This window comes from Hyperoodon ampullatus, assembly GCF_949752795.1.
Source record: "Hyperoodon ampullatus genome assembly, chromosome: 8".
Lineage (NCBI taxonomy): Eukaryota > Metazoa > Chordata > Mammalia > Artiodactyla > Ziphiidae > Hyperoodon > Hyperoodon ampullatus.
The window spans coordinates 35,357,326-35,408,376 of record NC_136921.1 but is presented as its reverse complement, the minus strand read 5'-3'; the positions used below and the strand labels follow the sequence as shown (position 1 = coordinate 35,408,376).

The following is a 51,051-nucleotide window of genomic DNA, read 5'->3' as shown; positions in this document are numbered from 1 at the left end:
CCACCTCCTACAATTCCATCTCAATTCCTCTAGGACCCTCCCTTCAGCTGTCTTCAGAGCCATGGAGGCCTCTAGTCAGTCCACTGACCCTATCTGCCATCTTTCCAATGTCAACATCACCCCTCACTCCCTTACTCCCTCTTTAGCCAACTAGAGTCCATGTGTCATCATTAAACTCACTCTCTTGCACCAACCCTCAACACCCTTGCCTTTCCTTCAGTCCTAGAATCCAAACTGGTTAATCATATATGTCTGCTTACTCCACGTTTGTACTGGAATTCTTGGTTATGGCTGGTGTAAAACCACAATGTTGCAGACTGGTCTCACTTAAAGCCGATGACCACAAACCTCAAATAGGTGTTCAGTGTTTCCTGGAAATTGTGTGACATTTCCCTAGTTCTGTCACCCTTTTGCTTTTTCAGACTATTTTAAACCTTCTTTTGTCTGCTCAGACCTCTAGTATCCTCCACGCCCCTCACTTTCATTTCATGGTCTGTCTCACTCATTTCTCTAAGCAAAGTGATCAGAAGAGACTTCCACCTTCCATCACCAAGTCTCCCCGCCCACAGGCACCCTAACCCTCATTCGCTGGTTTCTCTCCCATCAACAATGGGTGAGCTGCCCGTGTTACTCCAAAGAGTCAGTGCCTTGTGCAGGAAACATGCCATCCTGCTTACTCAAAGATGTCACCTCCACAGCCCTCCCTCTGTCTCCTTTCTGCTCTGTTATCCTTCCCCTCTCTCCCATGTCATCCCCCTCAGCATACAAAACATGCTGTAATTTCTCCTTCCTTCAAAACAGAAAACAAAACAAAACTGAAACCCTCCAAAGCCTATCTTCCATCAGATGCTCAGAAGCAAACTCTGAGAGGAGGTTTTTGTGCCAGTGATGTGTTCAGGAGTGCTCTGGGGAGAAACCAGCAGGGAGTGGGAAGCAGGACAGGGAAAGGGAGGAGACAGGCAAGGCTGAGGCCACGCCAGTGCTATCTCAGCCTGGCCTGGTCAGAGCGCTCTGCAGCAAAATCATCCATGGAGGGGCTTCCCTGGTGGCACAGTGGTTAAGAATCCGCCTGCCAATGCAGGGGACATGGGTTCGAGCCCTGGCCCGGGAAGATCTCACACGCCGCAGAGCAACTAAGCCCATGCGCCACAACTACTGAGCCTGCGCTCTAGAGCCCACACGCCACAACAAGAGAAGCCACTGCAATAAGAAGCCCAAGCACCGCAACAAAGAGTAGCCCCCGCTTGCCACAACTAGAGAAAGCCCGCGCGCAGCAAGGATGACCCAACACAGCCAAAAATAAAAACAAACAAATAAATTAATTAATTAAAAAAAATCTTCCTTGGAGCCCCTCTACCAGAGGCCAGGGAGCCAGGCTTTCTTCTTCCCTCAGTACCCCCATCCTTGGCTAAGAGCTGCCCCAGGTGGGGGACCCTCCCAGCTGGCAAGCTGCTGGGGGTAGCGGTGGGGAGGGACAAGGTGGGGAGCACAGGGGGATTTCAGAAGGTGGGAGGAGATCTGTGAGGAGCACTGACAGCACCCCCTGTGTTCCTCTTGACCCCACGTCATTTTGTCTTCCCATCCTCAGGTTTGTCCAATATTTGCATGGCCTGGGAAACAGTAAAATCTGAGGCCGATAAATCATATGTATGAATACAAATAGCCAATAAACTGTTCTCCTTGGGACTTCCCTGGTGGCGCAATGGTTAAGAATCCACCTGCCAATGCAGGGAACATGGGTTCGAATCCCGGTCCGGGAAGATCCCACATGCCGCGGAGCAACTAAGCCTGTGCGACACAACTTGTGCCTGCGCTCTAGAGCCCGCGAGCCACAAATACTGAGCCCGCATGCCACAACTACTGAAGCCCATGCACCTAGAGCCCATGCTCCACAACAAGAGAAGCCACCGCAATAAGAAGCCTGCGCGCCACAACGAAGAGTAGCCCCCACTCACCACAACTAGAGAAAGCCCACACGCAGCAACGAAGACAGAATGCAGACAAAAATAAATAAATAAATTTATATATTAAAAAAAAAAGAAGAAGCTCAGTACTACATCTGATCATCCTACGTTGCTGCTTATTTCACCACTTGAAAGATTCTTCACCACCCCCACCCTTTCCCCACTCATGCCCTTCCCCACTCACACCCCAGCTCTGGCCACCATGCCAGGAGACAGTGAGTTGGTTTTGGCTAGAGGCTCCTTGCGCTGCCAAATTAGTAACTCCAGCCCTTGGGTCTAGCCACTTGCTGAGGCTGGAAATGATGACTCGGTGAGAGTGACAGAGAGGTGTTACTGTTCCCATTTTACAGATAAGAAAATCAAGGCTCAGAGATGCTAAGCAATGAACAAGGTCACACTGCTAGAAAGTGGGAAGGACCAGACTTGAACTCTATTTAGTTGAGCTCCAAGTCCACAATCCTGACCTTCCTGTCTTCACCACACTGCCCTTGTGAAAATATTCCCTGAGGGACAGAAGCCTACATAGGGTAATTTGCACCCCATCTCAGTTCCTGGAGATGGGAGTCTGACCTCTCCACTCGAGTTATCACCATGAAATGTCTAGGACAAGCCAATATAATCCACAGTTTCAGGCCTGTGAGAAATGGACTTCGCCCAGGTTAAAGATAGAATGAAAACGGGCAGTTCTATTACTTACAAGAAACATGATTCATTCTGCCAGTAATTGGAAGCACAGCTGTCTGGTGGAAGAGTTAGGCTGATTCAACTCCTCCTCAGGCTCCGGCACTGCCTCCTTAGGTCCAAGATCCCTGCGGTTAATAAATCCATTTCCCCCTTTTTGCTCTTTGTGTTCAGTAGGAAGTTATAGTTTCTGGGAAGGACAATGAAAATAATTCAGCAGCTGGAAGAGAACACATGTGAGGGCACTGAACAGGCTCTCAGATCTCAACAACCTCCCCTCCCAGCTCCACCCTGGCTCTGACACCAGACACTCTGTGCACAGGCAGGGCAGCATTTAATAGTCCTGTCCGGAGCCCACGGTACCTGAGAGGCACCGTGCTCTGAAGCAAGATGACAGCCTGACCCCTTGCAGCAAGCACCACTGTTCTATTTTGGAGCCATAGAGTTTAGAATTCTCAACGTATCACCCCTCTACACTCTCTCTTATTGTTCCTACTTTTGTTACATGTGTATATGTGCTCATCTCTTTCCTTTCACCATAAACATCTTTTAGAAATTCCTATTTTCTTTATTTGGAAAATACGATACAAACAAGTAGTAAACAATTTAAACACTACAGAAGGATACACAGGAAAAAGTAAACTTCACACTGACCCCTGTCCCCCAAGCCCCCAGTTCCTTCCACAGAGGTAATTACTGTTTCCAATATTTTGAATATTCTTTCAGAGATGTTTTATTCTTATAGAAGCGTGTGTCTGTGTCCTTCCCTCATTTTCTGGCCTCCCAAATGTTAGCAGACTCTTCTGCACCTTGGTTTTCTAATTGAACATATCTCAGAGGCTGTTCTATATCAGAACATATAGGTCACTCTGATCGTTTTTTCTTTGAAAGGGCAAACAAGACTTTTTTTAACTTTTTATTTTATATTAGAGTATAGTTGATTAACAATGTGTTGGCTTCAGGTATACAGCAAAGTGATTCAGTTATACATATCCATGTATCTATTCTTTTTCAAATTCTTTTCCCATTTAGGTTGTTACAGAATGTTGAGCAGAGTTCCCTGTGTTATACAGTAGGTCCTTGTCAGTTATCCATTTTAAATATAGGAGTCTTTACATGTCCATCCTAAACTCTGTAACTATCCCTCCCCCCACCCTTCCCCCCTGGTAACCATAAGTTCATTCTCTAAGTCTGTGAGTCTGTTTCTGTTTTGTAAATAAGTTTATTTGTGTCATTTCTTTTTGGATTCCGCATATAAGTGATATCATACAATATTTCTCTTTCTCTGTCTGACTTAGTTCACTCAGTATGACAATTTCTAAGTCTATCCATGTTGCTGCAAATGGCGTTATTGCATTCTTTTTAATGGCTGAGTAATATTCTTGTATATATGTACCACATCTTCTTTATCCATTCCTCTGACAGTGGACATTTAGGTTGCTTCCATGTCTTGGCTATTGTAAACAGTGCTGCAATGAACACTGGGGTATATGTATCCTTTTTTTTTTTTTTTACTGTGACTATTCCATCCTGTTTATGATTTAATTAGCCCTCTATAGGGATTGCAAATTTCATAAGGGCAGAAATCAGATCTTATTTATCCTTTGTTTCCTATACTCCAACCTAAGGCAGTGTTTTGTACAAAGGGATAAGCCAGAATTAACATAAACCACAAACACATCCATTCATGAAAATTGGGGAAACAGCTCTTATTTATTCCTAGTTCTGAGTTCTGACACCTGATGCTTTGCTGTACTTAAAATGGGCTAGTTCTCATTCAGCTTCCCTATCAGCCACACCACAATACAACATGTACTAAGCTCTGCCATGTATCAGGCAGTTAGAAGATCTATGGATGCAAGAAATGTCCCTGCCCTCTAGGAAATTATAATCTGACTGGGGAGAGAAGAAAGGTATATATACACATATTTGTGTGTACATATACAAAGGTATATATATATATATATATATATATATATATATATATATATATATACATATTTTGGGGGAGTGGGGCAAAAGTGAAATAACAAAGTAATCAAAAAAGAATGGGTACATTTAAAAAATGGTCTTAGGACAACTGGCTCTCCTCCTGCAAGGAAACAAAATTAAATGCCTATCTCAGACCATGCACACAAACACAAAAATTCCAAGGATATAAATGTTAAAACAAAAGTATAAAGGTATTAAAAGAAATATAGGAAATAAAAAAATCAGAGAAAGTTTCACTAAGCAAGACATAAAAGCCAGAAATCATAAATGAAAAGTTTGATACATTTGACTTCATAAAAATATAAAACTTTTTTTAAATTTTATTTTATTTATTTACTTTTGCTGTGTTGGGTCTTCGTTTCTGTGCGAGGGCTTTCTCTAGTTGTGGCGAGCGGGGGCCACTCTTCACTGCGGTGCGCGGGCCTCTCACTATCGCGGCCTCTCTTGTTGCGGAGCACAGGCTCCAGACGCGCAGGCTCAGTAGTTGTGGCGCACGGGCCTAGTCGCTCCGCGGCATGTGGGATCCTCCCAGACCAGGGCTCGAACCCATGTCCCCTGCATTAGCAGGCAGATTCTCAACCACTGCACCACCAGGGAAGCCCTAAAACTTCTTATAATCGAAGACACGAAGACTGCATTAAAAGATGGGCAATGGGAGGAGCTTCAAGATGGCGGAAGAGTAAGACGCGGAGATCACCTTCCTCCCCACAAATACATCAGAAATACATCTACATGTGGAACAACTCCTACAGAACACCTACAGATGAATGGATAAAGAAGATATGGTACATATATACAATGGAATATTAATCAGCTATAAAAAGGAATGAAATTGGGTCATTTGTAGAGATATGGATGGCCCTAGAGTCTGTCATACAAAGTGAAGCAAGTCAGAAAGAGAAAAACAAATATCGTATATTAACACATGTATGTGGAATCTAGAAAAATAGTACAGACGAACCTATTTCCAGGGCAGGAATAGGGATGTAGATGTAGAGAACGGAAGTGTGGACACGGGGGAAAGGGGAGGGTGGGATGAATTGGGAGATTAGGTTTGACATAAATACACGACCACGTGTAAAACAGATAGCTAGTGGGAACATGTGGTGTAGAACAGAGAGCTCAGCTTGGTGCTCTGTGATGACCTAGATGGGCAGGATGGGAGGGAGGTCCAAGACGGAGGGGATATATGTATACATACAGCTGATTCACTTCCTTGTACAGCAGAAACTAATACAACATTGTAAAGCAGCTATACTCCAATAAAAAAAAGCTTTGTCCAAAAAAAAAAAAAAAAAAAAAAAAGATGGGCAATGAAGTTTGGGAAGATGAAAAAGTTTGGAGATGGACAGTGCATGGTTGCACAACAGTGTTAATGTACTTAATGCCACTGAACTGTACATTTAAAAATGGTTTAAATGGTAAATCTTATGTTACATATATTTTACCACAATAAAAAAAGACATGCAATAAATGAGGAGAAAATATTTGCTATGTAAGTAACTAAGGATGAAGGTCTCTAATAAAATTTGTAAAACTAACCATACTTTTAGGAATGAACTGAGGAGGAATTTCTATGAATCAGAAAGAAAGTGACAAAAAGTTCAACCCCATGTGATTAAAGGCTGGAATCCTGCCAACCTATGTGGTTGTGGTAAGAAAGATTTACCAAGCAGAAGTATACTTTTCTTAACATCTTTCTCCATGATCACAAGTTCTAAATTAGCTACAGCCCAGATAATAGTTTTATGTTTAAGTTAAAATTCTATCTACAGATTTGATTTATCAATGAGATATTTTGGCAGTATTTTCTTCTTCATTATTAAAAATTCACCTGTATCATTATCATGAAAAAAAAGTTCAACTGCAAAATGAATAAAGGATATGAACAAGTATTTCATAGAAGAAATAAAAATGAACAATAAAGTTATGAAAAGTTTAGTCTAGTAATTGCACAAAATGAACTAAAACAATGAGATACTACCCCTCAGATTAATAAAAGTTAAAGAAAAAAAAGATTGGAAAGGGTGTAAGGAAATGGGCACTTTTATGTGTTGGAAATATAAATTGGTGCAGCCTTTTAGGGAAAGCAATTTCACCATATCTTTCAAAAATTTAATTGTACAATTCTAGGACAGAGCAATTCATTCCTCTTCCAGGAATTTTCCCAGAAACAGTCATGTTCACAAAAACACATGTTCAGTACAGCACCCTGTATAACAGCCCAAATTGGAAACTACCCACAAACTACCCAAACTGAAAGCTATTCCTTACACAGAGGAATGGTTAAGTAAATTTTACAAGTATATGATGATGTACTAGGCATGAATTAAAAGAATGAATTAGGATTATATGTACAGACCTGGAATGATGCCCATTATATCTTGATAAGTAAAAAGAAAGGAAGGTATAATATGTAGTATAACCCCTAACTGAATATATATACAATATATATAATACATATTATATATATATATATATATATATATATATATATATATATATATGAGTCCAGTCAGAGATGGAAACCACATCTGTAATTTAATTTGAAAGGGAAAATTTAATTGGAAGACTGATTAACCAGTTAAAGAAGGTTAACTGCTCAAGGTAAAATATCTCTAGAGCTGAGGGCGAGCACCCAAGGAAGGAAGAGATTTGGAAGATTTCTACCCAAGACCCCAAGTTTGGGAATCAGAACTGGTAAAAGAAGGGACTTCCCTGGGAGTCCAGGGGTTAAGACTCCATGCTTCCACTGTAGGGGACATGGGTTTGATCCCTGGTCGGGGGACTAAGATCCTGCATGCAGAGGGGCAAACAAACAAACAAAAAAAGAACTGGTTGAAGATGTGGCTGAGTCCACAGACGATAGAGAAGTTCCCGAGGGGGATCAGGGGCCAGAGCTCGTCTGCAGTCGGCAAGCGGGGCTGGTGAGCAGGGGGCTGCCCACTGGGGCCGATACAGCTCTCGGCAGAGGGCCCCATGAGGAGAAGCCCCAACCAGGAAGAGAAACCTCTCCCTCCGCTCTCGCTCACCCTGGTCCTCCAGTGCCCTCTACCTACAAAGCCTAAGAGCGTGCCAGCTGGCAAAAGAGATATTTTACACGCTATTGCTACAGTGTCACCACGCCAGACTAAGAAGACGAGATTTGAGCTGAGAGGCAATACATTGATTGACTCTGGCATGGTATACTGACCCTGCTTCTCTAAACGAAATGGGATATATGGCATATATAATGGCATAGTATCTATGGAATGTGCATAGATGCCATAACAATGTTTGTTCACACTTATTATGTATTTACTCAGCATGCCAGGAACTGTTCTAAATATTTTGCAAGTATTTCATTTTCATAATCACCCTCAAGTGCAGGAGTTGTTAATATCTCTACTCTATGAATGAGGAAACTGAAGCACTGAGCTGTTAAATAATTTGCCCAAGGTCACACAGCTAGCAAGTAGCAGGGCAAGAGTCACGATGGCTTTACAAACATACAAAAGAGACTGAAAGAATCAAGATGTTAACAGTGGTGACCTCTCAAGGTGGCATTGAAGAGGCCATAGGAGAGGTTTTCACTTTTGTTTTTTGGCCACGTGCACGGCTTGTGGGATCTCAGTTCCCCCACCAGGGATGGAACCCGGCGCCCGCAGTGAAAGCGCGGAGTCCTAACCACTGGACCGCCAGGGAATTCCTGGTTTTCATGTTTTTATCAGTGCTTTAAATAAATAAATAAATAAGTACAGTGATAAACTACTGCTTTTTATTTTGTTTTTGTATCTGTGGGAGGGTTTTTTTTTGGGGGGGGGAATGTTGTATTTTTCAAAGAAGTAACTAAAATAATTGATAAATGACAACTCTCGGTGCCAGGCAGTAAGAAACAAGTGAACCAGCAGAACTGCAAGCAGCGTGGGAGGGAGGGGGTGGCAGTGGCCTGAGGGAAGGATGGGAAGAGGTTGAGTCACCATGAGCTCTGGTTTCTGGTTCCCATTGTGTATGGTGTGATCTGTGACTGGTTATCCGTGATGAGCTTCCTGCCTGCCCTCCTGACCCCAAGAGCTTCAGAGCGTAGGTGACTGTGGCTGCCTGAGGGAATTAGCATTTATGGAGCTCTTGTAAGAGAACATCCGTAAGCTCGACTCCCCAGGTAGTCATTTTTTACCTCTATTTCCCTCGTGAAAAGACCAAGACTCAGGGGAGCAAAGGAAGGTGCACAGGTCCTCGGCGACAAGCAGAGCTGAACGCAGCTCTGCCTAATTCCAGAGTCCAAGCTCACCCAGCTGCTTTCTATATGCATAGTAAAAGACTAGGCTTCTTTCCCCAACTGCCTGCTTCTGGAAGGCTGACCCTGGTGGCTGACATAGCAACTTTAGATCCTTCCCCAGAGACTGAGGGCTGCAGGTCAAGTTGTCAGTAGAGGGAGAGTCAGGCCGGAGGTGCTGACATTGGCTTTCAATGCACCATCCCCCTCCTTCCTTCTAGGAGCAGCCCCTGGTCAAGCCCATTATATCTTGATAAGTCCACGTTCAGGCTGTGTGGGGTTGGGCTGGGGCAGACTGCGCGCAGCTGGCCACTTGAACTTTGGGAGCGTTGACATGAGCCTGGAATTTCCAGAGGAAACTGTGGGGGATGAGACGTGGTGGAGGCCGCTGCTGTGCTCAGTCCAGACATGGAGACACTGACTAGAGTCGGTGCCGAAGGGAACCCACCCACCCACTAATAACTAAAGTGGTTATTAGTCCACTCTAGTTACCAGCCTGCTGTGTATGCATGGTGGAGGGTGGCATTTAGCCAAGTTCTTGTAGGAACTGGTCCCCTGCAGCGTGGGGCCCAACAACAGAAGAGGGACCACCAATAATACTGGGTGGTGCATAGTCATTATGCATTAAACACCAGTGGATTGCACAGTGAAAAGTTATCCTCTTTATAATTCTCTTACATCATCAGGAAAAAAATCCACTGTCACAGCCAATATATCTATTATGTCTCAGAATATGCTCCTTTCCCTTTTTGACCAAGGAGAGAGTAGGCAATAGTATCTAGCTAGAGCTTAGTAAACAGTGTTACATTTTCATTCTATTTATTTTTACAGCTCATTTTCTGTAGCAAATGTAATGTTTTTCCATTTATGGTAGTGACGTAAAATTTCCTTTTTTTTTTTAGATTTATTTATTTAGGCCATGCCACTTGGCATGTGGGATCTTACTTACCTGACCAGGATCAAACCTGTGCCCCCTGCATTGGGAGTGTGGAGTCTCAACCATTGGACTGCCAGGGAAGTCTCCCAATTTCCTTTTTAATAACACTTATTTGTCAATTTTTATTTAAATAAAGAAAGGAAACCAGTTAAAAATTAGATAAATAAAAGAACAAGTAAATGGGAAATATGAAAAACATTGTTGAAGTCATTCAGGAATGACTGAAGTGGGCAACTTGGTGCCTGCCATTCATGATGAAGCCAGGTTGCTCTGAGAGGAAGCACCTAAATGGCCCAGCTGATGATTCAGCTGTGGAAGCCCAGAATCTTTAGGGGAAAGTTCTGGAATGAGCCTTGGTTAGAGATCAGTGATTTTAGGATAATATCAAGGAGTTCTTATTTTATTTTTTTTGGCCGCACTGCACAGCACGTGGGAGTCTTAGTTCACCCCACCAGGGGTCAAACCCATGCCCCCTGCAGTGGAAGCACAGAGTCTTAACCACTGGACCACCAGGGAAGTCCCAAGGAGTTCTTTTATATCTGAGTCTCACTGCACATGTTCTTTTTCAGTCTGGGAGACTGTGAAGTGTGGGAACAGAACAGACTACCAACAATTGACAGGAAGTCTGGCTGATCTAGTTGAGTGCAAAGAAGTGGCTGGTAGCCAAGGAGGCATTTGTTTACCAGTGGGAGACCCCAAAGTCCCCACTTTACTGGTCCTTTTCCCTATGGTACCACTTGGGACATTTAAAGCTGTTTCTTCTGGTATAATTCTACATTTACATCTAGCATGCTTATACTTCTATCTCTTAATTAATCAACTTTGTCATATAGGTCAAGATCATTGTGTTATTTGAATCTCCTATAGCTCTACTGCTTTTTCTCTCTGTCTTGTCAGTTACTGAGAGAGGTGCATAAATATCACATACGATGACTGTGGATTGTCTACTTCTCATTTTAGTTCTGATCACTTTTGCTTTGTGTCTACCTGTTTGATGTTAGTATAATACTATCCTGATATTTTCAGTGTTTCAGTGTCTTTACACTTGAACTGTCTGTTGTAAGCAGTGTATTGTCAGTTTTGTTTTGGTTTTTTTGTTTGTTTGTTTTTGTTTTGTTTTGTTTTACAAAATCCAGTCCCATAGTCTTTTCTTAAAATTAGAATTTTAGTCCATCTTTGTTTAATGTAATTATTTATATAATTATTTAAATAATGTATATAATTTTTATAATTTATATGTAGTTTTATAGTTTTACTTGTGTCTAATCCATAAACTTTTTTTGCTTATATCCATGTACAAGAACTATAAGCATAAAGCATTTATATGTAGCTTTATGTTTATATATACTTAAATAACATTATAATAAATGAAATAAAATTTGGAAAAAATACAGAAGCAATACAAAACAAAGAAGAAGAATGGTGTGACATGATTTTTTCAATGAAAGAATAAATTGAGCTGAACAAGTGTCAGTTATTTCTACCCTCCGCTTAAATCTTCATAGCCTTTGACTTTCTTCATCAGATTCCTAACCATTTGGAGTCTTTTCAATGTGTCTCAGTTTCTTTTCTCTGGTAGGATCATTTTCTCTATCTTTATGAAAACATCCAGCAAGGTCTAGGAGGAAAAACAGAAAATCAGGAGACCAGAAATGTCATATTTTTTTAAGTGAAACTTTTAATTGAAATATTATACAAATACTGAGGAATGCACAAGAATTATAAATGTACAGCTTAGATCATTTTCATTTTTAGACAGTTTTTTTTTTTTACTTCCCTTTTTCTTTTCCAAACCAAGGGTTTCACTACTTTAAAAAAAAAAAATAAGTTTCAGGGCTTCCCTGGTGGCGCAGTGGTTGAGAATCTGCCTGCCAATGCAGGGGACACGGGTTCGAGCCCTGGTCTGGGAAGATCCCACATGCCGTGGAACAACTAGGCCCGTGAGCCACAACTACTGAACCTGCGCGTCTGGAGCTTGTGCTCCGCAACAAGAGAGGCCACGACAGTGAGAGGCCCACACACCGCGATGAAGAGTGGCCCCTGCTCGCCGCAACTAGAGAAAGCCCTCGCACAGAAACGCAGACCCAACACAGCCAAAAATAATAAATAAATTAATTAATTAATTTAAAAAATAATAAGTTTCAGGCGTACAGCATTATAATTCGACAACTGTATACACTACAAAGTGACCACCACCACAAGTCTAGTTGCCATCCATCTCCCTACAGTGGACCCCTTTCATCTATTTCACCCACCCCCTGATCGCCCTCCCTTCCAGTAACCACTAATCAGTTCACTGTATCTATGAATTTGTTTTTGTTTCATTTTGTTTGTTCATTTGTTTTGTTTTTGTTTTTTTGCTTGTTTTAGATTCCACCTATGAGTGAAATCACATGGTATTTGTCTTTCTTTGTATGACTTATTTCACTTAGCATAATACCTTCAAGGTCCATGCATTTTGTTGCAAAAGGCAGGATTTCATTTTTTTTATATGGCTGAGTAGTATTCCATTTTCTTTACTTATCCATTGATGATAGGTTGCTTCCATACCTTGGGTATTGTAAATAAAGCCACAATGAACATATGGGTGTACACATCTTTTTAAATTAATGTTTTCTTGTTCTTTGGATAAATACCCAGAAGTGGAATAGCTGGGTCGTATGGTAGTTCTATTCTTAACCTTTTGAGACATCTCCATATTCTTTTCCATAGTGGCTGCACCAAGTTATAGTCCCACTACTGGTGTACAAAGATTCCCTTTCCTCCATATCCTCTTCAACATTTGTTATTTCTTGTCTTTTTTTTTTTTTTTTGTGGTACGCGGGCCTCTCACTGTTGTGGCCTCTCCCGTTGCGGAGCACAGGCTCCGGATGCACAGGCTCAGCAGCCATGGCTCACGGGCCCAGCCGCTCCGCGGTATATGGGATCCTCCCAGACCGGGGCACGAACCCGTATCCCCTGCATCGGCAGGCGGACTCTCAACCACTGCGCCACCAGGGAGGCCCTATTTCTTGTCTTTTTGATCAGAGGCATTCTGACCGTTGTGAAGAGCTATCTCATTGTGGTTTTGATTTGCATTTCTCTAATAATTAGTGATGTTGAATATCTTTTCTTGTGTCTGTTTGTCATCTGTATGTCTTCTTTGGAAAAATGTCTGTCGAGAGCCTCTGCCCATTCTTCAGTAGGGTTGTTTTGCTGTTGTTGTTGAGTTGTATGAGTTCTTTATATAGTATTGATATTACCTCCTTATCAGACAGAAGATTTACAGATATCTTCTCCTATTCAGTAGGTTGCCTTTTCATTTTGATGAGGTTTCCTTTGCTGTGCAGAATTTTTAGTTTGATTCTGGTCTTTTCTTTCTCTCTTCTCCTTCTGGGACCCATACAACATGAGCGTTATTCTGCTTGATGTTGTCCCAACAGTCCTTAAAGGTTTTTTTTTTTCTTTTGGCTGTGCCTCGTGGGATCTCAGTTCCCCAACCAGGGATCGAACCCGAGCCCTTGGCATTGAAGGCACAGAGTCCTAACAACTGGACCGCCAGGGAATTTCCAAAGGTATCCTCACTTTATAAAATTCCTTTTTTGCTTTGCTGATCTGAGTGAGTTCCATTGCTTTGTCTTCCAGCTCACTGATTCATTCTCCTACCTCACCCAGCCTGCTGTTGAACCCCTCAACACTTGTCATTGACGGTCTTTTTGATTATAGTCATCCTAATGGATGTGTATTTTCCAGTTCAGTTATAACTTCCATTTAGTACTTTCTTACACATCCTATCTCTTTGTTGAAGTTCTCACTGTGTTCATCGTTATTCTCCCGAGTTTGGTGAACATTTGGATGGCAGGTGCACCACATGCCAGCCAGGTAGAAGTTAACCAGGAGGAGCCATCATGAACCAAGCCCCTGGGTGGTCCAAGAGGTCTTTATACCCGGGCCCCCATTGGGCTGGTGGAGGTGATGGCTCCTCCAGCAAGATGCCTGGTAGGCAGAGGAGCATTCCTGAGACCTTTTCAAGGAGTTGTGAGAGCCCAGCTGGGCAAGGTTTGTCCATTCCAGTATGTCTCCTGCTTGCCCACTCCTGTATCTGTATTTTACTATGGATGATCTTGAGTCACTCCCACCCAGGAATTTGAGGCCTCTGCTCAGCCCCACAACAAGACTGGGATTTCTGGTCTCAAGATTACTTCACGGCCATGGATCATACACTTAGTATCCACCAATGCCCAATAACAGGCCAACAGTTGTCCCTCAAAAGATGTGTACATTCCTGCTGACTCCAGGAGCTTATGTGTCCAAAAGCCCAACAGGCACCTATGACCTATGGCACTGTCCTTCTGCCGTAGGCTCCAATTTGCAAACAGGGAGATTGCTGAGACTTGTAACTCAAATGGCAGATGTGGTTCTGTGTGGCCCAGGGGAAGGACGGCCTGGGTGGCCCATTGGACGGTTTCCAGGGCATCCTGTTTGTCGGAAGTCTCACTCACACGTAGTGACCTTTCTGTTAAACTAGTAGGTGGGTGCTGTCAAGATCCCACAGGGGGAATGTGAGCAAGTGAGTAGCTGAATAGTCCCACAAGTCACTGGGCCTTCTTTCTATTTGTTGGGGGCAGAGAGGACCAAAAGCTTAGTAATTGTCTCCTCTGAAATGGGAAGCCACGCCCCTTCCCAGATTATGGTCAGGGATTTCAGTTAGGTATTAGGACTCTGTGACGTGTCTGTGTTCATAGCCTAGTTGCGTTGCTGCATGCGGACCAACAGAGGGTCCAGTCCTTGCTGGGTTGTGCCCTGGTCTGAGCCCACCCGGAGGAGGCATTAACAGCCTCCAGGAGCAGAGCTTTTCCCCAGTAAGGATCCACCTGATGGCAGATAGCCCAGGAGCTTAGGTTGCCTTGTGGAAGGATGTTAAAGCTATGTTGTAACCCATTTCACATAGAGAAAAACTGATCCTGATGATCGAGTGAGAGAGATGCTGAAAAAGGCATTTGCAATGTGAACTGTCACATATCAAGTTCCCTCAGCTTGAGCAATAGCGTCTGTGATAGTCACAGTGTCAGGTACCACCAGCACAAGGGCAGCAGCACAGCGTTGAGCCCCCTGTAATCAATGGTAGGTTTCCAGGCACCCGAAGTTTTGTGCACTAGGCAAACAGGACTGCTGAATAGACTCTCACACAGCACTTTGGCTTCCTTGGGCTCAGCAGTGAGGGCAGTTATTTCCTTTTCTTCGCTAGGCAGCTGATACTGTTTTGGGGGTACAATAGCACTAAGCACTTGTAGTCAGGCAGGTTCAAGGTCTTCCACGTGCCCCAGTAAGATGACCCTAACTGCAGCAGTTCCCATCAGAGGTAGAGGGTGAAGGTGATTGGGGGTCCACATAGACAAATCATCAATACCATGAACACATTCAGTGGTGGGGGCCATAATAAGGGAGGTTTACAGGGACTTGAAGGGATCTATCCATAGTCAGGTTTGGGCAAAGGTCCTGGTAAGGGAGGTGGCCTCAGCCCCCAAACCAGAGCACATTGTCTGTTCGGTGCTCATCTTGGTGCCAGGGGTTGGAAGACCACAGTCACTGGTGCATCAATATCTAGAAAGGCCCAAGACGTGCAATACTTCCCCTCCACTGAAATCTAACCTCAGCATCTGGCCTCTCGTCCCCACTGGGGACAGAGAGACCTCAGCCTAACCCCCAGTCTTGTTTACTTTTGAAAGCTGAGAGGTCTGGGTAAAAGTGTCTGGGGCTCTCTGATTTATCTCTAGCTCATCAGGAGGGGGTGAAAAGAATAGCACCTGCAGGGGCTTCCCTGGTGGCGCGGTGGTTTAGAGTCCGCCTGCCGATGCAGGGCACACGGGTTCGTGCCCCGGTCCGGGAAGATCCCACATGCCGCGGAGCGGCTGGGCCCGTGAGCCATGGCCACTGAGCCTGCGCGTCCAGAGCCTGTGCTCCGCAACGGGAGAGGCCACAGCAGTGAGAGGCCCGCGTACCGCAAAAAACAAAAAACAAACAACAACAACAACAAAAGCAGGCTGTCCTCACCATGTGCTGGGCAGGGACCAGCTCCCTCATGCCCCGCTGAACTGCAACGCCTCCAGGTTTTCCAGCTTCCCCAGGACTAAAGACCAGGTACATTATTCATTTCGATGTAAATAATCACACAGACGTATAGCTCAAGATGGAGGCAAGAAACTGGTTAGAGCAAGTAAATTAGTATTGATCCTAGAAGATCACAAAAGGAATTTAACCAACTTCAGGTTCACAATTCACTTGCTGATTATTCATCTTCCTTTTTTAAAAGATCTAAGACTGGGAGAGCCTAGGATCAGTACCTTACAAATGGCACATCAAAGCCCTGAGACTCCCCCATTCCTCCTCAGTATGGCCCCCTGGATGCCTGCGGTGGGTCATCCATTTCTGCCAGGCTGGGGGCTGGGGGATGGAAGTAAACTCTCAAGTGAGACAATCTTGGGATCCTGTGTTGGCCGTGCAGTTTGTCAGCTGATTGACACTGAACTTAGTTTCCTCATCTGTACAATGTGTCTAATAATTCGTAGCCATCTTACAGATATTGTGAGCTTATGTAACACAGTGGTAGTGAATATTTACTGAGAACTGTCAAAGGCCCAGGCGCTCCTTTAAGTGCTCAGTCTGTTTTACCTCCTGTAATTCTGCTCAGGTAGGAATTCCAGAGCTGGGGCCTGAAGACTGGTATTTTTTTTAAACCTGCTCAGTTAACCCTCAGATCAGTCAAGTTGAGAACCATGGGTGTGTATTAATGTTCAGACACTGATTAACCTCCCAGGGTCTTAGAGAGGCACACAAAACTCATTCTGCCACTCACTAGCTGAAGGTACTTGTCCAAGTCTTTCGCCTCTCCAAACCTCAGTTTTGTAACTCAAATGGGAACATCCACTTCTGAGAATTGTTCAGAAGGTGAAATGAGCCAGTTTGGGTGGCTGTGCCTTGCACACACAATGTTTATTAAATATTAGCTGGTGCCATTAGGCGGACTCCTTTTTCATAGGTGACCTTGTGACCTCTGTGCATAGGTCATTATCTTAGTTTAAATTCACTGCTCTTCCATCCACATGGTTCATTTCAAATTCTAAATGCTGGGGAAAGGGAGATAGTGTGTTACGGTGGAAAAATCCTTGTTTTTGGTCCAACAGGACTGAGTTCGAATTTGGGTATTCATTTGAGCCTCTGTTTCCTCATCCATGAAATGGGAGAACAATCCTCTACTTTGCTGGGGGAATTAGAGATAATTGATGTAAAGGTACAACATATAGGTATTGTATTATTTTTGGTGTTTTTGTTATAAAATGTAAAAGGTGTAACAACAAAAAGGCAGAAAACCTTTAAAAAAATTCAAACAGGAAACGGAGGCAGAGGGTGGGAAGGGGATGGAAGATGAAGAAAAGCTGGGGAGGTTTGGGGGCTCAAGGTCCTGGGGGACAGATCTCCGCATTACCACCACTCCAGGCTCGGCACTGGACAGGTACGGGTCACTAACGCACAGCACTGGCCAGGGACTGTTATCCTTGCTTAGGGCTGGGCCAGACCCACATCCCTTTTTGTGCAGGATCTCCCCACATCTCAGCAAGAGATCTGCTTCGACCCAAGAAGAGCTCTTGCCAGATGATATGGGGGGCTGGTCCATGGCTTCAGTGCTGAGATTTGGGCCTCAGAATAGAGGAATAATTCCTCTCCCCAGACCCCTTTCAAGGAAGAATGGCATTTTTACTTGCCACAGAGAGTCTCAAATCTGTCTTTAAAAAGTATAGGCCTTATATACACTAAATGTAGTGAGTATACAGCTTCCTGGTTTTTAGTTTGCATATTGATGAATTGTCTATCATCTCCCACTTTTGAGTGTTTGGAAATTGGGCATTGGTTCCTTTAAATAAGAAACATTTTCTGTTCGAGTGAATCACTTCTGTTTTCCAGTTTTCAAAGTCAATTTTATTCTCTAGTTCTCTCTGTTCAGGAATTTTCTTTCTCTCTTACTGAAGACCAGGTTTTGCCCTTCTACCGGAGGGTAATGGTTTCACAGGTTCTCTTTCTTTTATCTCGCGATGTTTCAAAGCCCTGCTGAATTCGCTAGTAAATTCTGAATGTGGAGAGGAGAGAAACAGGAAGTGAGTCTGCTGGGACAGGCAGAAAAGCCTGGTTGAGTGATCCGAAAGTAAAAGAAAACTTCTTCCGGGAGGCCTTTCCAACCCCACCTCCCTCCTCCCCCTCCCCCTTGCCTCGTTTACAGGGATTTTTCTCCGGTTGTAAGAACCTGCCTCAGTAATTGGAACGTGTGAAGTTAGGCAGTCTAGGGGTCTTGGCATCGGGAGCTTGGTGACTGTGATGTTGCCAGGGTGGACCAGGTGAGTGGCTGGTGCAAAAGTGGCTTCTGGAGACCACGTTGCCCATTCAAGGGGCAGATCAGACCTGCGGAGTGGACTCACCTCTGGGTCCTGCTAGGGGCCCAGATCTTGGACTGGGTTTCTCTCTGAACCACAACCACTGACTTTGCTACTTTTTAACTCTGAGGAATCTCCAGTTACTCTGCTGCCTCAAATATAGACACGCTGTCTCTCTCCTGCTGGATTACTTTGGAAATTCTACAAGACTTTATTTACCTACTTATGTTTAAATTAGTTTCCGTTTGGCCTGGGGCAGAGGGTTAAGTTAATCACCCTGTCAGATCCCTATTCCCTGTAGCCCTTGGTCTCTAAGGCTTACGGGGCCCCTCTACCCTGCCCTGTTCTAGGTACTTTCTTTGATTTCCCCACTCCCACCCTATCTCCTATCCTCCCAAAGACGACCCTCTATATCTTTTGATACATATCCTTGAATTGTTCTGTATCTTTGCAAAATGTGTCCTTGTTTTGTGTGTGTACGCTACTTTTTAAACTGTGCGATCAGGAACAAGAAAGTAATTTCTCTGTACCTCTGTTTCCTCATCATTAAATGGGATTAACACTCCCTCATGAGGTGGCTGTGAAGATTTAAGTTGATAATAACAGCATGAGCCACTTAGAACAGTGACTGGCACTACTAAGTACCCAGTAAGTATTAGCAATTATTATTACGTATTAGTATTATTTGTATTGTATTTTGCTTGTTCTGTTTCTGACTTTTTTTGTTTTTCAAGTAAGCACTGTACTTTAAGTTCGATGTAATTTGCCAGGTCCCACTTTGTAACCACTACTTATTATTCCATGATGGACAGTCTCCCAATCCTATATAAGAACTATAGGAGAACTTGCCCACCAATCTTTAGCCTGATCCAGCTTGCAAACCTTTGCCATTCTGATAGGTCCAAAGTAGGGAGCCCATTGCTTTATTTTGGCACTTTCCAGCTTACTCATGAGTCTGAGCGTCATTCGTACACTTTGGCCATCTGAGTATCCCTGTCAAGGAACCCTGTGTCCATATCCATTGTCATTCTCCAGGGTTTCTTTTCCTCGTTGATTTGCAGGAAACCTTTGTATGTTCTAGATACTGCTACTCCTGTGGCACATCCTGGGAACGGGCATGAAATATTCCGTCTCTGCCTTTGTGAAGCTCACAGCCTCGGACAGGAACCAGCCATAAAACAGCGGGATGAAAGCTGAGTGTATGCTCAGGAAGCCGCAAGAAAGAGTCAGGGAGCGCCTCCTGGGCTAGGATTTAGCCGTTAACAGGATTTCATTCTGTTACTGTGCTCTCACTCAGAGTTCTCGGGGCAGAGGCGCGGTAGCAAAGGGCACGATGGGACCACGGCGCCCTTCCTTAGCCCTCTTCAGGTGGAGGGGCACTTTCAGACATCTCATTAATCCTCTCAGCCGTGAGCTCTGCCCTCTGAAAGCTTATATTCCATTTGCGGAAAGAAAAAAGGCAGTTTCAAAGAAGAGAGGTGTTTGATTTTTTTTTTTTCTCTCTCTAGTTTTATTATCAGAAAACATTTCAACTGACTGAAAGCAAAAAGGCAGGGCTAATGTGTACTTTGTTCTCCAGGGCCCAGTCCACGGTGAGGGCCCCAGGATTTGTCTTTTTGGTGAGCTCCACTGGGCCTTTTGGGAGGAAGGACTATGATTCTAGAGTTTTCTGGGCTGCTGAGGGTGGGGTCTTGTGGCCTCGGGGTCATGGAAGTGATCGTGTATGTGAGTGTAGATGGGGGAACCAAGAGAGTTTCTGTGAGGGTCAGCAGACCCTCTGAGAGCTGTGGTGAGGACCCTGCAGTTTACATATCTCAAGACCACTCAGGAGTGCTCAGTGAATATTATTGAAGGAAACCATTAAAGTCTTCATAATGAGCCCCTAAAAATCTGTAAATTCCAGCAATATGAAAAGAAAGGGTTCTTAGCTATCATCCAGTTCAAACTTTCTCCTGTTGGAATGTGGTAGAGAGGCCCCGAAGAGAAACTGACCCGTCCAAAGTCACACAGCCAGAGCCAAAGCTCAGGTGGCCAGGGTCCCCTCCCGGCACCTGCCTCCTCTTCCACAGGCTCCCTCTTAGAGATCTAGACGGGGGTGCTGCCTGGAGGCCGGCCTACCTCACTAGTGACTCAGGAGTTTCGAAAACAGGAAGTAAGTGAGCTGTGCTGTTGGTTCTTCATTTGACTTCATTCTTTTCTTAGATGTGCCAGGAGAGAGAGGCCTGTGAAGCGGCTGCCGCTGTGAGGGTTCTGGGACTTGGCTGTGGTAAGGTTGGATGGGCTTTTAGAGAGGAAGGTTTTTGATTCTAGACTTTTCTAGGCTACTGAGGGTGGGATCTGGTGGCCTCGGGGCTCATGGGGTGGTCCTTGTATATGACTGTAGATGCGGAAACCAGGAGAGTTAGCAGTGCTTCCCAGGGCCGTAGTGAGGGCCCACGGGTCCCAGATCTCCAGCTTCGGTTGATGCATTCCTGATTTTTTGGGGGGAATACTCCAAGTTCAGTTATTTGTACAGAGGTCTCATCCTTATGGTGAGTTGTCAAGGAATAGAAACCAAAACTCAACTCTCAACTGACTTTGCTGCTATAGCTTACCAATCTGCCGACACTCAGACCACCAATATAAACACACATGTACACATAAACATACACACACGTAAAGAGAAACAGTGCTAAGAACTCAATTATTTATTTATTTATTTATTTTTGAGACATTAAAAGGGCACAGGACAGTACCGGGAATAACATAATGGCAAGCATAGACTGATAATCAGTACTTGTGGGGTTAAGCATTTATAGGTGGAGTTATAAATTTCTTCAGTTTGGTTGGCTCTGAGTTTTGTCGTGATTTGAACACCTTTCCTGGGCTGTGAGATAGCCCTGGCTGGGACCCTGCAGCGGAGAGTGTTTGTGTGCAGGGTGGACATCTGGCAGGTTCTGGGGGAACCCCAATTTGGGGTGGCCATCCTGGACTGGAGGTAGTAGTCACCCTATTGCTTAGGGGTTTGGGCCTGAGAGCGGCTTTCCAGTACTCTCAAGCTTTGAACGAGGTAACGGATTTTTGTCTCAGAAGAGTAATGCAAATTTTGGGTTTATTTTCTCCAGCTTTGAGGTAGTTTTCCATATCACCAAAAGAGCTAAGATGTTGCTAGAATGTCGCTAGAAGGATTGTTTGTGATTAGATGAGATTTATTTGCAATTTAATTGTGGCACAAAAGGCAGTGCTAATTTGGGACTCTGGGATGAGGTGCTGAGGTCTAAATCCAGGCTCCAGCATGTACCGGCTTGGTTTGTAAGGTTCTGACCCTCTCTTTGCTTTTGTAGATTTGTTAAGAATTCTTGTTTCTGTGTTTTGGGGGTTTCTTTAGTCTTTTAAAATTTTAAGTAATTCATAATCTTTAAAAATATTTTGATTATGTGTCTTTCTTCATTAAATTCCTTCACTGGCTTCCAACTGGAATCAGAATAAATTCTAAATCTTTGCAGGGTCTGTCATTGAGACCCTTGAGTGAGATGCTCAAACCTGGGCCTGATGCCTCTCACTAGCTTACTTTTGAACTGATTTTTTTGTGTGTGTGTGTGTGGTACGTGGGCCTCTCACTGTTGTGGCCTCTCCCGTTGCAGAGCACAGGCTCCGACGTGCAGGCTCAGCAGCCATGGCTCACGGGCCCAGCTGCTCCGCAGCATGTGAGATCTTCCCGGACCGGGACACGAACCCATGTCCCCTGCATTGGCAGGCGGACTCTCAACCACTGCGCCACCAGGGAAGCCCCTGAACTGATTTTTCACAATAGTAAAATGAGGATGATAATAGCAATTTCTTCAGAGGATTGCAGTAAGTGAGACAAGAAAAATATTTTTATGTTTATATGGTTATATGTTATAAACACACATCATAATATAAAAATTTATATCAAAATACTTTGGGGCACACATTTATTATAAAAATGTTAGATATACTTATATACCATATAATACAAATATATCTATATGGATTTATTATTGTTATATAATTGGAAATAAAAGAAAAATTCGGGAGGGCTTTCCATTTCTACCCCTCTCTTCCACCTTGTATGCAATATAAACCAATATATTCAAATTTATATTCGAATTTATATATTCAGCATATGTATATGCACACACATTATATATGTATATATATGTGAACATGTGAATAAAATGGGAAAAAAACGCACCAAATTTGACCCCAAAATTACTTCTAAGTTTTTCTAAGTGATTTTTTTCTAAGTGATTTTTATTTTTCTTTTAAAAGTTCTCTAAGGAATAAATGTTACTTTTACTATTTTAGGATGAGAAAAATACAACAATGCATATTCTCCTTAAAATATTACTCTAACAAAGTTTCTAGCATATGAGCACATGCAGTTAAACCCAGGGCCCATAAAAAAAGAAGTTCCGGGGCTTCCCTGGTGGCACAGTGGTTGAGAGTCCGCCTGCCGTTGCAGGGGACACGGGTTCGTGCCCCGGTCCGGGAAGATCCCACATGCCGCGGAGCAGCTGGGCCCGTGAGCCATGGCCGCTGAGCCTGCACGTCCGGAGCCTGTGCTCCGCAACGGGAGAGGCCACAACAGTGAGAGGCCCGCGTACCGCAAAAAAAAAAAAAGAAAAAAAGAAGTACCTCTTGGTCCCTGTTCCTATAGAGCCAGAACCTAGAGGTGGCCCGTTGTTAACGGTATAAAATCTAGAGCAGGTAACAGTGCTTCCCAGGCACTACGATCAAAGAGGTGTGTGACCTAAACAAACAAAGACAATATTATATCACAATGTGTTCTGGAAAAAGCTGGGTCAGAAAAGAAGCCTTGCCAGCACTTTCCCTACTAAGTGTCCATTTTAATATGATGCAAAAATAATTTAGAAAGCATTGTCAGGCTATTGCAAAGATAATGAAACGAGTGAGGTGAACTGGCCATAGAGGACAGGAGCCCATCATGTTATATCCAAATTCACGTCATCCTTACCTTGGATTCGAATTTTTTTTATACTGTCAGAAAATGCTATTGAATATGTAACAAAAGCCTTAAAAATCTTTATTCCTTTTGTCTCAGTAATCCTATTTCTAGGAGATTATTCTAATAAAATAATCAGAGGTATACATGGAGATTTGCATTTTAAGATCATCCTAAATGTAATCAGAGACTGGTTAGATAAATTCTTGCCCATTCATATGATTAGATGCCTTACAGATTTAAAAATCCATGCTATAGAAGAAAAAATAAAGACATCAAGATGTACTTATAATATTATCAGTGGAAAAGTCCACGTATACCTCAGAAATATGGTGTTTAAATATGAGGGAAAATATATATGCGTAAAATATTCGGTAGGAAGGACAGTAAGATTATTAGGCATTTATCTTTGTTTTTTATTTTATTTTAATTTTTTAAAAGTTGATTTACAGTGTTGTGTTAATTTCTGCTGTACAGCAAAGTGATTCAGTAATACATATATATACATTCTTTTTTTAATATTCTCTTCCATTATGGTTTGTCATAGGATACTGAATATAGGTCTCCATGCTATACATAAATGCTTACATCTGTTAACCCAACCTCTGACTACATCCCTGCCCCAACCCCCTCCCCCTTGGCAACCACAGGTCTGTTTCTGTTTCAGATAGGTTCATTTATGTCATATTTTAGATTCCACATATAAGTGATATCATATGGTATTTGTCATTCTCTTTCTGACTTACTTCACTTAGTATGATAATCTCTAGTTGCATCCATGTTGTTGCAAATGGCATTATTTCATTCTTTTTTTTTATAGCTGAGTAATATTTCATTGTATATATGTACCACATCTTCTTTATCCATTTCTCTGTCAATGGATATTTAGGTTGCTTCCATGTCTTGGCTATTGTGAATAGTGCTGCTATGAACATAGGGGTGCATGTATCTCTTTGGATTAGAGTTTTGTCTAGATATATGCCCAGGAGTGGGATTGCTGGATCATATGATAATTCTATTTTTAGTTTTCTGAGGAACCTCCATACTGTTTTCCATAGTGGCTTTACCAACTTACATTTCCACCAACAGTGTAGGAGGGTGCCCTTTTCTTCACACTCTTTCCAGCATTTGTTATTCATAGAGTTTTTAATGATGGCCATTCTGATCAGCGTGAGGTGATACCTCACTGTAGTTTTGATTTGCATCTCTCTAATAATTAGCGATGTTGAGCATCTTTTCATGTGACTATTGGCCATTTGTCTTTCTTCTTTGGAGAAATGTCTCTTTGGGTCTTCTGCCTATTTTTCGATTTGGTTGTTTGTTTTTTGTTGTTGATTTTATGAGCTGTTTATATATTTTGGAAATTAAGCCCTTGTCAGTTGCATCATTTGCAAATACTTTCTCCCATTCTGTAGGTTGTCTTTTCATTTTGTTTTTGGTTTCCTTTGCTGTGCAAAAGCTTGTAAGTTTGATTAGGTCCCATTTGTTAATTTTTGTTTTTATTTCTATTGCCTTGGGAGACTGACCTAAGAAAACATTGGTATGATTTACATCAGAGAATGTTTTGATTAGGCATTTAATCTTTGGATGACAGAATTATAGGTAATTTTTATTCTCCTTTTTATCTTTCCTGTATTTTCTAAAAGGAATACAATAAGCATTGTTATCATTAGAAAGAAAATAATTGCAGAGGGGGAAAAAAGGAGATTCTGCTTTCATTTGATTCTTTGGTTGATTTTATTCTGTAAAATGATATTTTAGCAATGGTTAGAACTTATTGGAAGATTTAAGGACACTGGACCTAATGGTTTTAAACAGGGCTGGACCGAGTTCTGATCCTTTCCAGTTTCATATACTGGAATAAAAATAGTTATTTAAATAGAGATTTTAATTTAAGTACATGTACATTTAGGGTGATAAAATGGTAAAGATTTACACTGTGCAAAGGGTATAGAATGTAAAGCAAGTCTCTTCCTGTCCACCCCCAGACCTCTAGTTCCTCTCCTCTCAGGCAACCACTGAAGCAGCTTCCTGTGTATTTTCTTCAAAGATCTGTGAATACAGTCTAGGCACTGTATGAGTTTGGTATGTCTCTTTCCAGAATCTCCTTATCTTTTATTTTCTGCTTTAATATATATTTCTGTAATCACTGAAAATCTAATTATGTTGTTTGAGTATTTCTAAAAAGTAGATGTATGCTTTTTGGTTATATTGCAACTTGCTATTTTCACTGTCATAATAACTTATCTTGAATATCTATCCATTTTAATTTCAGAAGCTGGAGTGCATTTTCTTAACTGCTGCATAATATTCTGTAGGATGACTATGCTTTAGTTAATTTAGCCATTCCTTTATTGGAGGACATTTGGGATGTTTCTAGTTGTTCAGGGTTATATATTGGGCTGTGGTGAGACTCCATGTACAAACCCTGTTGAGCACATGTGTGTTTCTATGGAGTGTGATTTAAGGAATGAACTTGCTAGTTTGTTCCCTTGAATGTCTAGAGATTTTGTTTGTTGAACTTTGAACGTATGCTTTTAGGTGCAGCCCAAATATTTAAGGTATCTTTCCTATATAAAAGTATTTTCATGATAATTGATTGCTTTTGCAGTGAATAATCTAGGCTCTGCAGCCTTTGTGAATCCAGTGTAAAACAAGATGTATCTTTCTAAGACACTGTCCCTCCAGTTTCCTAATCAAGAAAACTTGTCTAAACAATAATGTCAGCTCTAGATTAAAAGGGAGAAAAAAGTTTTGTCCATAATTCCAATTCTAAGAAGGAAATAATCAGAGGTATGCACAGGATATATGAAAAAGCCTGTCAGTGCAATATTATTTTTAATAGTAAAGAAACAGAAAATTGCTTAAAATAAATTTTGATATCTCCACATGCTGGAAATCAAGAAATATTAAAAATATGCCAAAGAAGAATATTTATGATAAAGGTAAATGTTCATTCTAAATATTAAGTGGGTATAAAAAAATACAGATGTACACGCTTGGATGTGCAATCTGATTCTAACTTTTATATAAATGTGTATTTGTGTGTATGTGATGTATGATAATGACAACCATGACCATGTTATAATTTATTGCATTTTCAATTTTTACCAAAAAAAAAAACCACCCCAGTGTTCTGTAATCAGAATTGGCGGGAAGTACTCAGGATTGTTTTTTTTTTTTAAATACTGTTTTATTTTATTTTAATTAATTAATTAATTATTTTTATTTTTGGCTGCATTGGGTCTTCATTGCTGCGCATGGGCTTTCTCTAGTTGCAGCGAGTGAGGGCTACTCTTTGTTGCGTTGCGAGGGCTTCTCATTGTGGTGGCTTCTCTTGTTGCAGAGCATGGGCTCTAGGTGCACGGGCTTCAGTAGTTGTGGCACGAGGGCTCAGTAGTTGTGGCTCATGGGTTCTAGAGTGCAGGCTCAGTAGTTGTGGCGCATGGGCTTAGTTGCTCTGCGGCATGTGAGATCTTCCCGGACCAGGGCTCGAACCCGTGTCCCCTGTGTTGGCAGGCAGATTCTTAACTTCTGAGTCACCAGGGAAGTCCCAGAAAAGGTTTATTTTAAAAAGAAAAACTAAAAGCTTCAAAGTCTTTTGGGCCACTTTTTAAAAATATTAAAGTTTACCTTAATGTTTCTATTTTAACATCAGAGGTACAAAATACACAGGTCCTGGTTCACTCCATCACCCCTCAAGTGATAGTCAGGATTTGTGGTTTCATCCGAGAATGTCAGTGAATGCAGGGAGCTTAAAAATTTAGGAGCCTTGTTTCAGGGAGGAAAGAGGTCCAAACAGGTTAAGGTTATTTGAGGTTAAAGAAAGTGCCCAGGGGCACAGAGTCTGTGGGAGCAAGCAAATGGTGGAGCTGGTCGAGAAGTTAAAGGTTTTCTAGTTCAGGGTTTGCAGATGGTAGCCCTGAGGTAAGGGAGCATCTGAGTAAGCCTTCAAGGAAGAGTTCTTCAACGTTGAAGAGGTGGAAAATCACTGCTTTCAAATGAATTTTCCAGTGAGGAAGTGGGAAAAGCAGGAGGGTAAGAGAAGTGTTCAGGTCACATGCCCAGTGGTGTCCGGCCCCACAGCCAAGGTCTTTCCTTCTTTCAGGTGAACACGCCTTTGTTCGTTAGTTTTTGGTCGTTACTCTAAAAGCACGATAGGTGTTGTATACTCACAACACTTCAGGAGATATTGCTCTTCTGATCCCACCTTACCGAGCAGGAATCTCCTCAGCTGTAGGCTGTGAGCTGCCCAGGCCTGGGCCAGTGCCCCAGCTGGGTTCTGGTCCAAGTTCTGTCGGACCCCGCAGCCCCAGACTCTGAGCCACTGCACTGCCTGCCTCTCCGACAGTCAGCTGCAGGTGAGATTCCTGGCTTTGACAGTGGCCCTGTAGCCCGCCCCAGGGATCCAGGTCCCAGTCTTGTTCCTATGATGTACCCGATACAAACCCTGCTCCAAGGGCTCCTGTACCATGAACATGGGCCTATCAGAGCAGGGGAGGTGAGGGAGAAATTGGCCAAGGTGACTCAAGGGGCTCGAGAAACCCCAGATCTCGGGCTGCTTGTGTGAAGGTTGTCTGGAGTTTCCTGAAACACTGCCCTCTCTTTTTTTTTTACCTGTTCAAACATGTAAGTATGTGAAAATACCCCATAATCTGATTTAGAGACTGTTTGTGTTGAAAGGCTGACCGAGTTCTCTTGGTTCCATTTCCAGTCTTGGGTTCTTGAGCAGCTGTGGGTGCCTGTCCTGAGGCCCTTGGGGGAGAGTACTGCATCGCGTCCTCCTGCCACCATTGTTTCCATTAGACCACATGACTTCTCCCGCCTCCAACCCTTCCAATCTGTCCTCCACACTTTATTTTATTTTTTTAATTTAATTTTTATTTTATATTGGAGTATAGCTGATTTACAGTGTTATGTTAGTTTCTGGTGTGAAGCAAAGTGATTCAGTTATACATCTACGTATGTCCCCCACACTTTAAATGTTAATCCCTAATTGGATGATGTCACGCTCATGTTTACAATCCTTTCTTGGTTTCCCATTATATCCAGGAGAGAGCCTGACCCCCTTGACCCATCGTATGAGGCCCTTTATAACAGTTCCCGGCCACAGCTCCATCCCTTTGTCTCACCACTCCCTCTCCCAGACCCTTCGTGGTTACTTTATTGAGCTCCCTTTGCCTGCCCGAACTGACTTGAACATTCTTGCCTCCAACTTTTGCATAAATTATTTCCTTCAAAAATTGTCCTTCACCATCTCCTCCCCAAAGGTGGCTTCCCTCCAGAAAGCCCTTCTCCCAGGCTGAGTTAAGGCTCTTTCTTCTATATTTCTACTGTGCCCTGGTCACAACTCTCTGACCACTGGCTACTTTGTAAATCTACCTTCCAAAACAGTAAGCTACTTGAGAGTGGGAACCTGTTTGTTTGTTTTCTTGCCTGTATCCACAGCATAATGTCTGGCATATAGTAGATGTAATAGCATTTGATGAAGGAACAAATCAGTAAGTGGTAGTTTTCTTCCTCATCTGAACATAACATTGTATTTTAACCTAGGTAACAACTACATTCTCCTAACGCTCGATCAGCATGAATTTCAACAGATGTCTGTATAATATTGGGGAACAGCTGGGCAGTGAAGACCTGGCTGCCCTCAAGTTCCTGAGCCTGGACTACATTCCACACAGGAAGCAGGAACCCATCAAGGATGCCTTGATGCTATTCCAGAGGCTCCAAGAAAAGAGAATGTTGGAGGAAAGCAACCTGTCCTTCTTGAAGGAGCTGCTTTTCCGAATGAATAGACTGGATCTGCTGCTCACCTACCTGGACACCAGTGAGAAGGAGATGGAGAGGGAGCTTCAGATGCCGGGCAGGGCCCAGATCTCTGCCTATAGGTGGGAAAAACCTCCATGGTGTGGAACTGGGACGTGTGGGTTGAATGGGCACATCTTTATGGGAAGGGCTGATGCTGTTTGTAGGTTGTCTGTATGGTGTGACTTTGGAGACTTGGGAAGATGTCCCACCATGGTCAGGTTAAGAAATTTAGAGACTTTATGTAGAATTCAGAGAAAAATATGCTAAAACCATAAAATAAAATTTTCTTTCCAAGGTGAAACATTACCTATAGGTATGCCGAAATCCAAATAGACATTTTTTAAACGTTCTAACTCTCTCTGTCTGTTACATATCCGTTATCTTGATGCCTCTGCTTTGCTGATGCCCATACCATGCACTTCTTTGCCTATTATCGAATAAAGCACCACTACTTCCCACCTGAGACCCCCTCCCACCTACTTCTGGATGACTACGAAATTCTCAGTAAGGTTTTAGGCTTTTATTCCATACCTTAAGGCTTGTGTTACCAAGTTCTTAAGTGAGCTGTGTGTTGTCAGTCATTCTGGATTGGCCAGGCCGGACCCCCGTAATGAGTGCTTTTTTTTATTATGGTATAAGATAACCATTTTTAATCTATGCCTGGCCATCTGGAAACCCCCATGGTAATAACCGATCATTGTAAGGTTAAACAGCTTCCACAATTTTACTTCGTAAGCCATCCTGTAATGCCCAATGACTGCTTAATCCCTGTGACCCCAGATGCTGTCAGAACAGCAGTGGCTTGGGCTGTCTGTCCTGCCAAAGGCTTAACACAGTAGAGAAGTTAATTCCTTATAGTTCTGGAGGCTAGAGGCTGAAGTTGAGATGTCAACAGGATTGATTCCTTTTTAGAGGCTCTGAGGGATAATCTGTTTCATGATCCTCTCCTAGCTTCAGGTAGTTGCAGGCAATCCTTGGTGTTCCTTGTCTTACGGATGCATCAGTTCAATCTCTGCCTCTTTCTTCACCTTGCCTTCTCTGCTGTGTATCTGTGTCTTAATTTCCCTCTTCTTTTAAAGACACCAGCCATTGGATTAGGGCCACCCTAATCTAGTATGACCTTATCTTGGCAAGATTACATCCACAAAGACCCTTTTCCCAAGTAAAGTCACTTTTACACGTTCCAAGTGGACATGAATTTGGAAGGAGAGTGGGGAAGGATACTATTCAATACTGGGTAACTTTGGTTCAATAGAATTGTGAAGTCCTTGTGATGAATTTTTTTTTCATTAAGGCATCAATTAATCATAAAAACAACAGCTCCATAATTAGGAAAGCTAGAGGGTCTCATCTTGTGTCCCCTGTCTTGGTCTTTTGAAGGTTGCACTCCTGCCATGTGAGCAAGGCCAAGGCAACTTCCAGTGCAGACAATGACATGGGCCTCTCTGTTGGAGGGTTACGAGTGTCTACCAAGGGTGGGATCTGTCTGTTAAAATCTTGAACATGTTAGCTTGGGAACAAAAGGGTCAGCACAAGTAAAATCTCCTGCTTGTTCATCATTGTTGAATATCAAGTAAGAAAAAAAAATGCTAGTGTGGCCACTTTCCATTTATAGGATATTTAAAATTTCAAATTATCATTGCTACCTATAAAATTAGTACCTTATAAACTATCCAGATTTATTTCTAGACAACGATGGTACAAGAAAGCCAGTAGGTTTCAATAATGAGGAACGTAGAAGGGCAAAATACCTTGTGATAAAGTTAAAAGGGGAGGTAGCTTTTGATTGGACCCAATCTTGGTCAAACTGAGAAAGTTTTAGAGAAATACTTCTAGGGTAGAGATTCCATGAGAAGAAGGATGAAGCAGGTGATAATACTGAGTAACTTCTGTTTCTACACTACAGTTGATCATTGAACAACATGGGGGTTAGGGGTGTGGACCCTCTGCACAAAAACCCGCTTATGACTTACAGTCTATCCTCTGTATCTTAGGTTCCACATTTGTGGGTTTGACCAACCGCAGACTGTGTAGTACTGTATTACGTATTTATTTATTTATTTATTAAAAAATTTTTTTTTGCGGTACGCGGGCCTCTCGCTGTTGTGGCCTCTCCCGTTGCGGAGCACAGGTTCCGGACGCGCAGGCTCAGCGGCCATGGCTCACGGGCCCAGCCGCTCCACGGCATGTGGGATCTTCCCGGACCGGGGCACGAACCCGTGTCCCCTGCATCGGCAGGTGGACTCTCAACCACTGCACCACTACGGAAACCCTGTATTACGTATTTATTGAAAAAAATCTGTACATAAGTGGACCCGTGCACTTCAAACCTGTGTTGCTCAAGGGTCAACCATGTTTTTATTTTTAGAATTTTACTTTTCTAATTTACTTTTGAAGTTAACATGTTTTTGTATTAAAGTTATTTTCCTTTGCACCATAATAGCAAAAGGTTTGCTGACTTGTAAAACTTTCCTTTGTTCATTCAACAAGCATATCCCAAGAGCCTATCATAATTTAGGAAATAATAATGCCTGTCATGTTTGAACACTTAGTGTGTTGCCAAAGGTTGGTTTAAGTGCTTCAGGTAAACTTATTCATGTAATCCTCAACACCTCCCAGAGGGGTAAATAGAGTATTATCTACAATCTACAGATGAGGGGGAAAAATGTGTAACATGTCTAAAGCCACACAGTTCATGCATGGTGGATCCAAGGTTCCAACACCAGGAGTCTGGGTCCCCTGCACTTAAACACTGTATCTCATGACCTTCTAGGCTTATGGAAACCAAAAGGGCACTGATCCCATTCTCAGGGAACTTGGACAGCTTCATAAACAGACAGTTATGTGTGTTACTCTTCTGGCGATGCACAGGCAGGTACAGCGGGGTGAATACAGCCTTGAGGACAGTCAGGCAGTGCTTGAGCTGTTAGTGGATGAGTGGTTGTCTGCAGACGGACAAGGGGATAGGGGTGGGAGGAGGCCCAGCATAACAAGGTGAGGGGCAGGGCAGCTGCGTGTGTTCAGAGAGGAGATGGGGGGACAGCAGTAAGGAGCATCCAGAGATGAGCAGGCAGGCTGGGCTCAGTTCACAAAAGCCCCTACTCCAGAAGGAGGTGTTTGGCCTTCCTACTGAAGGTAGCGGCTGGGAGAACACTGACTAGTTTTAATTGAGGAATTCCATCTGATTTGCATTTTGAAAAGCATGATATCCAAAATCAAAGCTTTTTCTCTATTGCAACAAGATCTTGATTTTATAGCGAAGGACAAAGGAAAAACACAATTCATTTAACTGAAATTAACTGAAAGTCAAGGTTGGAGAACTTTAAATTCTAAGAGTGGGATAGTTGGGCATGAGCCATTTGTCTTCAGTGTCACCACACCAGCCTCTTTCCAAGGACTCAACTCATAAATCACGTCATTATCTGGCTTTATTTTAAAGGGAGGCCATAGGAATCAAGTCCACTGTGACTCGGATGGGAAATCGGATGGGAAATCATTTAAGAAAATATTTCTAAAGTGTTTCTGTTTCCCACTTCAGGGTCATGCTTTTTCAGATTTCAGAAGATGTGAACAAACTGGAATTGAAGGACTTCAAGTTTTTTTTGAGCCAGGAGATTGCCAAATGTAAGCTGGATGATGACATGGTAAGACCTGGTGTCTGCCCGAGGTTTAGTCTTGAGGGTGAGTCAGCCAGTGGGGATTTCTGAGACTAAAGAGAGCACTTGTCAGTAAAGCAACATGAATTCTCACTTTTTAACTGGGGAGAAGAAGAACGCTGTCAGGCATGAGTGCTGTAGATATGATGCCCCTGTATACTGTGAAGTGCTGCTCACGTTAATTACCAGGAACAAGGCAGGGTGAGGAGCGAGGGGAGAAGGCTGGTGTGGAGGCCCAGGCAATGTGGAGACCTTGCAGAGCCAGGAGAGACGGTGGTGGGCCTGAGATCGCTTTCCCACTTCTGCAGTCTCTGAAACAACCTGGGACCTGGAAGTGTGTGTGTGTGTGTGTGTGTGTGTGTGTGTGTGTGTGTGTGTGTGTGTGTGTGTGTGTGTGTGTGTTATGGGAACACTCAGCCTGGAGATGATCAGGTGGCAGAGGCAATGGAGGGTGTGAGGCAGTCCCCAGGGCTGTTGCCATAGGGACCAGGCTGTTGCATCTCAGCCATGCACTCGGGCTGCTTCACTGTCTTCACATAAAGGTGTCCACAGGCAGTTTCAGCACAGGGCCTGGGCCTGGGGACTAGGTGACATCTGATGTGACTTCTCCTGTGTCTTCTTATTTCTGTCTTTCTGGGCCAGAAATCATGAATTGCCTCCCTAATAATCTACTGATTGGCTTTATAAGACCAGGATGTCCTCCCAGGAGGGTTGGCTTGGGAAGCTAGGGTGGGTGCTTAGTTTGGAGAGAGTGGAAGCAAAAAAAAAAAGTTAATCTAAAAGCCAATATGGCTCCATCTAGTCTTCCAACTTGATTTCTCCTCCCTCTAGACCTTGCTTGATATTTTCATAGAGATGGAGAAGAGGGTCATCCTAGGGGAAAGAAACTTGGACACCCTGAAAAGAATCTGTGAGCAAATCAACAAGAGCCTATTGAAGAAAATCAACGATTATGAAGAACTAAGCAGAGGTATAAATAACCTGAGAGCTGTGGATCAGCAAAATGTAGTCTTAAATGGACAGACTCCTCTATGTCACAGCAGTTTCTAATCAAATATGTGTGTGTTTCTTTTTAAATTCAGAGCAAAGAATGAGCCTTGAAAGAGGTCCAGATGAATTTTCAAATGGTAATACTTGCAGATATGTTTTCGAGGTTTATTTAGTTAATTTACTTCCTGATAGCCTCATTGTCTCCTCTCCACAACCTTCTACCACATCTGCATTTTTTTTTAAATTGGGGTAGAGTTGTTTTACAATGTTGTGTTAGTTTCAGTGAATTGAAGTAGAGTTCCCCGTGCTATATAGCAGGTTCTCATTAGTTATCTATTTCCTACCTATTAATGTATATATGTCAATCCCAATCTCCCAATTCATTCCACCCCCCGTTTCCCCCCTTGGTGTCCATACATTTGTTCTCTACATCTGTGTCTCTCCTTCTGCCTTGCAAACCAGTTCATCTGTGCCATTTTTTCTAGATTCCACATATGTGTGTTAAATATATGATATTTGTTTTTCTCTTTCTGACTTACTTCACTCTGTATGACAATCTCTAGGTCCATCCACGTCTCTGCAAATGACCCAATTTCATTCCTTTTTTTAGGCTGAGTAATATTCCATTGTATATATGTACCACTTCCTCTTTATCCATTTGTCTGTCAATGGGCATTGACGTTGCTTCCATGACCTGGCTATCGTAAATAGTGCTGCAATGAATATCGGGGTGCATGTGTCTTTTTTTAAAATAAATTTTATTTATTTATTTATTTATTTATTTATTTATTTATGGCTGTATTGGGTCTTTGTTGCTGCACATGGGCTTTCTCTAGCTGTGGCGAGTAGGGGCTACTCTTCGTTGCTGCATGTGGGCTTCTTATTGCGGTGGCTTCTCTTGTTGCAGAGCACAGGCTCTAGGTGCGCGGGCTTCAGTAGTTGAGGCTCACGGGTTCTAGAGCGCAGGCTCAGTAGTTGTGGCACACAGGTTTAGTTGCTCCACAGCATGTGGAATCATCCTGGACCAGGGCTGGAACCTGTGTCCCCTGCATTGTCAGGTGGATTCTAAACCACTGTGCCACCAGGGAAGTCCACATGTGTCTTTTTGAATTAAGGTTTTCTCTGGGTATATGCGCAGTAGTGGGATTGCTGGGTCATATGCTAATTCTATTTTTAGTTTTTTAAGGAACCTCCATACTGTTCTCCATAGTGACTGTATCAATTTACATTCCCACCAACAGTGCAAGAGGGTTCTCTTTTCTCCACACCCTCTCCAGCATTTATTGCTTGTAGATTTTTTGATGATGGCCACTCTGACAGGTGGGAGGTGATACCTCATTGTAGTTTTGATTTGCGTTTCTCTAATGATTAGTGATGTTGAGCATCCTTTCGTTTGTTGGCAGTCTGTATATCTTCTTTGGAGAAATGTTTATTTAGGTCTTCTGCTCATTTTCGGATTGGGTTGTTTGTTTTTTTGATATTGAGCTGCAGGAACTGCTTGCTTGTATATTTTGGAGATTAATCCTTTGTCAGTTGCTTCGTTTGCAAATATTTTCTCCCATTCTGAGGGTTGTCTTTTGGTCTTGTTTATGTTTTCCTTTGTTGTGCAAGAGCTTTTCAATTTCATTAGGTCCCATTTGTTTATTTTTGTTTTTATTTCCATTTCTCTAGGAGGTGGGTCAAAAAGGATCTTGCTGTAATTTATGTCATAGAGTGTTCTGCCTATGTTTTCCTCTAAGAGTTTGATAGTGTCTGGCCTTACATTTAGGTCTTTAATCCATTTTGAGTTCATTTTTGTATATGGTGTTAGGGAGTGTTCTAATTTCATTCTTTTACAAGTAGCTGTCCAGTTTTGCCAGCATCACTTATTGAAGAGACTGTCTTTTCTCCATTGTATATCCTTGCCTCCTTTGTCATAGATTAGCTGACCATAGGTGCGTGGGTTTATCTCTGGGCTTTTTATCTTGTTCCATTGATCTATATTTCTGTTTTTGTGCCACTACCATGCTGTCTTGATTACTGTAGCTTTGTACTATAGTCTGAAGTCAGGGAGTCTGATTCCTCCAGCTCCATTTTTTTTTTTAAGAAGATGTTGTGGGTAGGAGTTTATTAATTAATTAATTATTTTTTGCTGCATTGGGTCTTTGTTTCTGTGCGAGCGCTTTCTCTAGTTGTGGCAAGCGGGGGCCACTCTTCATCGTGGTGCGCGGGGCTCTCACTATTGTGGCCTCTCTTGTTGTGGAGCACAGGCTCCAGACGCGCAGGCTCAGTAGTTGTGGCTCACGGGCCCAGTTGCTCCGCGGCATGTGGGATCCTCCCAGACCAGGGCTCGAACCCGTGTCCCCCGCATTAGCAGGCAGATTCTCAACCACTGAGCCACCAGGGAAGCCCCATTTTTTTTTTTCTCTCACGATTGCTTTGGCTATTCGGTGTCTTTTGTGTCTCCATACAAATTTTAAGATTTTTTGTTCTAGTTCTGTGAAAAATGCCATTGGCAATTTGATGGGGATTGTGTTGAATCTGTAGATTGCTTTGGGTAGTATAGTCATTTTCGCAATATTGATTTTCCAATCCAAAAACATGGTACATCTCTCCATCTGTTTGTGTCATCTTTGATTTCTTTCATCAGTATCCTGTAGTTTTCGGAGTACAGGTCTTTTACCTCCTTAGGTAGGTTTATTCCTAGATATTTTATTCTTTTTCTTGCAATGGTGAATGGGATTGTTTCCTTAATTTCTCTTTCTGGTCTTTCATTGTTAGTGTATAGAATGCAAGAGATTTCTGTGCATTAATTTTGTATCCTGCAACTTTACCAGATTCACTGATTAGCTCTAGTAGTTTTCTGGTGGCATCTTTAGGATTCTCTATGTATGGTATCATGTCATCTGCAAACAGTGACAGTTTTACTTCTTCTTTTCCAATTTGTATTCCTTTTATTTCCTTTTCTTCTCTGATTGCCGTGGCTAGGACTTCCAAAACTATGTTGAATAATAGTGGTGAGAGTGGACATCCTTGTCTTGTTCCTGATCTTAGAGGAAATGCTTTCAGTTTTTCACCATTGAGAATGATGTTTGCTGTGGGTTTGTCATATATGGCCTTTATTATGCTGAGTTAGGTTCCCTCTGTGCCCACTTTCTGGAGAGTTCTTTTAATCATAAATGGGGGTTGAATTTTCTCAAAAGCTTTTTCTGCATCTATTGAGATGATCACATGGTTTTTCTTCTTCAGTTTGTTAATATGGTATATCACATTGATTGATTTGTGTGTATTGCAGAATCCTTGCATCCCTGGGATCAGTCCCACTTGATCATGGTGTATGATCCTTTTAAAGTGTTGGTGGATTCTGTTTGCTAGTATTTTGTTGAGGATATTTGCATCTACATTCATCAGTGATACTGGTCTGTAATTTTCTTTTTTTGTGATGTCTTTGTCTGGCTTTGGCATCAGGGTGATGGTGGCCTCGTAGAATGAGTTTTGGAATGTTCCTTCCTCTGCAATTTTTTGGAAGAGTTTGAGAAGGATGGGTGTTAGCGCTTCTCTAAATGTTTTATAGAATTCACCTGTGAAGCCATCTGGTCCTGGGCTTTTGTTTGTTGGAAGAGTTTTGTTTGTTTGTTTGTTTTTGCGGTACACGGACCTCTCACTCTTGTGGCCTCTCCCGTTGTGGAGCACAGGCTCCGGACGTGCAGGCTCAGCAGCCATGGCTCATGGGCCCAGCTGCTCCATGGCATGTGGGATCTTCCCGGACCGGGGCACGAACCTGTGTCCCCTGCATCGGCAGGCGGATTCTCAACCACTGCGCCACCAGGGAAGCCCTGTTGGAAGATTTTTAATCACAGTTTCAATTCCATTACTTGTGGTTGTTCTGTTCATATTTTCTATTTCTTCCTGGTTCAGTCTTTGAAGGTTATACCTTTCTAAGAATTTGTCCATTTCTTCCAGGTTGTCCACCTTATTGGCACAGAGTTGCTTGTAGTAGTCTCCTAGGATGCTTTGTATTTCTGCGGTGTCTGTTGTGACTTCTTTTTCATTTGTAATTTTATTGATTTGAGTTCTCTCCCTCGTTTTCTTGATGAGACTGGCTAAAGGTTTATCAGTTTTGTTTATCTTCTCAAAGAACCAGCTTTTAGTTTTATTGATCTTTGCTATTGTTTTCTTTGTTTCTATTTCATTTATTTCTGCTCTGATCTTTATAATTTCTTTCCTTCTACTAACTTTGGGGGTTTTTTTTTGTTTGTTGTTGTTCTTTCTCTAGTTCCTTTAGGTGTAAGGTTAGATTTTTTATTTGAGATTTTTCTTGTTTCTTGAGGTAGGATTTTATTGTTATAAAGTTCCCTCTTAGAACTGCTTTTGCTGCATCCCATAGGTTTTGGGCTGTTGTGTTTTTTTGTCATTTATCTCTAGGTATTTTTTAATTTCCTCTTTAATTTCTTCAGTGATCTCTTGGTTATTTAGTAGCATATTGTTTAGCTTCCATGTGCTTGTGTTTTTTACAGTTTATTTCCTCTAATTGATTTCTAATTTCATAGCACTGTGGTTGGAAAAGATGCTTGATACGATTTCAATTTTCTTAAATTTACCAAGGTTTGATTTGTGACCCAAGATATGATCTATCCTGGAGAATGTTCCATGTGCACTTGAGAAGAAAGTGTAATCTGCTGTTTTTGGATGGAATGTCCTGTAAATATCAATTAAATCTATCTGGTCTATTTTGTCATTTAAAGCTTGTGTTTCCTTATTTACTTTCTGTCTGGATGATCTGTCCATTGGTGTAAGTGAGGTGTTAAAGTCCCCCACCTTTATTGTGTTACTGTTGATTTCCCCTTTTTATAGCTGTTAACATTTGCCTTATGTATTGAGGTGCTCCTATCTTGGGTGCATATATATTTATAATTGTTATATCTTCTTCCTGGATTGATCCCTATGTAGTTTCCTTCTTTGTGTCTTGTAACATTCTTTATTTTAAAGTCTATTTTATCTGTTATGAATATTGCTACCCCAGCTTTCTTTTGATTTCCATTTGCATGGAATATCTTTTTCCATCCCTTCACTTTCAGTCTGTATGTGTCCCTAAGTCTGAAGTGGGTCTCTTGTAGACAGCATATATACAGGTCTTGTTTTTGTATCCATTCAGCGAACCTGTGTCTTTTGGTTAGAGCATTTAATCCATTCACATTTAAGGTAATTATGAATATGTATGTCCCTATTACCATTTTCTTAATTGTTTTTGAGTTTGTTTTTGTAGGTCTTTTTCTTCTCTTGTGTTTCCCATGTAGAGAAGTTCCTTTGGTATTTGTTGTAGAGCTGGTTTTGTTGTACTAAATTCTCTTACATTTTGCTTGTCTGTAAATCTTTTGATTTTTCCATCAATTCTGAATGAGATCCTTGCTGGGTAGAGTAATCTTGGCTGTAGCTTTTTCCCTTTCATCACTTTAAATATATTGGGCCCTCCCTTCTTGCCTGTGGAGTTTCTGCTGAAAAATCAGCTCATAACCTTATGGGGATTCCCTTGTATGTTATTTGTTGCTCTTCCCTTGCAGCTTTTAATATTTTTTCTTTTTTTTTAAGATTTATTATTTATTTATTTTTATTTTTATTTTTGGCTGTGTCGGCTCTTAGTTGTGGCACACAGGATCTTCATTGAGGCATGCAGAATTTTTCATTGCAGCGTGCAGACTCTTCGTTGTGGTGCACGGGCTTCTCTGTAGTTGTGGTGTGTAGGTTTTCTCTCTCTAGTTGTGGTACACAGGCTCCAGGGTGCATGGGCTCTGTAGTTGTGGCATGCAGGTTCCAGAGCACACAGGCTCTGTAATTTGTGGCACACGGGCTCTAGTTAAGGCATGTGAGCTCAGTAGTTGTGGCATGTGGGCTTAGTTGCCTTGCGGCATATGGGATCTTAGTTCCGTGACCAAGGATCGAACCCATGTCCCCTGCATTGTAAGGCAGATTCTTTACCACTGGACCATGAGGGAAGTCCCTAATATTTTTTCTTGGTATTTAATTTTTGATAGTTTGATTAATATGTGTCTTGGTGTGTTTCTCTTTGGGTTTATCCTGTATGGGACTCTCTGTGCTTCCTGGACTTGATTGACTATTTCCTTTCCCATATTAGGAAGTTTTCAACTAGAATCTCTTCAAATATTTTCTCAGGCCCTTTCTCTTTCTCTTCTTCTTCTGGGACTCCTATAATTCGAATGTTGGTGCGTTTAATGTTGTCCCAGTGGTCTCTGAGACTTTCCTCAATTCTTTTCATTCTTTTTTGTTTATTCTGCTCTGCAGCAGTTATTTCCACCATTCTATCTTCCAGCTCACTTCTCCATTCTTCTGCCTCACTTATTCTGCTATTGATTCCTTCTAGAGTATTTTTAATTTCAGTTATTGTGTTGTTCATCACTGTTTGTTTGCTCTTTAATTCTTCTAGGTCCTTGTTAAACATTTCTTGTATTCTCTCCATTCTATTGCCAAGATTTTGGATCATCTTTACTATCATTACTCTGAATTCTTTTTCAGGTAGACTTCCTATTTCCTCTTCATTTGTTTGGTCTTGTGGGTTTTTACCTTGCTCCTTCATCTGTAGCATATTTCTCTGTGTTCTCATTTTGTTTAACTTACTGTGTTTGGGGTCTCCTTTCTGCAGGCTGCAGGGTCGTAGTTCCTCTTATTTCTGGTGTCTGCCCGAGTGGGTGGGGTTGGTCCAGTGCCTTGTGTAGGCTTCCTGGTGGGGGGACTGGTGCCTGCATTCTGGTGGGTGGAGCAGGATCTTGTTCCTCTGGTGGGCAGGGCCGCATCTGGTGGTGTGTTTTGGGGTGTCTGTGAGTGTAGTATGACTTTAGTCAGCCTGTCTGACTAAAGGCTGGGGTTTAGACTAATGGGTGGGGTTGCGTTCCTGTCTTGCTAGTTGTTTGTTGTGAGGCATCCAGCACTGGAGCTTGCTGGCCCTTGGGTGGAGCTGGGTCTTACTGTTGAGATGGAGATCTCTGGGAGGGCTCTCGCTGATTAATATTCCCTGGGGCCAGGAGTTCTCTGGTGGTCCAATACCCTGGACTCAGCTCTCCCACCTCAGAGGCTCAGGCCCAACCCCTGGCTGGAGCACCAAGACCCTGCAAGCCACATGGTGTGGAAGAAAAGGAAAAAAAAAAAAAAGAACAGAAAGAAACCCCCAAGTCGAATGGTAAAAGCAAAACCAAACAGAAAAAAACAGACACACAAAGAAACACACACGCACACACACACACACATGCACTCACAAGAAAAGAAAAAGAGAAAAAAGATGAGAGCAACCAAGCAAGTAAACTAACCCAAAAATGAAAACAAACACTAAAAACTAAACTATCAAAAAGAAAAACAAAAAACCAATCAAAAGCAGAAAGCAATCTAAAAAAAGGCAAAGAAAGCATAAAATAAACACACAAAAGAGATAAAAAAGGATAAAAACATAAGAAAGATGAAAACAAAAGGAAAAAATACAAAACAACAAAAAACTGAAGTAAAAATTGAAAAATGTAAAATATAGTTTAAAAGAAGATAAAAACAAAGCAAAACAAAGGAAAAAACAAAAACAAGGAAAAAGCACACCATAATGACAAAGTAAAGTAGAAAGAGGAAAAAAAATAAAGTAAAAAATATATTACAAATAAAAGCATAAAAAAGAAAATAAAAAAATGAAATGAATAATAAAAAACAATAGAACAAAGTGAAAAAAATTATAGTAATATTAATATTTTCCTGTGGCCTCACCTGTCAGTGTCCTTGCTCCCACAGTGAAGCGCAGCCAATCCCTGCCTGCCCGGGAAGTCCTCCAGTACTTCTAGGTGGGTCTCTGGACCTGCTGTGGGCTCTGTGGGGTCAGCTCAGACTCTGACCTGGCCCAACTCTGGCGTGTACTTGCCCCCAAAGTCCACAGTTGCCCCCAAAGTCCACAGCCTCAATTGCAGGAACACTCATTGTCTATTCAGATATTCCACAGATGCAGGGTTTACCAAGCTGATTGAAGGGATTTAATCCTCTGCTCCTGTGGCTGCATAGAGAGATTTCCCTTTCTCTTCTTTGGTCCCACTGCCCCTGGAGTTCAGCTTTGGTTTTGGTCCCATCTGTGCATGTGGGCCACCCTCAGGCATCTGTTCTCCACCCAGGCAAGAGGGGGCAAAAGCAGTGGCTGATTAGGGCTCACTTGCTCACTCAGGCTGGGGAGAGGGAGGGCTACAGCAGTCACAACTGTGATCACTTCTGCATCTTTTTTTTTTCCGTTTTGTTTTAATTATTTATTTATTTATTGGGGTATAGTTGTTTTACAATGTTGTGTTAGCTTCTACTGTACAGTGAAGTGGAGTTCCCTGTGCTATATAGCAGGTTCTCATTAGTTTTCTATTTTCTACATATTAGTGTATATATGTCAATCCCAATCTCCCAATTCATCCCACCCCCACTTTCCCTGCTTGGTGTCCATACGTTTGTTCTCTACGTCTGTGTCTATATTTCTGCCTTGCAAACTGGTTCATCTGTACCATTTTTGTAGATTCCACATATATGCGTTAATATACAATATTTATTTTTCTCTTTCTGACTTACTTCACTCTGTATGCAGATGACATTTGCATGTTAATGGACCTGTTCTCTTAATAGCACTGGCTACTTTTCACCTTCTCTGCACATTGGAAGATATAAAAGGAATTGTCAAAAGACAAAGACCCTGCAGCCCCAGGCCAGCATGTTTGAAATAGGGGCAGAGTTAGTTAGTGATAAGATTTTCCCTTATTCTGTGAACTGCAAGGATATTATGTTCAAGGTGGTCTGTGAATTTTCTTTTTTTTTCTTCCTTTATTTTTTTTAACAAATCCTGACTTTATTTTTAAAAAATTTATTCTATTTATTTTTAAATTTTAAAAAATTTTTGGCTGCATTGGGTCTTCTTTGCTGTGCATGGGCTTTCTCTAGTTGCAGCAAGTGAGGGCTACTCTTCGTTGTGGTGTGTGGGCTTCTCACTGTGGTGGCTTCTCTTGTTGTAGAGCATGGGCTCTAGGCATGCGGGCTTCAGTAGTTGTGGCACACAGGCTTAGTTGCTCCATGGCATGTGGGATCTTCTCAGACCAAGGCTCGAACCCATGTCCCTTGCATTGGCAGGAGGATCCTTAACCACTCAGCCACCAGCGAAGTCCTGTGAATTTTCATTTTAAAAGGGACCTTATGTTGTCCTGGGTGCTACATCTTTCCTCACCAAAGCACCTTCCCTGCCTGTGTCATTCCAGATGTGTCACAATTGCTCATAAGGGAGGGCTCCCTTGAAATGCTGGCCATGTCGGACTCTCCAGGAGAAAAGGACAGTGAGTCACAGGTACCGGGAAATTCCCATTCCTTTTCCCCTTTGTGCTGCAGATTCTAGTTATTGTGTTCCTGAGCTTTTTTTAGCTTCCAGATAAACTAATAAGGGACAGAAACTTATTGAAAATGTTGAGAACTGTAGAAAAAAATTCACAAAAGCACAAGTTCAAAATGTGACTTTTAAACTTTGAATTTTGAAAAGGTGATCTCTTTGGTTTCCCATGTGTTAAATTTCTATTTTAAAAGCAAAGATGTTGGAATAGTTGGAGGGCAGAGGGGTGGGGAGCCTCCAACCTGATCCTTTCAGCAGCTGCATCAGCCTAAATGGGAGAGGGCTTTGGGAGAAGAGTCAGCAGGGTTAGAAAAAGCAAAGTCTTCTTTTAGCTTGGCATTTCAAAACAGTTTCTCCTTTGTGATTAGGTGTAAGCAGCACATGCTCACGATCTAGTTGTCTCTATGATCTCATCCCAATGAGCTGGCCCAAGAATTGCCTTTCTAGATATCACTTCTGTTTCTGTAACTTTCAGCAATTTACCACATTGTGACTCAGCAGCCCATTCACTCTTCCTTGTGGTGGGAAACAGAGGAAACCCTGTATGCCTAACGTCTAGTGGAGACTTGAAATTAAGCTTAGGAGAGACCGTTTATTAGTGGACTCCTGAGCAAATTACCAGACCTCTCTCAGTCTGAACATCAAGGATTAACTGAAGTCATGTGGCACTTTGTAAACAGTAAAAGCACTCTGCAAATGTCATCCCCACTCATCAGCTAATGACACTGAGTGCAAGAGAGATTCGTTAACTTGTCCAAAGTCTTAAGGTTATTAAGTAGTAGAGCTAGGAATTTGGCCCCCTAGTCTGGGGCCCTTTTCTCTACCTTGAGGAACTGCATGGACTTCCCAATAAATGCTAAATATCTCAGCACTGAAACAACCCCAGGGAAGTCAGGAGGTCACAGGGTCACCTCTGATTGATACTGTCAAGTAGTAGAGTCTGGATACTGTAACTTGTAGCTCAGCCAAGACCTGCCTGCCCAGCACATCTGTCTCCTTGAGTCACTGTGGTCCTGAGATCCAGATTAAGCCATCAGCTTGAAAAATCCTGGGACCATGCTATGCCGTGTGATGGGCAGGCCCTCACCTGTTAGCCCAGAAGCATGGATGAGTTGAGCAGAGAGCCGAGGGAATCACAAGGTCTCAAAGGGGCAGCCCAAAGACAGCACCAAGACAGTCATTCACCCAGCAACTCCTGATTGAGCTCTCATAAATTAATAATAATCCTAGTCCCTGGCACAGATGTTCACTGCCTTGAGCAGAAATGAGAATAAATAATACCAATACAATGTGGTGACAACACTATTAATATAAGTGCAAATGCTCAGGAGGCCCAAGTATTGGGACACTGACTTTCCACACTAACTGTGGGGAAGAAGTCTGTGATCCTTGTCAGGGGATGAGTGGAAACTAGTTCCTTAGGGGAGCAGTGCCAAGTTGGGTGGGGCCATGGAAAGTGCACTTGCATCCCAGTTTGGCTTAGGTGATGCCTAACCTCTTACTAGGGAGTTGTTTGTTCACGTCTCAAGTGTTTGATCCACAGAGTCAGCTCCTGGGTTGGATTTTTGTTTTCCAGACATGGAACACAGTTTACCGAATGAAAAGCAAACCTCGGGGATACTGTTTGATCTTTAACAATTATGATTTTAGCATAGCAAGGAAGGATGTGCCCAAACTTCACAGCATTAAGGATAGGAATGGAACAGACTTGGATGCAGGTACAGTAGAACCCAAAAGAGAAATGAAATATTTCTAATATCTATGTTTTTGTCAAAAGGGGAGAACAAAAGCTGTATCAACAGGGCCACGTGTTTCAAAAAGATGGATATAACCGTATTTCCCTGTGGAGGTGAACAACATTCTTACATACTTGTTAGTTTTCTGCTTTTGTTTTTTTTAAATTAATTTTAAAAATCAAAGCAATGTATATATAAAGATAAAATATCAAATCTTACTAAAAGGCTTATAAAAAGCAACAATAAAGTTTGTTTTTAATTCAACTAAATGAATAGAGCCTCTATAGAGTGTATTAGGTGTTGGGTGAAAACATTGCCTTGGTATCAAGACCATTTACGGAAGTTGTGTTTATAAAAGTTGGGCTATGAGTGCAGCAGAAATTGAGTCCTTAACAGAAATAGCATTTTCAAATGTTAAACTAAACAGAAAGTCTTTGGCTCAGCCTTTTTCAGCTAAGATTGAGAGCTTACAAGTTAAATGAAAAATAATTTGCATCATGTGAACATAGAAATGGCTACAACTAAAAGCAATAAAAGAAATAATTCAACCCAACCATTGTGATATTAAGAATTTTTACTTGATCGAAGAATTTTTGAAAATGGTGTTTATGAGTCATAACATCAGGTAATTACTTATTTTTTAAATAAAGTAGTTTAGAAAATAAGATAGCTTGATTTTAATCATAAGGACTCTGTGAATGGTTTCTGTTAACATTTGTTTATTCGAGCAAATCTATTCTAAGGTTTTAAAAAGCCACAGAACCTAAGTTCACTGACTACATCATTCATCATCATATATCTTGGTATTGAAGAAAAGGTTTCAGGCTTTTGATTTTCATTTACTTAATATTTACCATTAAAACATTTTTTATTAAAATGGCATTGATTGTATTTCTGATCAAGGGTATAAAGTAGCAGTATGTAGGATGAATAAGTTTAGCAATCTACTGTACAGCATGATGGCAATAGTTGATAATCCTGTATTGAACATGAGAAATATGTAAAGAGACTATATTTCAGGTGTTCTCATCACACACACACATACACATGCAAACAAAAGGTAACTGAGTGAGGAGATATATTATTAGCTTAACTGTAGTAATCATTTCACTATTCATATCATAATGTTGTACAGCTTAAATATATGCTATTTTTATCTAAATTAATCAGACAGGCAGCCTGAAAAATGTTGAAAGACTTTGACTAGATCAGTTAGAGCATTTGGGGAAAAATAATGTTAAGCATGTAGAAAACAAAGCAATGAAAAAATAATGCTATTGCTAATTCCAGGAAAGACAAAAAGTTTAATAAGAAAGGAAGCATAATTAAAGAATATTATGTTTACATAGTATTAGTAATACATATATTTCTATTGCTTCAACTAAAAGTTGTAAATGTATAAGAACACCAAGCACTCATCACCCACAATAGGAACTCAATACAAAAGTCTAAAATTTATAAACGAATAAATAGAAATGAGCCCAAATTCATTACAAAATGGAGGCTAATACCAAAAAAAAAATAATAGCTAAAAGTTGAAAGTGGTTTCCTTCATAGAAATGGCTGGACAGAACATGACTGGATAAAAGGACGAGCAGAGGGGGGTAGCTTTTTGTAATAAGTCTTTTAGTACTACTTGACTTTTAAAACATTCATATCTCGTATTTTGATGAACAATTTTGAGAGGGTTCAGGATAAAATAAGTATGGATCTTTTATTAAAAATTCATTTTTGCTTTTTTTCTGATTATGTAAGGATTAGTTACTTTTTAGATTGGTTAGGTAGTAAGCCTAATTAATAGCTTACCCATCTTGTAGGCTAGTTGAGAAAAGACAACAGGCCAACAATAGCAGTCTCCCCTTTCTCTTTTGCCTCAGGGCTGGGAAATATTTGCAGCTAGTGGCAGTAAATATTAGAAGTCTGTGGAATCCAGTCACTAATATAGAGGGTCTTGTTTTTAAGTTCTGGTTCAGATTCTTATCTGATCAATGTTCTCTCTAGTCCTGGGTTGTGGTCTGGGAATTCTTGCGGTGTAATATGACTTTTCTCGTTTCACTTTTCAGAGGCTTTGAGAAAGACCTTTAGTGAGCTTCATTTTGAGATAGTGCATTACAAAGACTACACTGCAAAGAAAATCTGTGAGGTTCTGAAATCCTACCAAAGCATGGACCACAATAACAAGGACTGCTTCATCTGCTGCATCCTCTCCCATGGAGACAAAGGCATCATCTATGGCTCCGATGGGCAGGAAGCCCCCATCTATGAGCTGACCTCTTACTTCACTGGTTCAAAGTGCCCTTCCCTTCTTGGCAAACCCAAAATCTTTTTTATTCAGGCTTGTCAAGGGGATAACTACCAGAGAGGTATAGCTATTGAAACTGACTCAGAACAGAAGGAAGCCTATTTAGAAATGGATTCATCACTTCAGAAGAGATATATTCCAGATGAGGCTGACTTTCTGCTGGGGATGGCCACCGTGAACAACTGTGTTTCCTACCGAAGCACCATGGAGGGGACCTGGTATATCCAGTCACTTTGCCAGAGCCTGAGAGAAAGATGTCCTAGGTAATTTTTGCTTATTCAACACTTCTTTCATCTTTAAATGTCTAGCTGTGGATCACATAACTGTAATTCTCAGGTCAGTTGCAGAGTGGGAAAGAGGGCAAGTTTACCGATGGAAAAAACTGAAATACTTACTGAGGAGTTTCTTTTATTTAGCACCTCAAAGGACAATCAGCATATCGTAGAGTGGGAAAGATGGCAAAGTCATATAGTTCATCTCTTTCTTTAGGCAGAAATATGACTGAACCCACTCAACTAGTTTGGAATTTCCATGTTTAACATCCTCCAACCCTGTCAAAAGTTCTATAATAGCTGACCAACCTCGGACCCTCTTGTGGGAGATAAGTGCTAAAGATCAGAAACTTTTTCTATTCCCACAAATTTGGCCTGCTTTGAAGCCCACAAAATGTGGGAAAATAACTTTCCCTCATTTATTATCTTATGTTTCCTTTATTTAAATGATGGTTTTGTACGGCACAGTTCACCAAATGCACACACAACCAGCAGATAAATAGCAAGGAATCCTCTGTAGGTTGCTTCTAGTTCCATGTCTCATTATGTTTTAAGTGTATGAAGAGCAAGAATTTCCCATGGCAGATAAAGGACTGAACCATAACATCCACACTACATTTTCATTTTGTAACTTAGACCACGAATCCTGCGAGGTTCCAAGGGGTTAGCCATAGAAGTGAATAAACAGGTTGCCCAACTAAACTGATAAGAGAAGCTGGTGAGAAAGCAGTGGGGTGGCTGCAGGAGACTTTCAATTTCCACTTGCCTAAAGTTTGATGCGGCCACAGATAAATCCACAGAAGCAATGCCAATTTGAGTCAGAGGACGTTGGGGGGCATCGAGGCGATTGGGGGTAAGTGACACAATACATGGAGCAGAGTGAGGTGCAAATAGGTCAGGAGGCAAAGAAACCAAATCTGATGTTGACAGTGAAGTTTCTGATGGTCATAAGATATTAAGTTCTGAGACAACTTCTTTACCTAGAAAGCTGTGGTAGGTCTTGGTTTAACATCTTGTTATTTCAAATGCCTGTTGTTTTGCGGGAAATAACTATCACTAATCACAGCAGATGATAGGGTTTACCAGTTGATTTTTCCCCCCATAGATGGTCACAAGGTTATGTTATGTTTTTCAGGGGTGAAGATATTCTCACCATCCTCACCAAGGTGAACTTTGAAGTAAGCAATAAGGATGACAAGAAAAATATGGGCAAACAGATGCCACAACCTACTTTCACACTGAGGAAAAAACTCTTCTTTCCCCTTAATTGATGCTATTGTTTAGTTGCATAACTAAACAATAGTGAAAATGCTGCTATTTTATTCTTTCTTTTTTTTTTTCTTGATAGATGGAAGTGGAGGGAATGGGAGGGCAATATAATTTTCATGCAAATTCAAGCTAAATCTCTGGCTTTGCAATAGCTAGACAGTCATAGCTGTAGGCATGATTAATTGTGTTTTTAATTTGATGAAAAGGTTTAAAAATGAACTTATAGTAGATACAAAAAGTATAGTAAGTTTAAAAGATCACTGAGAGGGATATTTGCGATCTGACCTGGCTAAAAAAACCCCGCATGTGTTGAGGTTGAGGATATAATGCTCCCACATCCGGCCTGATTGCTGGTGGCGAGTGTGACAAGCTATCCCAGGAACATGTGAGCAAAATTATGTCTCCAGGGCTTCCCTGGTGGAGCAGTGGTTAAGAATCCACATACCAATGCAGGGGACATGGGTTCGAGCCCTGGTCCAGGAAGATCCCACATGCCACGGAGCAACTAAGTCTGTGCGCCACAACTACTGAGCCTGCAATCTAGAGCCCAACTGCCACAACTACTGAGCAGTAGTTTCGAGGCTTCCAAATACTATCAGGAGTCTAAAATTGCCTCTCTGAAAAATAAGATCTTAAGGTTAACTGAGGCAAACAAATAAGTAAAGAAAGATAAAATGGCTCCTGAAGCTTCAGGCTCTTGTTCTTTGGCTTCTTTGTCTCAGGCTCCATCTCTGACCCCATCTTGAGTCTCTCCCTTGGCTCCTTGTGACCAGGCTCTGCCTCTGGCACCATCTTCCTCCTTCCCTTCTATGCTGCCTGTACTTCCTCTATATCCTTAGTTCCCCTATACTAATTCCTTTACTGAACTTCCCCTTCTTTCTGAAATTCTCCCCACTCCTTTTTCCTCTGAACTTGTCAGAACCTGTCCCTTTAAAATTAAGCTGTCTGAGGATCCAGAGCCTTAATTTCTCATACTCCTTGGACTAAAGCTGAACTGTGAACCATAGTCAAAGATTCACCCAAAGTAACCAAAGACCCTCACAGATTTGCTCAGGAATTTACTATAGTCATTCGAACTTACTGACCTGGTTTCTCTGACTTATATCAGATAGTTCATATGCTTGTTGGTAAAGGTCAGGCCCAGCATTTGATGAAAACTGCTAATTGAGGAAATCCTGACAGGTCTCTAGAATTACAACCAAGAAACCTGCTAACTTATTACATGGCTTGAGCAACCACTAGGTGACTCCATCACGTGACTCCTAGGGCTTTTCCAAAGCCTGTTGATTGGAAGAAAATTCAGGCATGCACATGAAAATCTGACAAACCTATTCATGATGATTACAGTTGACTTCAGATTGTTTTTAAAGAAAATTCTGGTCTTCCTATAGAGGTGGATTCCACCCAGGAAGCTTTGAATTCTATATTTATTAATGGGTTGAACTGGGATCTTTCCCTTCTATAAAAAGGACCAGATGGAATGGGAAACTACATCCGCTCTGGATTTAGTGAATCTGGCAAACCAGTGCTCTCACACTCTAGATGACTCACCTATAAGGAAGACGGCCAAAATTCTTAATCTTCAACCCCAGAAAATGGAGTCTCCTAAATGAGACCAGAACCCTCCTAGTTTCTCCTGTTATTGCAAAGAGCCAGGACTCTGGAAAAGAGATTTTACAAATTCAAACACTTCAGGTACATTTAGCCCTCTAACCAGCCTTTCCAACATCCTCCCAATTCTCAGTGATGAGGCTCCAAGGAACTACAGGGGCTCCTCCCAATCCTCCCTCTTAATTGGCTTGGAGAAACATTTCTCCAGGTTGGGGATGAATCTCCTCCAGTCCTAGCAGACATCAGAGCCACACTCTCAGTGCTCAACCCCACTACTATAAAGCAGCCCCTGCCTCAGAATACTAAAACAATTCACATAGTGGGGATCTCTAATGAGCCACAAGAGATTCCTGTCTCTGAACTTATTTCCTTTCATTTAGGTTCTTTGAGACATACACACCCTTTTCTCCTTAGTTCCCCTGTCCCTACCCATTTATTAAGCTGAGACTTCTTAGAGAAGTATCTTGCTGGAATTTCTTTCTCCCAGAAGGGGGAAATAATTCTAGAATTTGACCACAGTCATCAAAGAAGCCAACCAGGTGAATTAAATGACCCTGTGACATCTTTTATTTGCTCCATCTCTCACAGCCCTAGAACTGATTTTGGAAACACTGATTATTTGTCCCCATTGAATTAGGAGCTACCATCCTCCTTATGGGCAAAATCTCCGACTGATATTGGCAAAATTCACAGTGCACCTCCCATCAAGATTCAAATAAATCCCTCAATACCTCTTCCCAGAATTAATCAATACCCTATAAGTAAAAAAGCCCTTCAAAGCATAAAGCCTATAATAGAAGATCACAAAGCTCAAGGCCTTGGATTTAACAATAA

The 51,051-nt window shown here is 41.9% G+C and overlaps 1 protein-coding gene across 1 annotated transcript; it reads left to right on the top strand.

The window, feature by feature from the left end:
• Positions 1 to 20,440: 20,440 nt before the first annotated feature.
• On the top strand, positions 20,441 to 48,608 carry CASP8 (caspase 8; the record flags this gene model as incomplete). The annotated part of the gene is made up of 9 exons (XM_079710041.1): positions 20,441 to 20,500; positions 28,754 to 29,091; positions 32,550 to 32,655; positions 33,499 to 33,637; positions 33,750 to 33,794; positions 42,903 to 42,988; positions 44,604 to 44,745; positions 46,827 to 47,328; positions 48,473 to 48,608. Exons 2-9 carry the CDS (start codon positions 28,787 to 28,789, stop codon positions 48,606 to 48,608), a joined length of 1,461 nt encoding a protein of 486 aa, XP_079566167.1. The 5' UTR covers positions 20,441 to 20,500; positions 28,754 to 28,786.
• Positions 48,609 to 51,051: the final 2,443 nt, after the last annotated feature.